Source organism: Gigantopelta aegis, chromosome 4, assembly GCF_016097555.1.
Source record: "Gigantopelta aegis isolate Gae_Host chromosome 4, Gae_host_genome, whole genome shotgun sequence".
Taxonomy (NCBI): domain Eukaryota; kingdom Metazoa; phylum Mollusca; class Gastropoda; order Neomphalida; family Peltospiridae; genus Gigantopelta; species Gigantopelta aegis.
Genome location: NC_054702.1, coordinates 94,778,998 through 94,851,086, shown reverse-complemented (window position 1 = coordinate 94,851,086; position 72,089 = coordinate 94,778,998). Strand labels below are relative to the sequence as shown.

General features: G+C 38.3%; 3 protein-coding genes across 3 annotated transcripts; 2 read left to right on the top strand and 1 right to left on the bottom strand.

The window, feature by feature from the left end:
- The first annotated feature begins 14,253 nt into the window (after positions 1-14,253).
- Positions 14,254-27,263, top strand: LOC121371465 (2-aminoethylphosphonate--pyruvate transaminase-like). The gene is made up of 8 exons (XM_041497378.1): positions 14,254-14,966; positions 16,821-16,958; positions 17,757-17,857; positions 19,336-19,576; positions 20,840-21,004; positions 22,971-23,130; positions 24,036-24,196; positions 25,190-27,263. Exons 1-8 carry the CDS (start codon positions 14,771-14,773, stop codon positions 25,339-25,341), a joined length of 1,314 nt encoding a protein of 437 aa, XP_041353312.1. The 5' UTR covers positions 14,254-14,770; the 3' UTR covers positions 25,342-27,263.
- Positions 27,264-31,922: 4,659 nt separating this feature from the next.
- On the top strand, positions 31,923-36,164 carry LOC121370083. Its single transcript, XM_041495184.1, has 2 exons — positions 31,923-32,861; positions 33,762-36,164. Exons 1-2 carry the CDS (start codon positions 31,923-31,925, stop codon positions 35,547-35,549), a joined length of 2,727 nt encoding a protein of 908 aa, XP_041351118.1. The 3' UTR covers positions 35,550-36,164.
- Positions 36,165-38,293: 2,129 nt separating this feature from the next.
- Positions 38,294-46,876, bottom strand: LOC121370082 (glutamate receptor ionotropic, kainate 4-like). Its single transcript, XM_041495183.1, has 10 exons — positions 46,804-46,876; positions 46,464-46,625; positions 45,625-45,818; positions 44,940-45,089; positions 43,939-44,039; positions 43,200-43,287; positions 42,437-42,773; positions 40,968-41,185; positions 39,529-39,794; positions 38,294-38,510 (listed from the first exon to the last, which is right to left on the bottom strand). The coding sequence occupies exons 1-10, from the start codon at positions 46,874-46,876 to the stop codon at positions 38,294-38,296; spliced, it is 1,806 nt and encodes a 601-aa protein (XP_041351117.1).
- Between the last annotated feature and the right edge of the window lie 25,213 nt (positions 46,877-72,089).

Here is a 72,089-nt window from a genome sequence, read left to right as displayed (position 1 = left end):
CTACTGGGCCCATTTACGGGGCCCGCCCCTTAGTTGGACAGAATATCCTACAGTTGTGTATAATGCTGTACCCTGGTTCTGTTTTTCTTTACTGTCCCCAATTATTTTAGCCAACAGTAAACAACTCCTGGAATCCAAACAGTTTCAGGATGTGCGCATAATAATTATCCAAAACTACTCTGGGGAAATACATTTAAAACAAAAAGGTATTAACTGTGTACTTATAAATATTGTTTCTAGTAGACTTAAAGACACAAACTCTAGTTATTAAGCAGTGTAAAAACAAACGTTATCTTGTGTCACCGTGTACGACATACATGGTTTTGCAGAACACATTAAGTCATTAACTGCTCATGGCGGAACCTAGCTCAGTGGGTAGAGCGCTCGTCTTAGGTACTTCGGTCGCAGGATCGAACCTCCTAATTTGACGCATTCTCTTTTGGGTTCTTCTTGTTCCTACCAGTGCTCCCACAACTGATATATCAAAGGCCGTGGTATCTGCTGTCCTGCCTGTGGGAAAGTACATTATAAAATATATCTTGCTGCTAATGGAAAAAAATGTAACAAGTTCCCTCTGAAGACTACGAGTCAAAATCACCAAAACATTTTGACATCCAATAGCTGATGATTACTAAATTAATGTGCTCTCGTGGTGTCGTTAAACAAAATAAATTTAAAAAATGAACTTTGTATGGAGCCAATCACCAGTTGGACGGCTGTGCCTAGCACTGGATGCCAAGTGTTTCTGACATACCAACTTCGTGACTGACATACATTAGTGACTTTTCATGGATTCTTAAATAATAGTCTGTTTATTCGAAAAGACGTCTATATTAAATAAAGTACTTGATAGAAAGATATATACTACATATCAGCACACGTTTATATTATATTATACAATAGACACGTTCTCGTTTCACAGTGGTGTGCGAATTGACTTTCATATAAGAAAATCATTGTACCGATTGTTTAGTGTGATAAATGTTAAATAATTTTAATGAATAAATGTAGATTATTGTTATCCACACGGCTCAAAATAAACGGTGTAATAAATATCATATTCCGCATGTGTTATACATATTGTATAAACAATTTCCTAGCCATAGGCCTGTCCAGGAGGGCAACCGATCGCTCACTATAGCCCTAGACTGCTTTTTGCGCCTAACGTTAAAAAAATGTCACACGTTTTATTATTCTGTTCAGTACACACGATTACGGCCCATTTGGTTGACGTGTCATTCTATCGACATATTCAGATCGCATCGGTAACAGGCGTGTGATTATGTTTGTAGTCAGCCATGCGTTATCAACGACGCGGTGACAGAGGGGACAATTCCACTATCACATGACTATGTACTTGCAGTCATTTTAATTCCCCAGCAGGGCGCCTCATAAGTACATGTACAATGTAGTGCTGAGTGTTCCATCCTGTCTATGGGGAAGTGCAAACATGTACACGTACTCCTGGAGGTGCTTGCATGATCCAACCACCTTGGTGGATCCATTCAACTGATTGGTTTTTTTTTCGTTCTAACCAATGCACCACAACTGGTCAAAAATAGTGGTATGTGCTTTCCTGTCTGTGGGAAGGTGCATATAAAAGATCCCTTGCTGGTAATAGAAAAATGTAGCGGGTTTCCTCTGATGACTACGAGTCAGAATTACCAAAGTTTTGACACCAAATAGCCGATGATTAATTAATCAATGTGCTCTAGTAGTGTCGTTAAACAAAACAAACTTTAACGTTTCGTACTCCTAAAATATCTACTGCTGCTATGTGGTAGGGCAGGCTTTCTTCACTGCCAGTAGACCGGCCTCGGTGGCGTCGTGGCAGGCCATCGGTCTACAGGCTGGTAGGTACTGGGTTCGGATCCCAGTCGAGGCATGGGATTTTTAATCCAGATACCGACTCCAAACCCTGAGTGAGTGCTCCGCAAGGCTCAGTGGGTAGGTGTAAACCACTTGCACCGACCAGTGATCCATAACTGGTTCAACAAAGGCCATGGTTTGTGCTATCCTGCCTGTGGGAAGCGCAAATAAAAGATCCCTTGCTGCTAATCGGAAGAGTAGCACATGTAGTGGCGACAGCGGGTTTCCTCTTAGAATCTGTGTGGTCCTTAACCATATGTCTGACGCCATATAACCGTAAATAAAATGTGTTGAGTGCGTCGTTAAATAAAATATTTCTTTCTTTCTTTCACTGCCAGTAGATACACAAACATGTTTTGTTTCTTTCTCGAACGTTTTTTCTCATCCCCACCCCAACAATGTTTATTCAATTAATAATTGAAATAGAGGGGCGGGACGTAGCCCAGTGGCAAAGCGCTCGCTTGATGCGCGGTCGGTTTGGGATCGATCCCTGTTCGTGGGCCCATTGGGCTATTTCTCGCTCCAGCCAGTGTACCACGACTGATACATCAAAGGCCGTGGTATGTGCTACCCTGTCTGTGGGATGGTGGATATAGAAGATACTTTGCTGCTAATCGAAAATAGTAGCCCATGATGTGGCGACAGCGGGTTTCGTCCCTCAATATCTGTGTGGTCCTTAACCATATGTCTGATGCCATATAATCGTAAATAAAATGCGTTGAGTGCGTTGTTAAATAAAACATTTCTTTCTTTCTTTTTTTTAATTGAAATAGATTGGCAAAGTTAAAGTTTGTTTTGTTTAACGATACCACTAGAGGACGTTGATTTATTAATCATTGGCTACTGGACGTAAAAAAGTGGGTAATTCTGACATATAGCCTTAGAGAGGAAACCCGCAACATTTTTCCATTAGTAGCAAAGGGTCTTTTGTATGTACCATCCCTCAGACAGGATCGTACATGTATGCTACAGGCTTTGGCATACCAGTCGTGGTACACGGGCTGAACGAAAAATAGTCCAATGACATATTTTAATGGATATTAAATTTTGTTTTTCAGATTGCCTCGCATTAAATCACCCAAACAGGAAACATATAGCTATCCAAACCAACAAATATTGATTATCTATGAGTCGTTCTATTTTAGTCGAGATTGTACTTATCGAGATCGGTGGGTACTATACATGTATGTCTTATTTGTAACGTGTTTCATATTGTTGGTTTGCATGCGATTTTATTGATATTATTGTGACCAACTATGTTCTATATTGATTATCTTGTTAGCTGTTGAAACCTAAAATACATACGAAGATATAGAATATGTTTTAACAGTGCAAACCAATGAAATGGGTTTTTTATATTTTATTTAATGACGCAATCAGCACATTTTATTTACGGTTATATGGCGTCAGACATATGGTTAAGGACCACACAGATATTGAGAGAGGAAACCCGCTGTCGCCACTTCATGGGCTACTCTTTTCGATTAGCAGCAAGGGATATTTTATATGCACCATCCCACAGACAGGATAATACATACCACGGCCTTTGATATACCAGTCGTGGTGCACTGGCTGGAACGAGAAATAGCCCAATGGGCCCACAGACGAGGATCGATCCTAGACCGACCGCGCATCAAGCGAGCGCTTTACCACTGGGCTACGTCCCGCCCCAGTGAAAACCAGACACCTCTGTTAACTGCTGCTGTACACTTTGGCTTTGACGTCTACTAAATATTTTTTTTTTTTATATTTGGTTTTTTGTTTCAGACAGCTAAGACAATTAATAGCTAACCATAACTTTATTATTTTCTACTCGTATCCTGTCACGGTTCAAGTCCTGGACAGGCATGTCATGTCCTGTCCTGCACATTCAGAACAAGCTGTTGTAGCGCACGCCGGCTCCTCCGTCCATGACAGGAAAGGTGGAGGGAGGGGAGAGGGGGGACCGCCTGCACTGGCAGGTGCAAGGGAGCACCAGCAGCCCGATCAAATCGGTAGCAGGCGGGTCCTGGACAGGCACCTTGTTTGCCAATACTACCTGACGAGGACGTATTAATTGTGCGTTTGTTTAATGACACAACTAGAGCGCACTGATTTATTCATCATCGGCTATTGGGTGTCAAACATTTATTTTTGACTCGTAGTCAGCAGCAAGGGATCTTTTATATATACTTCTCTCACAGACAGAACTGCACCAACCACGGCCTTAGATATATCAGTCGTGCTGCAATGGTTGGGACAAAATCAGTCAGAGAATGGTTCCACTGAGGTCGTTGTGTGCTACGATGCAAGCAGCCCAGGCGAGCGCACTACCGACTGAGCTAGATACCGCCCATATTAGTAGCTTAGCTTCGGTTGCAATAGGAAACCATCCCACGGGATCCATTGATGGGAACTGATCTTATGTCCAATGGCATGTCACCCGGGTGCTCTAACTCAGTTGTGCTTATCTGTTTGGTTATACTATACTTATTTTCTTGCTTATATCCATTTAAGGTTCAAGCACGCTGTCCTGGGCACACACACCTCAGCTCTGGGCTGTCTGTCCAGGTCAGTGGGTTAGTGGCTTATTGTTTGTGAGAGAGAAGACAGTGTAGTGACCTTACACCTAACCACTGAGTCGTTAACATCGCTCCCGGTGGGAGCCGGTACCGGGATCCGAACCCAATACATACCAGCCGATAATTTAACCACAACACCACCGAGGCTGGTTGAGAGCTGAGCTACATGCATATATGCCTCTTTCAATGGTAATACCTGTCTGAAAAACCACAGTTAATTAAACTGGTTAGAAGGGTCTTTGTGTTAGGAATTTCTGCTTGATAGAAATAACGTTAATGCAACCATGAACATTCTAGTATATGATTTATAAGTGTACGTGACTTAAGATTTGCATCTGGGTTTGTGGAATTTGCGGACCTAGCATGTCCGTCGACGAGACTTCTGAAGATGTTCTTCAAACATACAATGTAACGGACGATCCTACTTATATAGTAGGACCACATCCATAGGGGTTTGGTTTTCTTTTTCTTCAATCGTACCACAATAAACATTTCTTAACACGCTCTGTATGCTTTTTTAATATATATATGCATGTGTATATATATATATATATATATATATATATATATATATATATATATATATATATATATATATATATATATATATATATATACAGTTGAATCTCGTTGGCTCGAATCCCGTCTTTGCTCGAGAAAGTGTTTGACCCATCGGGTAGTTCGACCGAACCATTCGGTCAACATCGGATATTTCCGTAACATAAGTTAGAAAGTTGAATTAGATAGGTGTCAGGACGTTTCGGCCCCAGTACATGTTCGACCCCAAACCGTGTCGGCCCCTAATACAATATACAGCGATCTAGTGTTCGTGTATACAGATATATATATATACAACATGCCTACATACATATTATACACCGTGACACGCACACACATACACACATAAACATGTACATCATCGCGTTCATGTAGAATATCACTGATAAATGATATGGTGATAAAATAATGAAGCGAAACTTACGTTTAGTATGTTTAGACTTTCATGTTTGTATATTACGTTTTAACATTGTTTCACAAACGATTCAAGTGGTAGACAATGCTACAAGACAGAACTTACCTGACGACTCGGTTAGAGGTACGAATCAACCCTGTTCAAAACGACTCGGGTGAACTAGTAATAAGGGCGAAACGACCTGTTACCATATTATTTTGGTAACTGCAAACTTAAAAAATTCATCAATGTGTTATATAACAAAATATCAGAGTGAAAGGATTTATCAGAAATTACTCCAGTGATGCAGAAGCCCTTGCCGAAGTGATGATAGCGGAGTACCTCGCCCCTGGTTTCATTGAAAACTGGTCTGGTAGACGTGTTCAGAGATCATAGCTTCCCGCCGAGGCCAATTGTTTGACTGGTATCACGCTTCATCGAAAAGGCACCGTGACACTAGCTGTACTTGAAATACTTTTACCGATAGCTGCTGGCTGAACACACAACATGACAGGTATGGCAAAGAAAGGATTGCTTGGCTAGTGTCGCGATTCTCCGATCCATCTATAACTCGTTTCGCCTAAATTATTATAATCCAAAGGTTGTAATAAACAACTGCGCAAGCGCGGCAATTGTAGGTCCTTTTTGGTGGTTTTCCATTTGATATTTGATGTATCACCAGTTCGAGGGAAATATAGCTAATAACACAGACGGGACCGATAATTTAGTTCGAGCGAAGCCTTATAGTCGACTCTGGACGTATTCGACCCATCATCAGTTAATATAAGGTTTACCGGACAAAAAACTCGGGACTTCGTTTTTGGTTCGAGCGTTGCGGTGTGATCGACCCTTCCGAGGTCGAGCCAACGATATTCTACTGTATATATATATATATATATATATATATATATATATATATATATATATATATATTTTTTTTTTTTTTTTTTTTTTTTTTTTTTTTAAAGAATAATGCAAATGAAGCAAATCCAAAGGTCACCGTTAGAAAAAGAGAGCAAAGGGTTTTTGAAGTGTCTGAACTAGGTACATTGTGTTGCCCAACTTGGGCGTTCAGAACGTCACAACAATGCAGAAGAGTCCTAGGTCACGGAAAAAGAACATCTGTCGCCTTTAGACGAGGCGTTCCCTCCAATGAAACGAAGAATTTGTCCAGGTGCAGTGAAGCGATATGTATATTGTGGACACAGAATTAACTAACCGTTTAATATCAGTCATAACTCATAGACAGATGCAGCATGCGTGTTATTGGAGTATCTGATGAGGTAAAACCCCGAATAACAGATGAACCATGCACTCGTGTCTTCATCCAATGTTATGTTATAGAGAATACTGTCAGAATGTATAGAATAAATGGAGCTGCTTAGAAATGTTACACACTATCACAATTTCCGACCAGGAGTAAAAAAAAAGGAATTTAATTTTCAAAATTTCATTTTATTTATGCAAATACTGTGAGATGAATATTACTACAGGACATTGCGAAGCATGCCTGTTTTAAATTCCGCAAAAATGGTATATTCGTTTCTTCAATTCTAAGACTAATACCTGATATATTACGTAACAACCTGCTCACCAATAGCAGCTCCCACTTTTTTTTTTGGGGGGGGGGGGGGGGGGCTGATTTTTACCCGAATTAAACGAAAATACCCGAATCTGAATAACATTATTTATTCGTATTAGCATTACTGTCAAACAGTTATATAGGGTTGCAAGTGCATCGCTACTAATTTTTACATTAATTTCATTTCAACTTATTTTTGTGCTTATATCCAATTAAGGTTCAAGCACGCTGTCTTGGGCACACACCTCAGCTATCTGGGCTGTCTGTCCAGGACAGTGGGTTAGTTGTTAGTGGTTAGTGAAAGAGAAGAGGGTGTAGTGGTCTTACACCTACACCCTACACAATGAGTCGTTAAAACTCGCTCTGGGTGGGAGCCGGTACCTGGGTGCGAACCCAGTACCTACCAGCCTAATGTCCGATTTCTTAACCACGACACCATCGAGGTCGGTCGAAAAACATGGAATACATCTAATATTGTGGGTAGAATGATGTAAATAGATGGTAAAAAGGTTCCAGGCCAGCTCCCCTCCCCTGGCCCCTGTCTCGTACGCTTATGATTCTACCCACAATATTAGTTGTAATCCATGTAAAAATGCACAGTGATCTTTTTGCAACCGTATATAACTGTTTGGCAATAATGCTAAAATGAATACATTTTATTATCCTGATTCGGGACTTTCGTTTAATTCGGGCAAAACTTCGCCTGTCCCCACCCCCTAAAAATGGGAGCCCGTACGTCTATGCCGGAATATACGTTGAAAAAACAAGAAGATTTGCTTGAGAAGGGTGGGAAGTTCGATTTCCGAAACCCCTATGCACACGCGTCTCTTTGCTTATTTATTTATTTATTTATTTATTTATTTATTTATATATACAGTTTAACAAATGATTTTGAATAATACACGTGTACACTAAATAGATAAATAGATGTACAGTTCTCCAACATTTTGTAAAAAGCCTAATTAATGGCAGAGCAGCTGCTCACCCCCACCAAAAACAAAATTCTGGGCCCACTTTTCCCTAGATTATTCTTTCTTTCCATAGTTATTTTATCATGCTCTGATGCACTGGAAGAGAAATGTTGCCAAAAGTCGAGGAATTTCAATGGCTGTTGATTACCCATGGCGGTCGTAACGAACAAGAACTACATGCATTTCAGCTAAATGAAAATTCCACGGTGCCAAGAACTAAACGATAGGCGAGCACACGTGCACTATAATGATTCATGGACGAGCCGCACTGTGGCAACCTTTCTCAAAACACCGGCATAAAATCACATCATTATAACTTGGCTTTACTAACAAATCCTTTCAGACAAAACATACTTAGTAATAATTTTTTTTTTTAAATATCATAATAATGAATAAAAATTTAAAAATTTAAAAAAATATAATAATAAAGAATAGGCCTTACAAACAGACATAGATTTTTGGTCCAAAACGGAATAATTATTATTACGAGTCTGAGTATACGTAAATAACAAATTAAACGAGTTATTTGTAATAAAGATTCCGCTTTTGCTTTCTTCTATCTCTCCTAAAACGCGTGTACACCATCTTGTGTTTCGTGCGGGCCGGGGTGTCGTTAAACATCCATCTTTCAGAGGAACTCCAAGAACGGCACCAAGAAGTCTACAGCAGTGCAGTGAAGCGTGTTATTCCATATCTCGCGGCACACAGTGCGCATGTCCTCTCCTGGTAATAAATCTGCTCTCACAGTGCCAGAACTCAGAAATAGGCCTACACCAGATGTATACAGCTAGTTTGTTTTGTTTAACAATACCACAAGAGGACTAATTAATCATTAGCTACTGGATATCAAACATTTGGTAATTTTGACAAGTGTTCGTCAAAGGAATGAATGAATGAATAAGTGAATGAATGAATGAATGAATAAATGAATGAAAGAATGAATGAAAGAAAGATGAATGTTCATCGACACCCCATCATAAAAATGTATATGTGCTATTGCATGCCAAACAATGGTAAATATATAAATTAATCGATGATCGATATAAAAATTATCAAGTTAAAAACATTTGTTTTGTTTAACGACATCACTAGAGCACATTGATTTATTAATCATCGGCTATTGGATGTTAAGCATTTGGTAATTTTGACATATAGTCTTAGAGAGGAAATCCGCTACATTTTTCCATTGGTAGCACCATCCCATAAACAGAATAGAACATACCACGGTCTTTGATATACCAGTCGCGGTGAACTGGTATATCCTAGACCGACCGCGCATCAGGCCTAGACCGAGCGCGCAACAGGCGAGCGCTTTACCACTGGGCTACGTCCTACCCCGTTTTGTTTAACTAGAGCACATTGATTAATTAATCATCGGCTATTAGGTGTCAAACATTTTGTAATTCTAAAACATAGTCAGCAGAGGAAAACCGCTATATATTCCCTGATGAATAATGCAGCAATGGATCTTTTGTATGCACTTCCCACAGACAGGAAAGTACATACCACGGCCTTTGACCAGTTGTGGTGCACTGATTGGAACAAGGAAAAAACCCAAATCAGTTGAATAGATCCACTGAGGTGGGACGATCCTGCGGACGCAAGCATCTCAAGCGAGCACTCAACCGACTGGGCTAAATCCCATCCTCAAAAATACACCGAACCTTCCTCTCCAAATTATTATTGGCAGTTACTTGATACCCAGAAAATAAAAATAAAATCCGCGTGAGACCTTAAGAATATTTTCCAGACAGACGTTGTTTTGAGAAACAAAAAATGAGCAGCGATTTACATTACATAATGAGGCAATTTATCTATGTGTAGGAATGAGGGCACGGTGACCTAGCACATTGCAATGCAAGTCTTCCTGTTACGCATGCGGATTCTGACAAATTAGCCACTCCCTTCCCAGTTCTGTGGATTTAATTACTCTATTAACACTTTGTAAAACTTAAAATAATGTTCAGAGTTCAAGTGTTATAATAATATGGTTGCTAATTGTGGCTGTCAATAGTCACAAATATTTTACATTATTTAGGACACTTCCATCTTCATAAATCAAGGCTAATATTCGTTAATATTAGCCTTGATTTATGAAGATGGGACACTTCTAGTGAGGCGCAAATAACGACATGAAAAAGAGAAGATTGTGCATTTTGTGCATTTTGTGATATAATTGTGCTACTTTTCATGCGCATAATAACTGGGTAACTGAAGATTTTCAGATGTAGTGCCAACTGAACAACGCCCCCCTGGTAGCCTACAGCGTCACATCCCATCGAGATTGGCCAGATTAAAAAAAAGTTAAAGTTTGTTTTGTTTAACTACACCACTACAACACATTGATTTATTTATCGTCAAACATTTCGTAATTTTGACGTATAGTCTTAGAGAGAAAACCCGCTACATTTTCCCATTAATAGCAAAGGGTCTTATGTGCACCATCCCACAGACGGGATAGCACATACCACGGCCTTTTTTATGTACCAATTGTCGTACACTGATTGGAACGAGTAATAGCCCAATGAGGCCCACCGGCGGGGATCGATCCTATACCGATCCTAGCGCTTTACCACTGGGCTACGTCCCGCCCCTTGACCAGATACATTACCATACATATTTAAGAAAGAAAGAAAGAAAGAAATGTTTTATTTAACGACGCACTCAACACATTTTATTTACGGTTATATGGCGTCAGACATATGGTTAAGGACCACACAGATTTGGAGAGGAAACCCGCTGTCGCCACTACATGGGCTACTCTTCCGATTAGCAGCAAGGGATCTTTTATTTGCGCTTCCCACAGGCAGGATAGAACAAACCATGGCCTTTGTTGAACCAGTTATGGATAACTGGTCGGTGCAAGTGGTTTACACCTACCCATTGAGCCTTGCGGAGCACTCACTCAGGGTTTGGAGTCGGTATCTGGATTAAAAATCCCATGCCTCGAATGGGATCCGAACCCAGTACCTACCAGCCTGTAGACCGATGGCCTGCCACGACGCCACCGAGGCCGGTCTATTTAAGGAAGTTAATACATTTGGTAATTTTGATATATAGATTAAGAGGAAACCTGCTACATTTTCCCATTAGGTCAAGTCAGGTCAGGTCAGAGGGTTTTACATGCACATTCAGAAGGAAGGAAGGAAGGAAGAAAATGTTTTATTTAACGACGCACTCAACACGTTATTTACGGTTACTAGAATATGGCGTCAGACATATGGTTAAGGACCATACAGATATATAGAGAGGAAACCTGCTATCGCCACTTCATGGGCTACTCTTTTTTTTTCGATTAGCAGCAAGGGATCTTTATATGCACCATCCGACAGACAGGGTAATACATACCACGGCCTCTGTTACACCAGTTATGGAACACTGACTGGAATGAGAAATAGCCCAATGGGGCCACCAACGGGGATCGATCCTAATGCACATTCAGAGCAAGCTGTTCTAGCGCACGCCTGTGATGGGCACAGGTGCCGGCCTTGATATACCAGTCGTGGTACATTGGATGGAACGAGATATAACCCACGTACGGGGATCGATGCTAGTTCGACTGCGTATCAAGCGAGCATTTTACCACTGGGCTACGTCCCGCCCCACATATTTTGAAAGAAGTTTTGACCATATATTCAATAGTATTTTACCTAAATTAGGTTTCACCTGTCAAAAAACCCTCCTTGTCCTAGCGAATTTTATTTCAATATATTTTCCAGAGTAGCATAACCCAACAACCCCATAAAAACGTCGCTCGCCACAATACAGACTCCATCCCCTTCGCAGTCTCCTAAACGCGTGCCTAGTGCCTTTTTCGTGCTCGACTTCAATGAAAAAAATATAGAAATGTTCCTTTTTCCAAATTGTCCACAGTCCGCCTTTATTGCTCCCTCCCTCCACTTCTTGTTTTGGGTACTCCTTAATTGGTTGTAAGCACCTAAAACCAGTTCTACCCACCTACCTACCTACCTACCTACCTACCTAATTGCCTACCTTAATTATAGCCAAACATGCATGAAAATGCAGAGTTTGGGCGGGACGTAGCCCAGCAGTAAAGCGCACGCCTGATGCGCGGTCGGTCCAGGATCGATTCTCGTCGGTGGGCTATTTCTCGTTCCAGCCAGTGCACCACGACTGGTATATTAAAGGCCGTGGTATGTGCAATACTGTCTGTGAGATGGTGCATATAAAAGATCCCTTGCTACTAATGAAAAAATTTAGCGGGTTTCCTCTCTATGACTGTCAAAATGACCATATGTTTGACATAATAAATCAATGTACTCTAGTGGTGTTGTTAAACAAAACAAACTTCTTCCGTTATGGGTTGAGTAAAATAATAGTTCTTTTGTTTGTTCATTGACTAAGATTATATATCTATAGGTACACAATTTGCAGGCTTTCATCCAGTCGTGAACACATGTGAACACACAGGCCTCCATATATATAGTACCTATACGTGGATATGTACGCCCATAAATAAGGCAAATTCAGTTAGTTCTACTTTGTGTATATATGTTTAAAACTTAAACACACACACACACACACACACACACACACACACACACACACACACACACACAGTTTTAACATTAATGGTGTACACCACGGGAGCGTAGTGGGAAGCAATAAAAAGAGTAGACCTACTTGTTGTAGCTGTAAAAATATTTGCAAGTATCTTGAAATATTTCAGATACAGAATGCGTTTATGGCCAGGCCATCACATTATTTAATCAGCGGGCTTTAGGTTCTCGATTGTGGTAATTACGACCTTATACTAGAATCAGACTATCAACTGTCACGACGGAGTTGGCCAACTCGTCGATCTCTCGACTTCTACGACTGTCCAGTTGCAAGGGCTCTTACATCTCGATTCTCGTCGTATACAACTCCTACGATCGTTTAGTTGTTAATCTGGGCCCCGTTCCACGAATTGATCTTAGCACTAAGATCACCTTAGTGCATACGATAGCTACTAGTATGCACTTAAGGTGATCTTAGGCCTAAGATCGCTTTGTGGAACGGGGCCCTGAGCGCACCCGTCTAAGTTGGAAGTGTGTTGGGGGAGGGGGTATTACAACGCATAGAATCTGATGTCGAGTTAGCCAACTCCATCATGACAGTCGATAGTCTTAGCCTAGAATTATGATAAGCGGCAAGAAATATTTTATATGTAGTATTCCACAGACAAGACAGTAAGTGCTGGAGCACGGGAAATTTGAACGTGATATTTGAACAGATATGGCCATTACCAGGTAAATTTGGTGCAAATTCAATAATGTCTAAGGTGTTTATACTTCAAACAAAAATCTGTTTGGACAGAGACATATATCGACCAGACAGGTGTTTACTTATGTCAAGTGAACAGAGACGAATGGCAAGGCTTACCTACTTGGAACGCAATAAATAATTGTTCCACGGAGACGTGTATTACAAGCGATTATGATCGAGTTAAACGTATATTGGTGATATTGCGGGTGTTCAGTATTGTTGTTAATAAACCAGGCTTTCGGCGATTACCGACATTAAGTTATAACTGTATAATAAAAGACACTGAAAGTTACACGGTAAATGCATTCATGTGGAAAACGAATTGCCTGGAATGAACACGCAATTCATTATTACATCTGATTTAAATAACAGTACCAAAGCTGTAAAACCGTTATTGGGTGCTAATAAAAAGTACCTAACGGTAGCAAGTCTGTAATATATAGAGGATAATAAACGAGTTACCAGTTATTATCAAATTTATGTCCCGAGTGAAATAATTTTCAGTGGACACGAGCTTTAACGAGTGATAAATGAAAATTGTTTCACGAGGGACATAAATTGGATAATAACTGGTACCGAGTTTGCTATTCTATTTATTACTTCAGCTATTTTTTCTCTAAAAGCCTTTATTTTTGACACACATGCACATACATGTATAGAAACGATGTAAACCACTTTATGCACTGTTCTGAGTATTGCTATAACTTTGTAAATTAATCACGTTCAGAGATAATTAAAAAAACTAAAGTTCTCTTTATTGTGGTACAAAATCTCTAATGAATTGCATTAAAATGACATTTTGTTATACATTTAACACCAAAAACAGAGAGCCATAATCGCAAACTCTTTAAAGTACATGGCGTCATTTTGTGTTTGCCAAATCGTGATGACGTCATATTTAGTAACGACAAAGTCATTGGTTTGTAAGCGTCAAATCGTCCAATAATATTGTTCGTTAGACCAATGCAGAATATTTTTTTCACAGAAAAGTTGGAAAATATATCCATGTTATGAGTATATTAATTATATGGGTGCGTGCAGATATGAGCGCTTAGAGAGAGAGAGAGAGAGAGAGAGAGAGAGAGAGAGAGAGAGAGAGAGAGAGAGAGAGAGAGAGAGAGAGAGAGAGAGAGAGAGAGAGAGAATTTCGGAGAACGTGGTTTGCAGCCATGTTTTTATTATTATTGTTCTATTTATGCCCCAAGCCATTTTTCGTGTGCCTTAATTTCAAATATCAACAATGACAGAAATTATGAATTTGAAGATAACTGTTACTGTTACTTCATTAACGTGTCTATATCTAAAATAGGTTTAGGTACTGAACATAAAACAAAATGGTTTACGGTCAAAGGGAGGTAAATAACTGAAGTTTGTTAGCGAAATCGTTTCGATTGAACGAGACTAAAGCCATGTGAAGTGGACAGACACAATCAGAAACCGGTATTTACAATTAGTAGTGATGACAGACACTGTTTGACAGCTACGTTTTGAGAGCGAAGTGACCTCACTGATAACATAACCAGACAGGAAGACTGAATCAGCGGGACTTGCATCGCAGTTTGCAGCCATGCAACGGATTCACACGAAATCGATCTTGCTTCGCCGACTGATCCATGTGAACATTGGCCCACACTGGCCACAGTCGTCCGTTTGTGTTCGTTCCATCCCGGCCAAGTCATGTGTCGCCAGTGCATCGCCTATTCTGTTTCAGAGCAACATTTTGACGTTTCGTAATTTCGCTGCATCAGCGAATCGTTTCAATGGTAATAGCCTATAATTAGACATACAACTGGGTCAGCTTATTTACTGGCCGGTCGCCTGGTGACAAAAACACACCCTGGGGGTTAGGCTAATACCCGGGAGACCCCTGGCTATTGGGCGGTAAATAGGCTGACTGCTGAAACTAACGGAAAGACTTTCCATTGTCACTGTCACTAACCGTAACCATAACTATATTATACTGGCCTCGGTGGCGTCGTGGTTAGGCCATCGGTCTACAGGCTGGTAGGTACAGGGTTCAGATTCCAGTCGAGGCATGGGATTTTTAATCCAGATACCAACTCCAAACCCTGAGTGAGTACTCCGCAAGGCTCAATGGGTAGGTGTAAACCACTTGCACTGACCAGTGATCCATAACTAGTTCAACAAAGGCCATGGTTTGTTCTATCCTGCCTGTGGGAAGCACAAAGATCCCTTGCTGCTAATTATGTCTGATGCCATATAACCGTAAATAAAATGTGTTGAGTGTGTCGTTAAATAAAACATTTCTTTCTTTCTATATATTATACATGACAGTGCCAAAGGAAAGTCCTACCAAACTGACTAAGAGAAGTTGTCATGTGAGTGTTGGAAATGCATGTGTGGAGTGCGATGGTGTATGATAGGGTTTGTTCCAGCCAGTGCACCATGACTGGTATATCAAAGGCAGTGGTATGTGCTATTCTGTCTGTGGAATGGTGCATATAAAAGATCCCTTCCTACTAATGAAATTTTTTTAGCGGTTTTCCTCTCAAGGGCAATATATGAAACATACTAAATGTTTGACATCTAATAGCTGATGATTAATAATTCAATGTGCTCTAGTGGTGTTGTTAAACAAAACAAAAAGTTTTTAGGGGTAGGGTTTGAGTAGCAGGATTCCAACTTAATGACAGCACCATTTGCCTGGTTGTGATATGAATTGCCTTAGGTTAAAGACTTGACCTATGGCATTTAAAAAATTTAATGAAAACATCGTCCTCTAAACTGACTCCCATGGCTAGTGATATTCAATGTTGGGTTAGTAAATAACTACTATTGCTATGCCTGACGGCTAGTGAATTTTTTTCGGTCAAATGTTGCAATTAAGTCTATTTTGTAAATATGAATATCCTGCCCCCACCCCAAACCCCCAATGTTAGTGTTTTTAAGCTCTATGTTCCTGTTTAGGTGACATATCTGATTATTATTTGGTAAAATTGCATTAACTTAAAAGTAAAATATGGCTAGTGAATTTTTAATTGTGGCTAGTAAATGTTTTAAATCACTGATCCCATGGCTAGTGGATTTTATAAACATTCTACAAGCCCTGCATAAGCGTACGAGATGATGGGGGGGGGGGGGTCATCAAGGAGAAAAACGTCAAATTCGGGCAAAAATAATACAGATATTCAGGCAAAATGTGCTAATCTGAGACCTTTTTACCATGTATTTCCATCATTCTACCCTCAAACGTAGTTGTAATCCATGTGAAAATGTGTTGTGATTTGTTTGAAACCCTATATAGCTGTTTGGTAGTAATGCTAATATGAATAAATGTTGTTATCCATATTTGGGCATATTTGTTTAATTCGGGAAAAAGCCAGACTGCCCCCCCTTCCCCCCTACAAAAATGGGAACCTGTACACCTATGCTGACTGATGTTATTACAGTGTCCTTTCTGAATTCATTTCTGTCATTATGTCTTGACGGATGGTTATACATGCACATACATAGAAACGATCAACATGGACACAGATTCGTGGTTTCACTTATTTACGTACATGGAAAATGTACACATAGAAAGTTAGCTTGTGGCTTGATTAAATGCATTTTTAGTAAAACCGATCTTGGTTTTGATGAAGAATTTGACATTTCAGGAAAAAAACTGTTCACCCCTGGTCCCCTTGGTACCTCCATGACAGTGAAACAGGCTATGTTGAAGGACCTTGGATCAAGAGATGTTGAGTTCATCCAGAGTGTGAAAGACATCAGGTCAAAGTTGCTACAGATAGCGGGTAAGAGTGTTCAGGTTATTAGTCACCAACCGGTCCAACCAGAGAGAACGATAGGTTTCATCTCCATCCTTCTGTCTCAAACTTGTTTTTCACATTGCCTCAAGATATTGAGCTAAACATTTATGTACTATTACAGATCAAGATTGACTTTCATGGCTATTTACCATTTTTCACACAGTTATAGCCTTTAAACTAGGAGATATGAACATTGGTTGGACCCGGTAGGGGACATGTGTTGCTTTAATAGTACTCGCAGAATGACTGTTACACCTTCAACTCTCTTCATTCACAGTAGTTATGCATATATTGCACATAATGTTTGCTTGAATTTCAATACAATTTCATGTCAGAAAATTGTCTGACAAAAATGGGACTAAGAAGAATATGTGACTGTTTAGGAAATACAGTCACTGGGTAACTAACATACAAAATAAATAGGTTGACGACAAAAAATGTATAGTCATTTTGCTGTTATTTGGATACCACATGTACAGTTATTATTTAGTAATAAAAATAACTTCAAAGCTATGAGTTACTTTTTTTTTGTTGGTGGGGGAGGGGGCTCTGTGTATAAAGCAAATGAAGAACATTTCATCATTTTCTATCACCAACACATGCCATAAACAGCATTTTGATAGATAATAATAATAATGAAATAGCTAAGCTATATTGAATAGCTATGTTAACAGCTGTATCTCCAACATGGTTTGAAAAATAAATAATAAATGAACACCTTTTTAAAAATTAATCTGCTTCAAAATCCTTCAATAAATTAATATTATCTTCTTTTTTTCCCAGGTGTATCTTCTGATGCCTTCACTTGTATTCCACTTCAAGGAAGTGGAACGTTTGCAGTAGAAGCTGTCCTACAAACTACTGTACCAAGACAGCAGGGGAAGGTGGGGTATGAATATATATATTCAAGAATATGCCAACACCACGAGCACATTGATTAATTAATCATTGACTTTTGGATGTCAAACATTTGACTCGTAACCATCAAAGGAAACCTGCTAAATTTGTCCATTAGCAGCAAGGGATCTATTATAAGCACCTTCCCACAGACAGGACAACACATACCATGGCCTTTGAACAGTTGTGATGCACCGATTGGAATCAGAAAAAATCCAATCAGTTGAATGGATCTACTGAGGTGGTTCATTCCTGCAAAGCAAGCACATCAGGCGAGCGCTCAACCGACTGAGCTAAATCTGCCCCTGTGCCATAACAACATGCCAGGGATGAGATCTAGTTCAGTCAGTAGAGTCGAAGGATCAAACCTCCTCTATGAATCCATTCTCTGATTGGTTTTTGTCCTGTACCAACCAGTGCCCTATGAATGGTATATTAAGGAAGGAAGGAAATGTTTTATTTAATGACGCACTCAACACATTTTATTTATGGTTATGTGGCGTCAGACATATGGTTAAGAACCACACCGATATCGAGAGAGGAAACCCTCCGTCGACACTTCATGGGGTACTCTTTTCGATTTGCAGCAAACAGATCTTTTATTTGCACCATTCCATAGACAGGGTAGTACATACCATGGCCTTTGATGTACCAGTCGTGGTGCACTGGCTGGAACAAAAAACAGCTCAATGGGCCCACCGATGGGGATCAATCCCAGACTGACCGCGCATCGAGCTATGTCCTGCACCAAATGGTATATTAAAGGCTATCATGTCTGTGGGAAGTTGCATATGAAAATCCCTTGCTACTAATGGAAAAGTGTAGCAGGTTTCCTCTGAATTACCAAATATTTGACAGCCAAATAGCCAATGATTAAAATATAATTGTGCTCTTGTGGTGTTGTTAAAAAGCAGATCAGCATAAGACAACTCTGATTCAAATAATGAATAAAACTTATCAAAAGTGTATATTGGTATACTGGAATGTTTTTATTTTTAAAAATGGATAAACATTGTTGTTTATGGAGGTAAAAATTGATGTGTGGCCTGGACAAGTAGAATCTAAAATATCTCCAATTGTTTTGTTTTTGTGTAACTGTGTTTTGTGTATTGTTTTGAATAGGGGTGGAACGTAGCCCAGTGGTAAGATGCTCGCTCGAGTCTGCGTGGGATCGATCCCCGTCGGTGGGCCCATTGGGCTATTTCTCGTTTCAGCCAGTGCACCACAACTGGTATATCAAAGGCCATGGTATGTAGTACCCTGTCTGTGGGATGGTGCATATAAAAGATCCCTTGCTGCTAATTGAAAAGAGTAGCCCATGAAATGGCGACAGTGGGTTTCCTCTCTCAATATCTTTGTGGACCTTAACCATATGTCTGATGCCATATAACTAAATAAAATGTGTTGAGTGTGTCATTAAATAAAACATTTCTTTCTTATTTTGTTTTGAATAATGTATTCCCAGGTTCTGATTGCTGCAAATGGAGCGTATGGAAACAGGATGGGTAAGATCTGTGAGACGGTCTCCATTCCGTACCAGATGGAGAGCTTTGCCGAGGATTCTGCAGTGGAACCTTCTCGTATTGAAGAGGTTTTAAAGGCAGACAACTCTTTCACACATGTTTGCATTGTGCACTGTGAGACCAGCTCAGGCGTGTTCAACCCGGTGGAACAAGTGGGCAAGATTGTCAAGAAGTATATTCCAAGTACAATTCTAGTATTACATTTTTTTTTATTACATAGTTGAGCTGTACATGTACTTGCATGTGTATTTGGTAACTTACAGTAAATACTATTATCACAATTTAAATTTCTAACTCATAAATTAATTTTTATTTGTCATTTTAAATTTTTTTTTTTTTTTTTTTAAAAGCTTTTAAAAATCCATGCTGGGTGTTCATTATCTTTTAAAGTAGGAGGCTGTTTGAGAAAAGAGAACGAAATGAGGTGTATTATTGTAACCATGTAAAAGAGATGACTGTGGTGGAACAGTAACTGATGAATATTGCCACCTGTCACCTTCTAATGAATGCACTGCAATGTATCATTAATCCCCTCTGGTCCAACCAAGGTGACTGTAAGTTTCGTCACAGTCATTCTGTGTCTGCTGTCTGTCCCACATATAGTTTTCCTGAACTTTTTTTCACACTGGGCAACACTTCCAAACGTTCCAGCATTCAGTTCATTCAGCCTTAGGTTTAGGTTAAAGTTAGTGATAATAATGCCATGCATGCTGAAACGTTCAGAAGTCTTTCCTCACACTGCCTCAAGATACTGAGCTGAAATTTTGTGTATAACTTTATCATGTACTGTTACAGATCAAAGTTAGGCTTTTATGGCCTTTTACCCATTTGTGACAGAGTTATGGCCCTTGAACTTAGGATAGAAAATTAGTTTTTCCTAACTTTTTTTCAGAATGCTTCAAGATATTGAACTGAAATGTTGTGTAGAACTTTATCATGTTTTGTTACAGATCAAGGTTGACTTTCATGGCCATTTTTTTCAGTTGTGATAGAGTTGAGCTAGGAGATAGAAAATTTGTCTTCCTCACCTTTTTCTTTTTGCAATGCCTCAAGGTATTGAGCTGAAAGTTTGTGTATAACTTTATCAGACAACTCTCGACTTTCATTGTGATTTACTAATTTTTCACACAGTTATAGAACTTAACTTAGGAGATATGAAAATTTGGTGAGCCCCGTATGGGGCATGTATTGCTTTAGCAGTACTCTCGGAATACATGTTAAATATAAATATATAACTTTGCTCCTGAAAATTTCATTTGGTGCCGAAACAAATATCAACATCTAGCTCCTAGACCATAAAATTTGAAAAATGTGAATTTGAAAAATGTAGCCACATATACAAGGACACCTATATATTGTACATCTATAGATATAATAAAACCAAAGCTATTTGTGTAGTACTAGTATGCAACTAAAACAGAAATAAATTTTTGCTGTATTTTCCAGATGCATCTTACTTTGTTGATGCCATGAGCAGTTTTGGTGCCGTGCCTCTGAACTTCAGTGAAGGTCATGTGGATTACCTTGTTACGTCTGCTAACAAATGTTTGGAAGGAGTGCCAGGTTTCTCCATTGTCATCGCCAACAAACAAAAACTAGCACAGTGCAAAGGTCAGACTGCATACTAATTAATTATATTTATTTTAGAAAGAAAAAAAGAAATGTTTTATTTAACGACACACTCAACACATTTTATTTACGGTTATATGGCGTCAGACATATGGTTAAGGACCACACAGATTTTGAGAGGAAACCCGCTGTCGCCATTACATGGGCTACTCTTCCGATTAGCAGCAAGGGATCTTTTGTTTGCACTTCACACAGGCAGGACAGCACAAACCATGGCCTTTGTTGAACCAGTTATAGATCACTGGTCGGTGCAAGTGGTTTACACCCACCCATTGAGCCTTGCAGAGCACTCACTCAGGGTTTGGAGTCGGTATCTGGATTAAAAATCCCATGCCTCGACTGGGATCCAAATCCAGTACCTACCAGCCTGTAGACCGATGGCCTACCATGACACCACCGAGTCCGGTATTTATTTTAGAATGTATTAAAGGGACATTCCTGAGTTTTCTGCACTTTTATAAGATGTTGTCAATTTTGTTAAAAAAGTTTTTTTTTTAAGTAACGATTCTTCGTAATTACTCATCAAAAATATTTTTCTGCATAAAAAAATTTAGTGGCTGTATATAAGAGGGTCACCAAAAATAAACATGTTTCTGATGGTTCTAATATTTTGTTAAATTTCATTTTACTTCCAAACAACAGTTTTTTTTTTTTCATCACTAATAGTATGTACAAACCTGTTGCCTGATTTATTTGAAGACAAAAATCCAGTTTTGGCGGCTTCTTTCTTACAAAAAATATTCTCTGCAATACTACCAGAAACGCATCGAATATTACAGACAAAACGTGATATTCTAAGCCAGTGTTTATAAAAAATTGTCTGTGCACAAAACCATCTGTACAATACTATACAGTTATCTCTACTAAGGGATATTTCGTTTGAAGTTTAATCGTAAAAACGTATTTTGTATTAGTCAGAAATATCTTACAATGCAGCAAAAACTCAGGAATGTCCCTTTTAACTGGTATTCAGACAGATAATTATTTAAAAAAATCCAGTTTAGTTTTGTGGGACCAGAAACGCATCGAATATACATCTGTGAAGCCTATTGTATATTGTATCTCTTGTCCTGTAAACTTGTCCTTGGTTGAGAAAGAATGTTCGCTATCACCACATAGGCTACATTTAGAAAAATGCAAGAAGGGATCTTTTATGGAAACTCTCTCATTACATTGACAGAATAGTACATAGACTTTAATGAATTAGTGATAGTTCGGTCATTTACTGGGATGGAAAAAACATATATAAATCCATCAAACTAAAAGTTTGTTTTGTTTAACAATATCACTGGAGCACATTGATTATTAATCACCAGCTATAGGTTGTCAAACATTTGAAACATGCTACATTTACCCATTAGCAGGAAGGGATCTGTTATATACACTTTCCCACAAACAGGACAGCACATATCATGTTCTTTAAGATACCTCAGATCCATCCAATATGATCACAAATGCCCACCCTCTTAGAAAACAATGTACAGGGATGTGATAAAACCTCAATTTGTTTTTTCCATATTAGTCTAGCCTCTACCCTTTGACCAATTCAGCTTTGATGACGCTAAAGGAGCTGAAGCTCCCACTGGTATAGATTTCTTGATCCAGCCAGTGCACCACGATGTACGAGGTAGGTGCTATCCTGTCTATGGGATGGTGCATATAAAAGATCCCTTGCTGCTTATCAAAAAGAGTAGCCCATGAAGTGGCGACAGCAGGTTTCTTCTCTCAATATGTCCGACATCGTATAACTGTAAATAAAATGTGTTGAGTGCGTCATTAAATAAAACATTTTCTTCCTTCTTCCTCTGGTATAGCTCTCTGGGTCACTGAGAAATACAAGATACCTGACCACGTCAGTGAATGGACCATGAGATAGTAATAGTATTTAAAAATCTCTATACACACCAATAAGACCAATGTTGTACAGCCCAGCTGCCATTGTTTTCAGGTGTGTCTCGGAGTCTCAGTCTCGACTTGTTTGAGCAGGATGAAGGTCTCAACAACAATGGACAGTTCCGCTTCACTCCGGCCACTCACTCGATGCTCGCGTTCAAGCAAGCTATTGTCGAGTATGAAGCGGAAGGTGGTTTGACAGGGCGGTCTAAGAGGTGGGTATCTTCATGTAGTCCGCAGCTCAAGAAAACCCTCAACACTTCTGAATGGGTGATAGCAAAATATGATGCTGGGGACTTGAAAGCAAGACTATGGAATGGTCACTTTTGAACAAGTTATTTGTGCAGTTAGTGGAATCCGAAACTAGTTAAACTTGATGTACAGGACACGTTGCCGACTTGCCTTGTTGGTGTAATGCTGGAGGTATTGAGTTCACACCCCAGCACCAGCTCCCACCCAGAGCGAGTTTAATGACTCATTGTAAGACCACTACATGGACTTCTCTCTCACTAACCACTAACCCACTGTCCTGGACAGACAACCCAGATAGCTGAGGTGTGTGTGCCCAGGACAGTGTGCTTGAACCTTAAGTGGATATAAGCACGAAAATAAATATAAATGAACAACAAATAACACCTTGCTTAACAGACACCTGTACATGACCTGTTTGCATAACAGTAATTTGTCTATCGTAGCCACCTTGCATTACTACCTCCTCTGTATCATGATCACCTTAGCATAACAACCATATGTCTATGGTGAACAGCTTTGATTGAGGAACACCTTGTATAGCAAACACCTTTTTATAATTGTTATAACTCTGCTTGTTAAGACTTCATGAGCCACTGCCAGCAGGAGTTGCTGCCTTGCGGAAACCCCTTCCCACTACCATACTAATAAGGAAGGAAATGTTTTTAACAACACACTCAACACATTTTATTTACGGTTATATGGCTTTGGAACCATACTAATAATTAAATCCTTGAACCCACCCACAACAGTTAAAATAATTTTGCCAGTGGCAGACAGTTGGGTAGGTATATGTTTTATTCCGACTTTTAGTAGCAAGCAAAGAAAAATAATTTATGCCTTTAGTCATATGGTTGTACTGCTTTTGTAGGTACCAAGAAAACCGTGAGATCCTAAGAAAGGGCATGGCGAGACTGGGCTTCAAGGAGCTACTGGATGAGAAGATATCAGGATACATCATCACATCCTATCACTACCCTAAAGATACGAACTTTGACTTCAAAGACTTTTACAACAGACTCAATGAGAAAGGTTTGTTAAGAAGGTCAAGATGACAGAAATTTGATAATATAGAATTTTGATAATTAGCATTTTCGTAACATGATTTATGGACAAAAAATGTGTTTGTATTAAAATAACTAAATATTAATAGTTTAAGTTACATTAATTATGTGAAGATACACCTTTAAAATATATGAAGACATTGGAATGACTAATACATATTGACGAATGCTCAGAGTGCATAATTTATGACAGAGTAGTACAAAAATACCTTTGACCTGCTTAGAGGCAAAGGTCTCAAGATCTACATATATGATTATTATACATTGTTGCATATTGCTAGTTATGAAAATCACTAGTACACAATGTATTTAAGATGTGATAATGTATTTGTAAATTGACATTTTCAGGTATATAGCATGTTACTGTATCAATAATTTTAATTTGTATTCCTTAGTAGAGACACATTTATTTTTAGGCGATGTTATATATGTTATTATACATTGTTGCATATTGCTAGTTATGAAAATCACTAGTACACAATATATTTAAGATGTGATAACTTATTTGTAAATTGACATTTTCAGGTATATAGCATGTTACTGTATCAATAATTTTAATTTGTATCATTGCTTCAGTAAGCAGACACATTTATTTTTAGGCGATGTTATAGATGTTATTATACATTGTTGCATATCGCTAGTTATGAAAATCACTAGTACACAATATATTTAAGATGTGATAACTTATTTGTAAATTGACATTTTCAAGTATATAGCATGTTACTGTATCTATAATTTTAATTTGTATCATTGCTTCAGTAAGCAGACACATTTATTTTTAGGCGATGTTATAGATGTTATTATACATTGTTGCATAGTAGTTATGAAAATCACTAGTACACAATATATTAAGATGTGATAACGTATTTGTAAATTGACATTTTCAAGTATATAGCATGTTACTGTATCTATAATTTTAAGTTGTATCATTGCCTCAGTAAACACACACGTTTATTTTCAGGTGATGTTATATACCCCGGAAAGGTGTTAAAATTGGATTGTTTCAGAATTGGCAACATTGGTCATCTCTACCGTGATGATATGAAGAGGTTGCTGACCAATATTGAAGATGTCTGTCGGGACATGAAAATCAGTCTTCCTGTGAAAAATTAAAGTCCAGCCACAAATTAGCCTTAAACAGTCTGAATCCAAAAGCTGATTGATTGTGAATTAGTTATGAGCATAGGCGTACAAACACCCATTTTTGTAGTTGTGCCAGCTCATTTTTGCCTAAATTAAATGAAAATGCTTGAATCTGGATAAGAACATTTATATATATTTGTATTACTACAAAATGAATCACTATGCATTTTTTACATGGATTACAAGTGAAAAAAATGAGAAGAAGATGGAAATACATGGTACAAGGTTTTCAGGCTGGCTTATTTTGCCTTGACGTCGCTTTTGCCTGAATATGAATATTTGCTCATGAACTGGCGGGTGGGTGGGAGATGGTTGCACCCCTCACTCCCTGTTTCTTACGCTGCAATCTAAGCCTTGTTATATGTAAACCTGCTGTCTTTATGTTGATATATTACTTGCATGTGCTACACACACTACTGTACAATGTTGTATCTGTTTTTGCAATATCTTGTCAATAATGTTTACTGTTTGTTTTGTGCAGTGAAAACTGTATTTAAAAAAAGCACCAAGTTTCAACATATAAAGGTATTTCGCATTCCTACTGCACATGCACGCGAAGAGCAACGTCCCATGCCGAATTAGACTGTATCCAGGCTATTTACAACTTGGGGGGCATTATCAATAGTTGTCATGAGCATTGTCAGTAGCTTCGTAGGAGATGTGAATCTCTGGCGACTAACATACATATTTAGTATCAGATGGTATAATGGCTGTGAAAAACGGTCTACTAAAGTTTATATCGGACCAAAAGCAATGAAACATTAACTTGGATGAAGTCTTTGGAGCCGCCTTTCAAGTTTTTTAATAATGCAAAATTAAAAGATTCATACAATAAAATGAACTTAATTGAAATCTATTTGCTACTGAATTCTCCACATGTATCAGTATTTAAAATTTAATAAAATCTGCCTCCTCTTCCCCCCCACTAAAAAGCAAAAAATCCCTATACCATATAGACCTTTATCACAGCTCTATTTTTTTTCTTATGGTTTCTATAAAAAAAAGAGTCCTATAACTACTAATCACAGAATTTTCGGGTTCCTACTGATAGAATAATTATTAATAAAACTAATTCACATTCCTATTTCGTGGCCTCCCATTGTTCATCCCCCCAATTTGTAATCTCGCGTGGGTTCACGGTTAGCGTCCATGAGTTGTTCCGCTAAATGCACATGCACAGTGGAATGTGAAAGAGGTATATTGCTTTATGTAGTTGTAAGTGAAAACAAATTTTTGCAAGCATTATATTTGCAAACATGTTGAGTCCCAGCTGGTCATACTTTTACAACATTGAATTTTTATTTCTAATGCAAAACCATTCAGTCATGTGCCTGCGGCTAGTAATAACAACAATGTTAGAATTACCCATGTTTGACATCCAATAACTGATGAATGAAGTGCATGTGCATTTACTAGCATTTGTCATGAAGACGTTTACTTGTAGAATGCACAGAATTGTAATTCCGGACATCTAGTTTTAAAAAACATCCATCCAGAGAAGCATATCCTTGAATACACCAGAAACATGGGCACAATGCACCCTTGATCTCATCCAGCAAGTCTGGACCCCCCCCCCCCCCCCCACCCCACCGTTAAATGTACTGCACACATACCTTTGATTAATTCATCAATGTGCTCTAGTGATGTCAATTAAACAAATTTTAGCTTTCATTTGTGTACCAGCATTCAGTTACCGATCTTTTAGAACCTACTGTAGCTCTGAACCCGTTTTAATCGGTGCAGCCCTTTGTGTCATGTTCTCCATCTAGATGGATGTCTTTATTTTATATATATTTATACCTATATTAATTTTTATTATTATACTACTACTACTACTACATGTAATAAACTACATGTATCATTTAAAAGGCAAAATAAAGTCTTTAATGAGATATTTTTAATTTGTTTGTCAGTTGGGGGAAAAGAGGTTATTTTAATACTCTGGGAGAATTTTATACCTTGAGCATTTGCTCTTTTGAACTCGATGTAAGACGTAACACATTAAAGTGGATGGCTATGGACCATTGGTTCAGAACTGTTATTTTTGTAGAAAGGTGTTTAACAAAAAACACACAATAGGGAACGCATTGTATATTCCACACAGTTCCACCTGGTGATGTGATAACAGGTTCTCAGTTGTTCATAAAAGCAGTTTCCAATACACACTTAATCTGATTTGAAAGAAAAAACAAATGGTTTGAGAAGACAGATTATTTAACCTTTGGCATGTTCAAATCATAACTTCATGTTTTTTGGATTGTTTCGTTTTTCAAGTAAAGGGAAAGATATGTTTTATTTAAGTAAAGGGATGTAGCTCAGCGGTAAAGCGTTTGCCTGATTGGTCGCAAGATCACTTGCCTTCTGTTTACTCGACTTATGAGCTGAATACTAAAGTATTTGATTTAAAAAATGTTTACAATTTTGCATTTAGCTCCATTTCTAACACAGTATAAATCCTATGGATTTCACAATGTGAAAAAAACCCATAAAAACTTTTAATAAATTTTTTTAAATAGATTTAAAAAAAAATAGATTTAAAAAACAAAACAAAACAGGAACATCTTATAGATGCAACTATCAATGGCACTGAATAGGTTTATGATAGGCGATACATCAGAGCACGGAATTCTTGTTTTTTCACATGTTGCAAATTTAGCGAACATGGTGCTTAATACGCCCACCAGATATGAAGGTGCTTACTCAATGACGTGAGAGAGCACGGGATACGACAGCTTATTGCTCTCTAGGGAAAGCACTACTGAGTACACAGTCTGAAATTGGTGTAAACACACCTCAGAATATTAATAATTTAAAGACCTGTTAAATGATGTGATTTGCCAATTTCTGTTATCGGCATTTGCGAATCATATTAAATGATGATTGTATTTAATCAACGCCAACTCGAACCTGATCTTATAAAATATTAATGTTTATAGTGTTGTCTAGAGGGTATGCTATGACAGATCGCTAACAGATAATATTAATAAACTAAATGCCATTCAAAATGTTCGTCATTGTGAAAGTGTTTACCATTCAGATGTTAACCGAATGGCACGCAGTACGATTTTAAATTCTTGCCATCTTTTTGCAGAGTAAGTATCTTTAGTTTCGTATTAATGCATATGTCTTATAATGCACTTGATTGATATATACATATATATATATATATATATATATATATATATATATAGATAGATAGATAGATAGATAGATAGATAGTAAACCACAATGAAAACAAAATGTGCTTTCTAATAGCGTACACAGTGTACAGTATTTTACTTTACAAAGTTTAAGTTATTTGATAATCTATGTAAAAAAAACAAGAAGGCAATTTAAAAGTAGAAATCTAAAAGTATGAAAGTGAGTTGAATTACAAAACCATGTTATACAGTTTCTGAATGATTTAAATGTGCTAGGGGCAAATGTCCGGGGTTGGGGGGGGGGGGGGGGGGGGGGGGGCAAATGACCCGGACCCGTGGGCGAGTAGGAATCAAGATCGACTAAGTGCACCCAGACGTCACGCAAAAAGCAGCATTCTTCTTCGTTTGTTTCTTCGTTTATTTTTGTATGTTTAGTTATTATTATTATTATTATTATTATTATGGTGTTTAAGGTTCAGTTACTTTGTTCTGGGCACATAGGCTTTCTAAGCGATTTGTATGGTCGTTAACCATATGTTTTACACCATATAACCGTAAATAAAATGTGTTGAATGCGTCGTTAAATAATTTAATCAAAATTCTTCCTTCCTGGCACAGGATCAAAGTTAATGATTAGTTGTTACTTATCAGTGAGAGATGAAGTCTGTGACCATATAGACAGACAGACAGACAGATATTTTATTAAAAGTCTCACCCACAATATTACATAAATACATAAACATTCTTAATAAAATAATAAAGAGGCCACTCCTTATGGAGTTACTAGAGACTGAAACGGAGAAACTATTAAAATAAATACATATAATAAAATACACAGTAGACATAAACGTGTTGAAATATATACATATATATGATATATACCTCAACACTTGAGTGGTTTAAATTCACTCAAGTGGGGTGGGTGCTGGTGGTACGGAGATCCAGTATGTACCGGCTTTAAATGTGATGGCGGCACAGACCCCCCACACCAGACGAAATTTCCGGTTTTTTATTTTTTATACTCTATATAAATAAAAATAAACATCTAAAATTGCCTTAAAGTAGGAATAAATTATTGTCCGAATCCCTTTAGGTTTACCGGCCACGGTGGCGTCGTGGCAGGCCATCGGTCTACAGGCTGGTAGGTACTGGGTTCGGATCCCAGTCGAGGCATGGGATTTTTAATCCAGATACCGACTCCAAACCCTGAGTGAGTGCTCCGCAAGGCTCAATGGGTAGGTGTAAACCACTTGCACCGACCAGTGATCCATAACTGGTTCAACAAAGGCCATGGTTTGTGCTATCCTGCCTGTGGGAAGCGCAAATAAAAGATCCCTTGCTGCCAATCGGAAGAGTAGCCCATGTAGTGGCGACAGCGGGTTTCCTCTCAAAATCTGTGTGGTCCTTAACCATATGTCTGACGCCATATAACCGTAAATAAAATGTGTTGAGTGCGTCGTTAAATAAAACACTTCTTTCTTCTTTCTTTCCCTTTAGGTTTTGTATCTGTTACAATTATCAATGTGTAGTGAACATTTTAGGCGCATTTTGAAAGTCACTTTACCAAATAATTTGTATCATGAACAATGTTAAATAATTCGCGTTTCACTTGTTATTCAATATATTTAAGTATTTTGTATTATATATAAAAGTATTATGTATTATATAAGAATTATGTATTACGTGTGCTATCAAGAATAAGGTTTTAGTCCAGTACAAACTACGTTACGATGTATGTTGTATAAGGTTTTAGTCCAGTAAGAAAGGTATGTTTAACTACAGCACTTAACACTGTGAAATAAACCATCTAACAAAACGCAATTAGTGTCACGCGATACTGGTAACCCCTGCAAAAGAACATTTCAATAGCTGCGGCTCGATGGTGGTCAAACTGGTTTTGCCTGGGTCAGGACTTGTGTTACAAACATCGAGTACAGTGCATAATGGTACACGGGCAGTTTGACAGTTTTAGCCAGTAGGACATACACCCGGAAGAACGACATGCGAACGTAATTATAGGCAGTTACCTCACCGTGTCTGTTACCAGTGTATCGGTGAGCAACACATTAATGATTTATTCTTGTTTTTAAATTAAAGTAAGCACCTCATCTTTAATTTAAAAAAACCCACATTTCATTAATGCGAAAGAAAAGAGAACAGAAACTTTAATAAACTTGCTTTTGTGCGCTATCAAGACGTTGCATTGGATGTTTAAAGTCATTCAAAGCCATTGTGAAACGTTAAATAGTATTTTATTACAAAACATAATATTTTAGGTGGGAAAAGTGCCAAGAGATGAGTACAAAACCAGATTATCTATTCAATATATGTCTCAATATTAAATATTATTTACGGTAAATTGTTGCTCATAACATGCACTTTATTATTTCTAGATAACATATCATATTATCGTAATTCGTTTAGTTGTTATCTATTTTAAACAAGAGGCGGGACTTAGCCCAGTGGTAAAGCGCTCGCCTCTTGCGCGGTCGGTCTGGGATCGATCCCCGTCGGTGGGCCCATTTGGGCTGTTTCTCGTTCCAGTAGGTGCCTCATAACTGGTATATCAAAGGCCATGGTGTATGCTATCTTGTTTGTGGGATGGTTGATATAAAAAGATCCCTCGCTACTAATGGCAAAATGTAGCGGGTTTGCTCTCTAAGACTATATGTCAAATTTACCAAATGTTTGACATCCAATAGGCGATGATTAATAAGTCAATGTGCTCTCGTGGTTTCGCCACGACTGGTATATCAAAGGCCGTGGCATGTACTACCCTGTCTGTGGGATGGTGCATATAGACGATCCCTTGCTGCTAATCGAAAAGAGTAGCCCATGATGTGGCGACAGCGGGTTTCCTCTCTCAATATCTGTGTGGTCAGTACCATATGTGATGAGTGCGTCGTTAAATAAAACATTTCTTTCTTTCTTTCTTTTTAATGGTGTCGTTAAACAAAACAAAACTGTTTTAAACATGACCGCAATAAGAATATAACCTTGGTTCTATGTGAAATCACACCACATTAAAAATATTTCATTTAAATCATACTATACATTGATTACAATTATTTTTAGAGTTAAAAATGTCATATAAATTTTTAAAAACAAAAGCAATTATTTTGTAAAGCTTCGTTGCGTCAACAAAGATTTGTTTTCAAAATATTTTTAATTTTTAAAACTCAAATTTATTATTAATATATGCACCCGTAAATATGGATATTTCACAATTTACGAGTCTCTTACAAATACTTAACCACGACAATATTACAGTAATTTATCATTAGGTTGGAATTTATACATTTGTTGCAAAAAAAAAAAAAAAAATCGACATAAAACTTCTATTATATTATTTTGCAGGAGGTTATGTCTGTACAACTGACCAATTACGGAAAGACGATGGTTCGTTTCACCATGACTTGGTTTTGTATGATCGCTCTAACTATTACAAGTTCTACACAGAATGATCCATTCGTTGATTACGTCCTCTCTCAACACAAACGAGTCTGCAAAGCAGACAGGTTATGTAGCTTTAACGAAACAAGGTGGTCTGGCGCTGGATGCAGAGTTTGCCCACCGTGTCAGTGTGATAATGACTGCAGGCGGTTTGGCGATTGCTGTCCAGACGTATCACCAGCTCTGACAGAAACACAGAACAGGACAACGCAAGAGTTACGATACTTCTGTCAAGATAACGCTTTTAAAATACCGCCGAACAAACGAAACCTGTTCTTCTTCTCCATTGCCAAGTGCTCATTGTTTGCAGATCCGCTGCTAGTGACGCTATGTGACTCCCCGAACAGGACGGATCCTTACATGAGCAGACCAGTGACGTCTACAGTTTCAGGGGAAGTCTACAGGAATAAGTTCTGTGCTGAGTGCAATGGAGAACTGAGTTACATACCATGGCAGATCAGGGTGAACTGTTCGGTTCCGGTTGCAGTTCCACCAGAGATTTCATCCAGTGACATTTTGCAGTACTTTGTCCAGCGTAAAGAATGCTCGATTTTGTACAATCGACCACAATCCACGCTGTTAAGAATCTGCTATGTGAGTTCTGAAAAGCTAATCAGTACTTGCAATGAGACTGGACTGTGGGAAAATCAGGATGATTTAACAGAGAGGGCATGCGCGTCATATTATAACCCCCTGTTCATAAGGCGCAAAGGGTACAAGAACATATTCTGTTTCTACTGCAACACAAGGCCCCGCTCGTCGATGTTTAAGTTCTGTCTGTTCGACACACCGTATCCGTTCTCGGTACTGATGGATCCTGGAACCGCAGAGACAATCATCGCCAAAGCTAAACGGAGCTGTCAGTGCAAGGACAATGAAGTGTATGACAGATTTAAGGTTCGTGTTTCTGGTTCAATCCAATAATTACTCTTGGTCACCTTTCACGGCTAACTCGGTTACTCGCCAAGTTTTAAAAACAATTGGCGAAATAATTTAATGTAATAATTGAAATTTTGTTATAAAATAACTGGGTTTCTGCAATTTTTGAAGTTTAATACATGATTTGGCGAAATGTTTTGCTCACCTGCCTTACTCTGACTTAGGGGTGGAATGTAACCCAAAGATTGGTATTACCAAAGTCAGTGGTATGTGTTGTCCTGTCTGGGAAAGTGCATATAAAAGATGCTACTAATGGAAAAATGTAGGCTTCTTCTAAAAGTAATGTCATTATTACTGTATGTTAGACATCCAGTAGCCGATAATGAATTAATCGATGTGATCTAATGATGGTGTTAATCAAACCAAACTTTAACTCAGTAGCAGAGCGTTCGTCTGTAGTGTTGCGGGTCATATTATCGGCATTCTTCTGGACCTGTCGGACATTTTCATCGTCTCCAAACCAGCGCCTCAAGACGGGTATACCAAAGGCCATTGTATATGCGTTTCTGTTAATGAAAAACACCATAAAAAAGTCCCCTGCTGTTAGTTTGTGAGAGTAGCATATTAGGACAGCAGAGGAATCATCTCTCGCTATCTCGCTGAAATAACTGTATGCTAGGGTCAGACTATCAACTGTCACAATTTACAAATGTATTTGAAAATGTATTAACGGTTTAGTTAATGTATTTTAGGTCTTTTCATGTTTACGAAGTTGATAAAGATGGAAATCTCTCAAATGTTTTTCTAATGTATTTAAAGTTAATTCTGTTGCGAAAAGGTTGTGACAACTAAGTTTCTATTTTTAAACCTTGCTTAAAGTAACAAGTGTTTTAAATAAAAATGTTCTTTTTATTATAGAAAATATGTCGACCAGTGATGTGCTCATCTGGCCGTAAGCAAGACGGAACGAAATGCGTGTCTGGTTACACTTCAACCAAAGGGTCTCCCTTCTCCTTCGAGGTCGTCCTAACACCCACGGACCACATCTCTACAGGGTCAGTAGCAACAGAATGGATGGAATCCCTTGCGTCCAACACAACAGCAGCATTGAAAGCAAAGACAAAAAACCACAAAATACAAATTCACAGGCTCTGTCTGCGCTCGATCATGAAAGTTAACGAGACTCAAATACTCAAACTTTTCTTTCTGGTTAAATTTGTTCTGCTTTCACGAAATAAACATGATGATTTGGAAAAGCTGTTAATAGATATTCAAAATTCCCAATGGACCATTCCTTTCCAGAAAAAGTTTGTAAACATGTCGTCTGCTAGCAGTCTAACGCTAACTAATTCTGACATAATTTACCACCGCACGGCTGTCGGTACAGTTGTGCAAAATTATATATATGGCCAACATTCGTGGACGTACGCTAAAATAATCCCACACCAAATAGGTCGACGATTATCCAGAGAACCTCGAAACTACACCAAGATTACAGCCACACTCCTTTGCCCGCTGATGCTGCTGGACCCGAACGAAACAAAAAACTATTCACAATTAGACCACACACTCTTGTTGCTGGTTCGCAATAGAACCTTGACGTCGGATGAATTTACTACTTCAGCTGATGGTACAATTAGCATCTGCCAGGACATCATAGCAGGCACCAAGACATGTTTATTGTTGCCACCAGAAGCTATATTTTCCAAAGCGTATATCATTGTGTCCACCACCTGTCAAAGCATATCTCTCGCATGCCTCATTGTGACGTTCGCTGTATTCTGTTTGTGCCCAGCACTACGTACACTGCCTGGTAAGACGACAATGGGACTGATCCTGACCTTATTAATCACCGTTGGCCTGAACCTGTTTGGCATATCGCGAGTCGAACACTCACTCCTTTGCAAGGTCATTGGTATTCTTAATCACTTCTTTTTGTTGAGTTCCTTCACCTGGATGGGGATATGCTCGTTCCACATGTACTGGGTGTTCAAAGATGTGTTAATGCCTAGGAAATCGGTATCTGGCGAAAGGAAGCTATTTGGTCTCTATTTGTTAGCTAGTATTCTTGTCCCATTTCTCATCAACTTGACTGTTCTTGGAATCAATTACGCCATACACGGAGCAAACGACATCGGCTATGGAAAATCTCTGTGCTATATATCCAACTTCTATAGCATAATAATGGGCCTCCTTGTTCCAGTCGCGATAGTTGTACTTTTTAACGGTGTCCTGTTCATTTTAACAATCAATTCTCTGAGAAAAATGTCGCTTGAACACGAGAATCTAACTGGTAAGAAAGAGAACGTGTACTTGTATATCAAGCTATCCAGTCTGACCGGATTGAACTGGTTGTTTGCATTTGTTGCGCCTCTTACGGGCATCCAGGAGCTGTGGTACGTGTTTGTAGTGTTATGTGGACTACAAGGATTCTACATCTTCCTGGCATTTGTTTGCAACAGACGGGTTTTTACTTTGTTGGCAGAAGTGTGCCAAGGGAACGGGAAACAACCAGGACAGTCCCAGAGGACCTCGTCCACCACCAGAAGCTCGGAGACTTCATCGAAGACATCGTCTAAGTCATCCTCCAGGACGAGCCCCTCAGTTGTATCAAGAATTACCGACAGTACGAAAAGTTGTGAGCAAAATAACATTGAAAACGAAGATGTTATAGCAGACAAATATACCGAATCTATTCATTTATAAAACACTAGAAGTTGCAAGTAAAGAGATAATATATATATATGACTGACACTGCGCATAAGCTATACACATAGCACCATTTTGTAAATTAGTTTAAAAAAAAAAAAGATTATGTATTTCAAAAACTTGATGTAAGACAGATGTGTTATTTATAGAAGAAACGTTTTTAACTATCTCATTCGAGTCATCTTAACTCTGTGGTAAATACTATTTAGAAAATGCTATACAAACAAACATTATCAAACACAAAGAAATAGACATGTGAATGCACACCCAATTGATACAAACGTAAAGATATCTTTAAGAATGAAACAATTTTGAAAGGACATGTATATTTGGGTGAATTTCACGAAACCTGGCAACTTGTTGCCACTCACGTGCTTAGCTCGCTGTATTGGACACACACCTCAGATATCTGGGATGTCCATCTTGGACAACTGTCCGTAGTTAGAGAATAGTGAGAGAAACAGAGGTAGTGGCTTTATGCCTACCCACTGAGTCATTCAACTCAGCCTGAATGATATTCAGTACTGAGATAAAGCTTTTAAATTATTATTATTATTTTTTTTGTTATTAGTATTTTCAGTACTGAGATAAAGTTTGTTTTGTTCATTGACACCACTAAAGCACATAATTTATTAATAATCGGCTGTTGGATACCATTCTTATATATAGTCTTAGAGAGAAAACCTGCTATATTTTTCCATTAGTAGCAAGGCATCTTTTATTTACACTTTCCCACATGACTGGTACATCAAAAGTCGTGGTATGTGTTATCCTGCCTATGGGATGGTGCATATAATAGATCCTTGCTGCTAATCGAGAAGAGTAGGCCATGAAGTGGCGACAGCGGGTTTCCTCTCTCAATATCTGTGTGGTCCTTAACCATATGTCCGACGCCATATAACCGAAAATAAAATGTGTTCAGTTAAATAAAACATTTCCTTCCTATGACGCAAGCACCTTAAGCGGGTGCTCTACAAACTGACCCTCCAGTATTGAGATACGAACCCAGTACTTACCAGCCTTATGTCCTACGGATGACGACTATGTCTCCAAGTCGTAGTAGTAGTTTAGAGTCATCTCTCACATCAGTCTCATCGGCGGGTGTATAGTAAGAACTGTCGCGACATTATTGTTGAAGTGATGAATTTATACAATTGTTTAGGCCTACTGATCGAACGGGCGAGACGTATCCTGATGCGCGGCTAGGGATCGATCCCCATATTGCTATTTCTTGTTCTAGCCAGTACACCATGACTGTGTATCAAAGACTGTCGTATGTGTTATGCTGTCTGTGGAATGGTGCATATAAAAGAACCCTTGCTATTAATGGAAAAATATAGATGGTTTCCTCTCTAAGAGTATGCGTCAAAATTACCAAATGTTTGACTACCAATAGCCGATGATTAATACATTAATGTGCTCTAGTGCTGTTGTTAAACAAAACAAACTTAAACCTTTGTTTGTTCCAACGGCCACATACTTTGGCAAAATTGTACATAGTTACTATTTTGTTCAAATAGCGCCAGTCTTTTTTTCTCTTTCTAGATGTTGTTTATAATAAATATTAATTATATGTTGAGTTTGACTTTTTGTGTTCAAATTTATGAAAATACTTTTCAATGACAAAAGGCTTTTTTGGTCCATCAGTGCACACCATTGGCCGCCCAGCACCATTCAATTAAATAATTTAACTTTAGTCTGTTTAATTTTTAGTTAAAGACCGATGCACATTGGTACTGTGAATCGATTTTCAGTTCGATAAATGTTTTATAATTTGTACGATTTAGAAATGGATAATAATTTTATTAATTAGTTTACAAAAAAAATAGTCATTCTGGAACATAGAGGTTCAAACTGTATACTACTTTGACGCAAATAAAATTTCGTATATTCTCTCCCAATTTATTAATCTCCCAGTATATTATTAAATATGTGTTACATTAACATCTACATTTGGAATAACTTTTATTTATATACACCAGGGCCCCGTTCCACGAACGAATTGTAGCTAACGTTAATTGTAGTGATTTAAGGTGAGTTTTACAACTGGCACCGTAAACTTTACAGCCGTTCCACAAAGCAACCTTACGGTAGTCGTAAGTGCCCCTTTAATTATTAATAGATTCTTTGCAAAGAAGTGCAAATTAGTTAATAATAAATTGTTTACCGACTTTTCGGAACATGTTGGATGTATTCATTGGTATGGGACAACCATGAAGTAACTTTGTCGATTTATTCGGTAAGCGATAATTGCCGAATGCATAAAATATGAGTTATCTCCCTTATTTCCGTGTGAAGGTCGTTAGGCCTAGACTGTTTTTCATCGATCACAGTTTCATAAAAGATATTTGGTATATATTAGATCAATTTTTACACAAAGAGTTAGTATCCTTCTTAGAAAATTATCAAATCATCATCTAACTGCCATTTGACAGCTACGTTAGTGGCTTACAACTGCCTCGTACCAATTGTAAATTTTCACTGTAATTTACGACGATAATAAGCTAGGCCGCGTCGTGGAACGGGATGACGATCGTACACAAAATTTAAGGTCTCGATGGTAGGTAATTACGACAATAGTAGGGCTAAGATCGCTTCGTGGAACGGGGCCCAGGACATTACACGATGTCGTAAAATATTGATTTCGATCAACCGTTTGCTCATGAATATTCAGTAGACATTCGGTAGTTGACGACTCTCGATGTCTACGATCTAGACTCTCCCGTGCAAATCACAATGTGTCATTTAGCAAGTGTCCGTGTGTAAACTATTTCTAGTATCACTGCCATGGTAGCCAATCCAATTCCAACAGCTGACAGAATAAAGGCTCCTCTGACGTCACTTAACTTGAGTATTTTCGCAGACTCTAGGCTTGTGTACTCTTCTTTGTCACACAATGTTTTAAACCATTTTTTTCTGAGCCTCACCAGAACACCATTGTCATTTAAAATTGACAACCTGTGTGAAAAAAACAAAAACAAATAAACAACAAAAAAAACCTATTAATATCAATCCACGCAAAATTCAGAAGTTTTGTTAATGTTGAGAAAAGCTAGTATTCCCCCGTTTTATTGAGCATATATGGGAAAATATAAATCGTGTAATCAAATAAATTGCTAATTATTTATTGACCTGAACGGTCTCCTTAAGGAATAAATCATTATTCAGCTTAAACGATATGAAATGTAGAAAGAAAGAAAATGGATAAAAAGGAAGAAAATACCACCCATCACGACTTTTTTTAATATCCATAATGAACGATTAGGTAGGTGTAGGTGTAAACCACTTGCACCGACCAGTGTTCCATAACTGGTTCAACAAAGGCCATGGTTTGTACTGTCCTGCCTGTGGGAAGCGCAAATAAAAGATCCCTTGCTGCCTGTCGTAAAAGAGTAGCCTATGTGGCGTCAGCGGGCTTCCTCTATAAAAACAGTGTCAGAATGACCATATGTTTGACGTCCAATAGCCGATGATAAGATAAAAAATCAATGTGCTCCAGTGGCGTCGTTAAATAAAACAAACTACTTTTTTTGGGGTTGTTTTTGTTGGTGGTGGTGTTGTGTTGCTTTTGCTAAACGAAAAAGTGAGGGGACACTTATATAGATTGTCCCCCGGTGTTAAAAAGTGAGGGGGACGCGTCCCCGATGTCCCCCACCGATCGATGCCCATGCTCCTATTCCTTTCAGTATTAATTGTTGGAAGCGCTCTAAGCGAAAATCCATATCTTTAATTCATTGTAAATGTTACAGGTGTAATTGTTAAATTAACCAAATATTACAATAAAATTTATGAATAAAAATATTTTATTATTTTCGTTATAATACGAGTTACTTATACTCGCAAAAGAACATTATGTTTTAGAATTATTTACATCAAGTACATTATTAAAATAACTTGAATTTGTTTTCTTTTTTCAAACTTAAAAATATGTTTTATTGTAAATTAGACTATTATAAATATTAATTTTCATTCTTACGTCTTTTCAAACTCGTTGATGTATGAAGAACCAACAGGGACGGCGAAGGCCAGATGTTGCCAGTTGAAGGGAGAATTCATAAATACTAAAGAACAATTTCCTTTTCCTCTAAGCCTTCCCACCTTTCTGCTGGTGATCCATGCATACTTTTCACTAAGAGCTCGTCGTAGGTGATACTCATCAGAATCGTGGAGGACGTTCTGGTCTGTTGATGCCCTGCGTTGTATAACGGTCCAAGCACGCTTGATGTCTCCGTGTTTAGTTTTCTGAAAAATAAATCAGACTACCATAATGGCTTTATGCTCCTTAGAATAAGAGTTTTAATACAAATTGAAGCTAATGGCGGTCATTTTGAAATTCAAAATAGCGGTCATCAGGGGGAGATATCAATTTGTTTGTCTTGATTTTAAATTGACCCCACAATGATACAGAACATCTGTGCCAAGTTCCATTGATATTTGTGGCTTGGCGACTGGGCTAATGCAGGACATTTGTGATTAGACGCATTTATTTTTTTGTTCAGTATATTCATATGTTTTCAGAAATAATGATTAATATATAACAGCAACATATAAATAATAACTGTATCGTGATTGGAGCTAATATTCTATAGCTTGCACTTTTAAATGTGATACAGAGTAAGAAATAGTTAATTGGCGGCCATTTTGAATTGTGACGTCACCTAGCCAATAGGGGTCACTGCCAGGTTGGTCATATATCAAGAGTTACTCTACACATGATGGCCTAACTGCATGCCAAGTGGCATGTTAGTATCTCATTTTGCACGATTATACCCTAACTCTCCTACACTATAAGTCCATTTTGACAGTCATAGTGAGGAAACCTGCTACATTTTTTTTTCCATTAGTAGCAAGGGGATCTTTTATATGCACCGTCCTACAGACAGGATAGCACATACCACAACCTTTGATATGCCAGTCGTGGTGCACTGGCTGGAACGAGAAATAACCCAATGGGCCCACCGAAGGGTATCGATCCCAAACCGATCGCGCATCAAGTGAGCGCTTTACCACTTGGCTACGTCACGCCCCCCTCAGTCCATAGTATCAGAAATTGACCGCGTTACTGGCAGTCAGTTAAACACTACGACATTCAGTTACATATTACAACTTTGAATAAAATACAAACTTTACCACACTAGTAGTTAATTAAATTTAGTCTGCAATTCCACGTGTTCTCTTGTTCAGTATATTTATTTTGAGCAATGTTTTAGTCTACAAATTGCACATAACATAGAACACGTTTTGATATCTCCCCTTTAAATTATTATTCATGCTAAATGAAAACCGATATAACTTACCTAAAAAGGTGTTGACACAAAGTGAAAACCACATAAAAAAGTTACTAATTAAATTTTTAAAAAGCTTGCCTATAGTAAAACTACTGTTGTTAAATGAAAACCAGTGTAACTACCTCACCTCAAATATGAGTTTATTAATGCTACTTGATGTCAACCCAAACGTGAATTCATTGTTGTCAACCAGTTCGCCCAGTGTTCTGAATGGAACTCGCGGTTTCTTTGACGTCAGTTCCGCTACCAAATTAGCGGTGTACGCAGCCGTCATAACTATGAGAAATAAGCTCCAAGACGCTACTAAGATGTTTCCAGAAGTGGTTCTCGTCTTTATGCTGACACCTAACAATACACAATGTTGTTATCAACACAACTGAGTGTTTTAATAATTCATGTACATACCATTGGTTTACACCAGCCATACATGGGTATTTATCCATTATGCAATAACCACTGTGCATGTCATAATACACAGCACACCAAAGAACGAATCTATGTGGTTATTTCCATTTTCTCCAATTATGAACTTAAAGCATTATGTAAAAACAATCTTTAGTTGTAATCGAGATTAAATATTAACTAGGAAACAAATCAGACTAGGAAACAAATCAACGTATGAACTAGATTTCTTAAATATATCATTTGACGTTCGTTTAGCATGACAATTATTTATTTGTTATTATAACAATTTTTAACAAAGCATTTGTGTCTATAATGTTGATCTTAACTTTTTAAGTCGTTGTAAGTGATATTGTGATAATACACAAAACACCCCAAAAATACCGGCATACACCATATATGTCACATTATCTTATCCAGTCGCAGGTATAATGTAGAAACCTTTCTTTTTTGTAATGAAGATGTGCGTTAAGAAAGTTAAAGTTTGTTTTGTTTAACGACACCACTAGAGCACATTGATTTATTTATCATCGGCTATTGGATGTCAAACATTTGGTAATTTTGGCATATAGTCTTTGAGAGGAAACCCTCTTCATTTTTCCATTAGTAGCAATGGATCTTTTATATACACATCCCACAAACAACGTACATACCACGGCGTTTGATATACCAGTCGTGGAGCAGTGGGCCCACCGACGGAGATCGACCCCTAACCAATCGCGCATCAAGTGAGCGATTTACCACTGGGCTACGTCCCGCTCCGTTGCGTTAAGATCACTTGGTGGCGTTTTTCGTAATGGTGTTCGGTATTCCATGCATGCTTAGAGGGACATTCCTGACTTTGATGCAAATTTTAAGATGTTATCGACTAACAGAGACTTTTTAACGATTGTAATTACATATCAACTATTTGTACAAGGTTAAATTTCATTTTATTTCCTAAAAAAGATTTGTTCGTACGTACGAAATTATTTGAAGACAAAATCCAGTTTTGGCTTCTTACAAATATGACGACGACCAAAAACACATTGAATATACAGACACTGATATTCTAAACAAGAAAATATATTTAATATGTAAGTTTAATCGTAGAAATATTTTATTAGTCAGAAACATCTTACAATGCAGCAAACTCGGGAATGTCCCTTTAAAATCGTAGTTTTACAGATATCCTGGACAGCTAGTAATACTTACTGCGTTGTGCAGCAGACGCTACTGTAAACCAAGCAACCCTGTCTAAAAGTAGCAGTATCCTGCGACAGGAGCCAGACGTCCGAGCGCTTTCTGTTGAATGTTCTGAACTACACTCGGATATGACAAAGAGGAGACAGAAGACTGCGGCAGACACTCCAATACACAGGAACACCATAGGTTTGAACTGTCTGATGTACGTGAATAGGTTGTCCTCGTACAGGTCAAGTCTCTTGTACAGAACATCAACAACCTGGGTATGTACCGGCGGTTGAAGAAAATGCAGCACCATAGCTCGGTCTTCGTGGACAGTCAAACTGGATATCTGCAGGTCAGCCTCCTGTAAATACCAGGGAAATAAGTTATAAGTTATGAAAACTACACTCAGTTTGTGTTTGTGTATTATTAGAGTGTAAATCATGACGAAGCGTTGGCTCCAACTCACGCTTCAGAGAGAGAGAGAGAGAGAGAGAGAGAGAGAGAGAGAGAGAGAGAGAGAGAGAGAGAGAGAGAGAGAGAGAGAGAGAGAGAGAGGGAGGTGGGGGGGGGGGGAGGGTAAAAGGAGAATGACGGAGAAAGATGGTAGAGGCACGCACACAGAAAGGAAACACTCGCAGCAAAAGATACAAAACTAATGGTATTTGTTGTATACAGCCTAACACCTACGTCAATATTAACAGGTCACGAATAGCCGCGAGATTGAAACAAGACTATTTCTGTCAGGAAGAACACACCACCGTCAGTTGGTGACACAGAGTTTACTTACTCTCCTGACCAGTATGCCGACAATACCATTCCACGTTCCATTCACCAACAGACCCCACTGCATGTCTTCAGGTTGGGTGATAACATACCTAACATAATGAGATTATGACAAAAATATAGTCACAGAGTCGGTCAGCCAGTGCACCGCTAAAACCAAAAAATAAACTACAATTGATGAAAACAGGTGCAAAATTTTCTGCTAATTTTGATTATTAGCAATAGACTTAGCACAGTTAATTTGGTGTGAGAATAATCTTAGATCATGTAATAGTTTTCACAGTAGACTACGCAATATTGGAGTTAACAGTTATCCTTGCATTAAAAGAAGACTTTTGTTACCGATTATTTGCAGGAACGTAAGAGAATATAGACTTAGTAAAGTTTCAATGTTATGCAATCACATCAAGTATATCAACGTTATATCCTTCGTATATAACAATCACCAATTTACAGGAATACACAGGGGTTCTGCCAGAGGGTAAAACGGGTATGGCGCCATACTGAAATATTTTTGCAGATTTTTATAATTTTAAATTAACCTTTTGATAAAATTAATTACTCATCATTATTGCATGATTTTCTTAACCCTAACCCTAAACGTAACCCATTTTCTTTCTGGGGGAGGCCCCCATTACCTCTTATTGACAGTGGTTGCATTCATTTCCATAGCGCCATACTCAAAAATTTCAGAAACACTGGCACAGTATTGCTTAGCCAAACTTAAGAGAACACAAACTTACGTGAAGTTCAAATACTTTGCCATCACGTTCAGTATATCAACGCCATACCCCTCGTATGAAACAGTTCCGTTTCTGAACACAGGCGATGTGAAATAATCATCCTGTAAAAATACATATGTTTAATGGGACGTTTTGACACGGTCACGACTGATCCCATGCATAGCTATCAGGTGCCACTCTCCAGGACCATACATAGTTACAGGAAGAATGAAATCCCCAGTAAAGGATCTTCCCGAGAGTGGCTGTCCTGCTATAGACGAGGCATTAGATCGATATCATCAAATCAACCACAATTGTGCAAAAATCCCCATTCGACTCTGCATTGTGCAGGGATACGGCCTTGATCACATATTATATATAGTAATAAATGTACTCTGTGCACAGTGTTAATGTTTTGTATTTTATGTGAACGTAACTTTATTTATATATCTTCATTACTTCTGTACGTACATAAATACTTAACAGTTAAAAGATGAAATATACTTACTGGAGTTCTTACTACTACAAGTTGTCTTCCATTGTATTTATATTTGATATTTGGAAAAACGTCATCAGTTGTTAAATTGCAGGGAAGAACACGAACCGGCGTAAGTGATGGCTCGAGAAACGAACGACTGAGGGTAAATATTTTAGGTTCTTTTGTCAGACGTTGATTCTGAAAAGAATGATACCTTTTGATCAATGAAATGCATTTCTAAATTAAAAATAAATTCCAAATGGTGTACCATTACTGTTGTTTTTTTCTCGTATTCTTAGTATTTTTTCCATATAGTTATTTTGTTGTTCAGGAAACTGTTCACACATTAATTACTTGTTTTTCTAATTCACTTTTTTTTATATCAAAGTAATATGTATCATTCATTTCCCGTGTATGGCACACAAGAGCAGATGTTTTTGTTTGCGCTGGAGTATCATTACTAATTCATTCATTATTTTGCTTTGAAAAACAAACAAACAAACAAACAAATAAATAAATAAAATATACAAATCAAATTTAATACCATATTCAGCGAGGAAATAAAAGCGACATTTTCCAAGTCCTTAGCCCACGTGGTCAGGTTTTCTTTGATGGATTCTTCCGAGACAACAATCCACTTAGATCTATGCCTGAAATCCGTTGACCGATTAGAAAACAAGTCGAAGTCGTTCACCTAAACAAGACATATAGTTATGCACTGATCTGAGTATAAAGATGTATAATAATACATCTTTAATAATGTATAAGAAACAAAATGTAGACGAAAAGCCCTAAATTGATTCACCAGAAAAAAATTGTACAAAATCAAAATACATAATCCATTATTTCTTATAAAATATTAACCATAAAACATGCAACTTATAAACAATAAAATGTACAGAAAATTACTCCCAAAATGAAGTAGCAAATTCACAAAACAGAATGAATGGGAAATGATATATCAATGACAGCTTACCTAAAACAAAACTGGGCGAATTTAGCGAGTAGAAACTGTGCCATCACCCAAGACAATTTTGCTTTCAAAACAAATTCCACCATCAGTTGATCATTTCCAGGACATCTAAAATTTATCTACCAGACGTTTAAGACTTTAAACTCCAGCCTCAAGCCTAAAATCTCAATTGGAAACGAATGTAGTTTTTATAGAGTTACATATTTTAGATTGAGCTCGTTTCCTGCTTCTGAATATTATAAAACAAGGTGATTACATCTTTAATGATTGCTGAAACAGCCGTTGGCCGTGCTATAAGAATGAGGTTCAGACGATGGACGCCGTGATAAAGATCATGGAGAAAAACTCTATAGCTGCTGTTAGAATGAGCACTGTCAACGTTGGTCATCTGAACTGGAATCTGGAACTGGGTCTCACTCCAGTACATCAACATATCCTGTACAAAGAGTTCTGAACGAAAATCGTAAAGACAAACATATATGTATTATATTATTTATTAATTGTATTCACAGTTTTATTACAAACTATACTTTTATTACAACTTAATATCCTTGACCCAGTTAGTCCTAAAAGCTGAATTACGTTTGTTTTGCTTGTGTTAGTCCTATCTAGAGATAGTAAGGCAAAATATTCATGTCACTGAATATCTCACTAAAGGCTGACTCATAATTCAACACGTCTTTCAGATTTATTAATCTTTCTGTTTCTTAGAAACTTTGCATACTTCCTTGACTTTTATTTACTGCAGGTGATGTCAATATTACGGTTACGAAATCATATATTTGGGACTACAACCTGTTAACCTGTATGTGTCTAATTCTTATTATATGGTTTTAAAGGTTGTTTTCATGCTTATATCTAATATATATATATATATATATATATATATATATATATATATATATATATATATATATATATATACACACACACAATCGTTAGTGAAAGAGATATCGAGTTAATAGCCGAAACGCATTATGATTTTCAAATCGGTATTGGGATTTCAACGTAGCTCTTACTAGCCTTAAGGCGATGGCTTAAGGAATACACCGCCGAACTCAAGTTCTGTACTACAAAAGAAATAATTTCCCGTACCTCCAGGGTTATCGAACAGAATGATGATTTTTTCCCATGCAAGACGCTGAACCAAACACGTGCATGCTTTGGAGACAATTCCAACTTTTTCTTGCTGGTACGTGATATTTGTCTTAAGGTTGGACTGCCTTGATACCCAATGATCTTTGTTATATGCGTCCACTGCATGTAAAAACAAATGTAATAATTTAATACCTCAATCGTGTGAGCATTGTTTGATTTTAAAAGAGGCACCGAATGTTGCATTTGAAAATTCATGTAATAGATGTATACATACGGACCCGTCTAAGGAAACTGTTCACTGTAGAGTCGGGCGAAGGCATATGGGTGATTCTCCAACTATGGGACAAATTGCAGTTTTCAAACATGAAACCATTTTTAGCATGTCCTGACTCAAAAGCGACCACAATCATCGCACTTTTCTACGTTTTCTCTAAACGCACAAAGAAACACGAAATCGCCGTGGCACCTCCATTACACCAATTTACTGACCAACGAACACATCACAAATTATCTTTAAAATCAGCAGGGTAACTCAATAATGAATAGCACGAAAACGGTTAACAGTGATATGACAAAGTTTTATCCAGTTTTATAGACAAAGCAGATAAACATAGACCTGGTTCTTCACTTTAACTTACACAGCCAATTTCCAATCTTATAGACAAAACAGATAAAGATAGACCTGGTTCTTCAGTTTAACTTACACAGCCATGATTAAAACAGTAAAACCTCTGGTGCAAGTTATAAGCAGTATCCTGTTTACTCCAAATATATAACCGAGATGTAGTTTTTGAAAAACCACATATCCACTCGGACCTGGTTCTTCAGTTTAACTTACACAGCCAATTTCCAGTCTTATACACAAAGCAGATAAACGTGGACCCGGTTCTTCAGTTTAACGTACACAGCCAATTTCCAGTCTTATACACAAAGCAGATAAACGTGGACCCGGTTCTTCAGTTTAACGTACACAGCCAATTTCCAGTCTTATACACAAAGCAGATAAACGTGGACCCGGTTCTTCAGTTTAACGTACACAGCCAATTTCCAGTCTTATACACAAAGCAGATAAACGTGGACCCGGTTCTTCAGTTTAACTTACACAGCCAATTTCCAGTCTTATACACAAAGCAAATAAACGTGGACCCGGTTCTTCAGTTTAACTTACACAGCCAATTTCCAGTCTTATACACAAAGCAGATAAACGTGGACCCGGTTCTTCAGTTTAACGTACACAGCCAATTTCCAGTCTTATACACAAAGCAGATAAACGTGGACCCGGTTCTTCAGTTTAACTTACACAGCCAATTTCCAGTCTTATACACAAAGCAGATAAACATGGACCCGGTTCTTCAGTTTAACTTACTGTCACGGGGATTCTATTATTCCCGTAACTGAATAAAACACGATTATCCAAATATCTCTCCTAACTGTATATCTATTAGATCTCTCTGTAACAGGCAGTTCAAAACCGCTTTGGCTCGTCTAGGTATGATCAGAGATACGATCTTATATAAAGTATATATTATTATAGCACGTTTAGTTCACTAGAAAACACAACAAAAACACAATACACTTTGGAATCTGTATTAACCTACGCTGACAAATATACAGCCGCAGTAGTTAATTAATAACAACAATAATAACAACCAAAAACTGATCACTTAATTAGTTAATCTCTAGGTGTCTAGTTACACAATATGCGAATCACTTCACCGTGACACAACACCCACACGTGTGATAATTGAGAAACGCTTCCAGGAGAAGTTAATTAATAAAGGAATTACCACTCTATTCCTAACTGGTTAATTTTTAATTAACCCTTACTAATCGTTCAGTAACGTGTGATAATTGAGAAACGCTTCCAGGGGAACTTAATTAATAAAGGAATTACAGCTCTATTCCTAACGGGTTAATTTTTAATTAACCCTAACTACTCCTTCAGTAACCTTGTAACACAGAATTAATACTGGTACCTATCACAATAAAGACAATAACCTACAGTTTACCTAGGTCTTCTAGGATGACTGGCTAAGCTTTATATTACCAAATACTCGTATAATGTTAGAACAAAAAGTCTACGATTTACTTCGTCAGATGACCGAAGACACTGTCTAAAGAATATTGGTATAATACAGTATTAAAATATTTAAGGTCACATCAATCACATCAAGGTTATACAACAGAGCAGAAATAAACATATTTACCAAAGTCCAACGGACTACGTTCCCTGGGAGCCGTCCTTTTTCGTTTCCTCATAACTCTAAAACTCTAGCTATTTATTATAAATCGAAATATCGCCTAGGGGTACATCGCGGCACCGAATCTTATCATCTGATATTTCCACCGCGACCAAGCGGTATTTTTTTCCTCAGATCGTCAGACTTAATGTCGCCAGTTCGCTAAAGATTCCACGGTCGAGCGGAAGTATTACGTAACTACTGGCCACATTGCCTCCACCCCTGCTCTGGGTGTGTATTAGACGACCATCGCGCAGAAGTATTACATAACAAGTTGCCCACCTAGCTAAGTGCAATGAACTGCACACGGCCCTCTAACACAATTAATATCGCCACAGGCGAAAAGAAATTAAGAGCATGTACCGTCACACACCCCCACCTCAAAAAGGATATTTCCTCTACTCTAGGAATAGGGAAATATACTACATTAAAACAAAAAGGTGCGTTAACCGAAGCATACGGGCATTTATAACACATGTAATAATAACGTGACTACAAGTAATCACACTGAGTCTCTGAGTCCCTGGTATACAAATATAATATATATAAAAACAAAACAGAAATCAAGAATGTCAACACATTATCATATCGTTCAACTTCGGGACAGGGCATCAGCGATTACATTGGATGTGCCCTTGATGTGTTCAATGGTAATTGGGTATTCTTGCAGAAGAAGACTCCATCTCAAAACCCTCTGGTTGGAGGCTTTAATTAGGATGGCCCAGTCCGTCTTCGTCTTCTTGGAACAGCACAGCTCCAGCTCCCACGTCACTGGCATCCACAGCTAGCTTGAACGGCATTCGGTAGTCCGGTGCTGCCATCACGGGAGACGAGTAGCGCCTCTGCTTGAGACGGTTGAATGACTTCTCGCATTCATCTGACCACTGGGACTTCGTTTCCTTCTTTTTCAGTGGCGCACGTTTTCCAGGTTTTCTCCGATAGGCATGCTGTCGAATCGGTGTAGCGTTGGATTCCAAGCGCACATCTTGGCTTACGGTATTGGTAACCGTTGGAAGGTTCTGACAAATGGAAACATTGTCTTGTTTCGACGTAGTCAACTTTTCTCGCCGGGGGCTCAAGTCTGCTAGAATCTGGCTGTTGGCCAACTTGACCTCTGCAGTCTTGACGTCATCACAGGAAATTGAGTGACTCTCAATTTGGACAGGAAAGACTGGAACTATCGGCAGTCTGTCAAAATAACCTTTTAGCAAATTGATGTGACAATACCTACTTTTCCTAACCCTATCAGGAGTGTTTATCACATACCCTGTCTCATTAACCCGTTTGTGCACAACATAGGGCCCGAAATACCTGTTCTGCAATGAACCCCGTTTAATGGGAAGGTACAGCAGCACCTTATCCCCTGGTTTAAATTCCCGACTCCTAGTCTTCCTATCAAACACTGATTTTATTTTGCTCTGAGCATGGCTCAGTTGCTTCCTATCCTTTCTATCAAACACTGATTTTATTTTGCTCTGAGCATGGCTCAGTTGCTTCCTAGCCTTCCTATCTCTAACTCTCTTATTCATTAATACTCCCTTGTCCATATCATACCCTGACATCTGATCCTCCATCTCACCCTTAGTTAACAACGTAGTGCGAACTGCCAACAAATTTGGATCAGCCCCCTGCTCTAGAACTAACTCTTGTCTATTACAAGGTGAATCCCCTGTATCAAACACAACTGGTTCAATTCCCCTCTGCGGGAGATCAACAGGTTCCACCACATTTAATTCGTCAGTTGACTTATCTACCAAGTTACTGATAACTTCATCCACTCCAATTTCATGGCTCACACACGTATCAGACAAATCACAAATATCCTCTCGGTCTCGTTTTACCCTTCTGGCCATAGCCCTAGTCTTTACACACGCAGGATAACTAATCTCATCAACCTCACTCTCTCCTACTGGTAAAGGGCTGTCTTTAATTAACAACTGGTCACATTTCGGCTGACAACACTGACTAGTCAAATCATTACCCAACAAAACTCCTATGTTTTCAACAGGCAAGTCCTTTACAACACCCATAATGACTGGTCCCGTCACAAACTTCGAACACAAGAAAACCTTACGTAACCGGACAACCATTTTTTCTCCAGTAACTGAGCTTAAAGCCAAACTTCGTCCTGTATCGGAATTTTCAATACCAGCTAAACACTTTTGCGTTATCAGACTCTGACTACACCCGGTATCTCTATAGATTGATATTGCCTTAGGACACAACTCTTGTTTCACATCACAAACCATACCAGTGGACACATACGGGTTTACTTTCTCTGCCATGGGACTAACCATTAACTCTCTCGCTAACGGAGCTGACCTCACTAAACCGACCACTTGCGCATTATCGCGTTTCCTTTTAAAACAGTCCCCGATAAGATGGTTATCCTTTTTACAGTAACTGCAATGTGGACGAAAAGTTCGTGCATTGGCTGATAATACAGGTCTATCCTTACTTTGCCCACCAGGTGCATTCCTTGCCTGACTAGCTGACCAACTAGATGACTCTCCCCGATAGTTACTTTCCCGGGAAAAACCTGGCTGAAATTTCTTCTTATCACCCTGTTGTAAAGAGCTACCCTGTACTGCCTGAGCTTTGTGTATTAACACGTAATCATCTGCCACTATGCCTGCCTCCTCTATCTTTTTGACATCATGATCCTCTAAATGAATACGTAAGCTAACTGGTAATCCATTCTTAATGTCCTGTAAGATCAATAACTCCCGTAACTCGGTATATGACTCTACCTGATGAGAAACAACCCATTTATCAAACATCCCTGCCTTCTTAGCCACAAACTCACTATAAGACTGACCCTGCGTTTTTCTCAACTCGCTATACCGTAAACGATAATCCTCAGGTCGTAATTCATACGCCCTCAACACTGCAGCCTTAACTAGGTCGTACTGACTTGCTCGCTCATCACTCATTGAATTATAAACTACACTAGCCTTCCCCTTAAACTTAGACACGGCTAACAATGTCCACTTAGACTGCGGCCAATTTAGCTGCTTAGCGGCCCGTTCAAAAAGTTGAAAGAACATATCTACCTCCTGGTCATCAAATACAGGCACTGATCTATAAGCCTCCGACATGTTAAAACGATTTCCTGCCTCACGTCTAACTTCTTCAGTATTCAACTTTAACTCATGTTCCACTTTTAATTTCTCTCTCTCTCTTCTCTATCCCTCTCTCTCTCTTCTCTATCCCTCTCTCTCTCTTCTCTATCTCTACCTCTCTCTTCTCTATCTCTCTCTCTCTCTCTCTATCCCTCTCACTATCTCTCTCTCTATCTAATGCACGTTCCTCTCTTTCGTACTCAAGCTTTTTAAAAGCTAATTGTTGTTCCACACTTAACTCATTTATCTCTATATCTGGAACAATCTCACTGTCTTCCATAACAGGCCTATCACCAAAAACTTCCTGGATAATAATTGTCTTTATATCACCTAAGGTTTTAGCTGATGTTAAATCAATTTCCCGCTCACTTGCGATTTCAACTAATTCGGCCTTACGTGCTCGCTTAATCTCCACTACACTGAGCGTAGGCCTATCCAGCAAATTCTTATCCATGTTTAGATATGATGCACTTATTATTAATTAATTTTCTAGTGAACAACGTTGCTACTTCTAGTTAATTTGTAAAAATAATTTATAAAGCCCCCATTTACAAACAATACTTTTTTAAATATGCATGTCCCGTTCCAGATCCGGGACGAGCGCCCCAATTTTCTACTCCTGTCACGGGGATTCTATAATTCCCGTAACTGAATAAAATACGATTATCCAAATATCTCTCCTAACTGTATATCTATTAGATCTTTCTGTAACAGGCAGTTCAAAACCGCTTTGGCTCGTCTAGGTATGATCAGAGATACGATCTTATATAAAGTATATATTATTATAGCACGTTTAGTTCACTAGAAAACACAACAAAAACACAATACACTTTGGAATCTGTATTAACCTACGCTGACAAATATACAGCCGCAGTAGTTAATTAATAACAACAATAATAACAACCCAGAACTGATCACTTAATTAGTTAATCTCTAGGTGTCTAGTTACACAATATGCGAATCACTTCACCGTGACACAGCACCCACACGTGTGATAATTGAGAAACGCTTCCAGGAGAAGTTAATTAATAAAGGAATTACCACTCTATTCCTAACTGGTTAATTTTTAATTAACCCTTACTAATCGTTCAGTAACGTGTGATAATTGAGAAACGCTTCCAGGGGAACTTAATTAATAAAGGAATTACAGCTCTATTCCTAACGGGTTAATTTTTAATTTTCCCTAACTACTCCTTCAGTAACCTTGTAACACAGAATTAATACTGGTACCTATCACAATAAAGACAATAACCTACAGTTTACCTAGGTCTTCTAGGGTGACTGGCTAAGCTTTATATTACCAAATACTCGTATAATGTTAGAACAAAAAGTCTACGATTTACTTCGTCAGATGACCGAAGACACTGTCTAAAGAATATTGGTATAATACAGTATTAAAATATTTAAGGTCACATCAATCACATCAAGGTTATACAACAGAGCAGAAATAAACATATTTACCAAAGTCCAACGGACTACGTTCCCTGGGAGCCGTCCTTTTTCGTTTCCTCATAACTCTAAAACTCTAGCTATTTATTATAAATCGAAATATCGCCTAGGGGTACATCGCGGCACCGAATCTTATCATCTGATATTTCCACCGGTATTTTTTTCCTCAGATCGTCAGACTTAATGTCGCCAGTTCGCTAGAGATTCCACGGTCGCGCGGAGGTATTACGTAACTACTGGCCACATGGCCTCCACATCTGCTCTGGGTGTGTATTAGACGACCATCGCGCAGAAGTATTACATAACAAATTGCCAACCTAGCTAAGTGCAATGAACTGCACACGGCCCTCTAACACAATTAATATCGCCACAGGCGAAAGAAATTAAGAGCATGTACCGTCACACTTACACAGCCAATTTCCAGTCTTATACACAAAGCAGATAAACATGGACCCGGTTCTTCAGTTTAACTTACAAAGTTAAAACAGTAAAACCTCTGGTGCAGGTTCTAAGCAGTATCCTGTTTACTTCAAATATATAACAGAGAAACCACACATCCACTCGGAGATTTTGTCTTCAAATGACACATAATCGAGTCCCTGGACTTCATTCGATTTAAGCCACTGAGTGTTATTGTAATACTCGGTCTAGATAAGGAAGAAACCGGGTGTAGGCTATTCTGCCAAACAAAAAATATATTTTATATGAACTTGCCCACATACAGAACAGCACGAAACATAAGCTTTAAAAATCAGATGTATTCCAGTGGTTTCACTGAGATGGATCGATCGTACGACCCACCGAGCCTCAGACGAGTACTCTAGCGCAAGATAAATCCTCTCTCCATATCAATGACAGCATGTCCTTTAAGCATTAGTCATATTTTATGTTATATACATATAATGCGGCTCTCATTGTTACGAGGTGGTGAACCCTAAAACAAATAAAATATTTTGAATTTGAGTTTTGTTGGTCTAATCAACTCCATTACGACCGAAACGTAACGGATTTAACTTTAACTGAGTTGACAAATTGATAAGTTGTGCTTTATTGAACATATAGTCAAATGTCACATAATGAAACTAAAAATAATTATGGATCAAACACATGATATATGATCTTAACTACACATCAATAGTGGTTATTTGTGTCTTAAATAATGTCCAAACCTTCAGACATAATACCAAACTATTTCCCAAGAAGCAAGCTCGTCATTTTCAACATTCATGTCATAAAAACTAAACATGATTTTAAATTACCCATATACGGCAGTAATAAAAAACCAACAGCAGCTGGTCGTAATCGAGTTGAGATAACACTAGAACAAATAGTTGGTGAACCTACTAGTATATAGTGGTCCAGCTGTCTAAAATTTTGACAAGACGAATTTCGAACCATGCTCTCACCACTGACTTCCGAAGTATGTCCAAGTATCATTTAAAATACTAAATGTTTTAATACTAAAATACTAAAACAAGTCACCTTGGTTTTAAACATGGACATTGGGAGTCTATCAGAATCTTGTAATGAACATTTTACATTTAAAACAGATTATGTTCATTATTATTTGTGGTGATGTGTTTTATCGGATACCAATGTGCCTCCTAGTTGGAGAATCAGCCAGATATATTGATTACTTCTTAAAACAGAATATCTCACCTCATGCAATTACGAACAGAAAGAAAAGAATTCCTATAATGTGTTTAAACAATATAATAAAAAATATATATACACGTGACGTACGTTGCCTAGGACAGTCTCACGAACAAAAATGTTGATAATGCAATAATTACAGGCTTCATAATCTTATCAGCACATCAATTAACAATTTAATAGCAATGTAAATACTAGTCAGAATTATACCTAAATATCCTGGGGGATTATTTACCGAAATCAATCCATATTGAGAAGTGCAATACACAATAAAAAAATAATGGTTGCCCGAATAAAATGGGAAAACATTTACTAATAAACATAACAGAGGAAATGGGCTAGTATTAAAGCTAACTATATGGGGAATGAAAAACAGTGATATGGGGTAAATATACTTCTATTGTTTGAGCGGTTGCCAGGACGCATTGCAAGCAACATAATTATATGGTCCGCTCCTGCTGCGATTGGGGAGGGAAGGGGAGGGGACGGGATGTAACCCAGTGGGAAAGCGCTGGGGGGGGGGGGGGTCTAGGATCGATCCCTGTCGGTGGGTTCATTGGACTATATATCATTCCAGCCTGTGCACCACGACTGGTGTATCAAAAACCGTGGTATGTGCTATCCTGTTTATGGGATGGTGCATATAAAAGATACCTTCGTACTAATAGAAATATGTAGCGGGTTTCCTCTCTAAGACTATAATTTACCAAATTACCAAATGGTTGACAAGGGCTTAAAGGCTCTCGGTATCTTAAAAAGTTATTGGCAAGGCTGAATGGGGAGCAGATCGAAAGGTTATACTCCAACTATAGATCTTTAGTTAGGTCTAAACTTAATTATGGGTACATTGTGTATGGGTCAGCACGTAAGTCTTACTTGCAGATGCAAGATCCTATACACAACCAGAGATTTAGGCTTTATCTTAATGCTTTCAAAACATCTCCTTTGGGTGCCAGACGTGCAAAGCTTTCTCTGCAGTATGCTACAAATATTAAATCAATGCCAAAAAATCCTGCACATAATGCGGTGTTTGATAACAAATATATGAAGTTGTTTGATGCAAAACCGAATGCCATTCGAACATTTTGTCTTCGCATTAAGCAGTTTTTATTAGTTTCCATCATTGACTTATTCGACATTTTTGAAACTCCTTCATATTTTATTTTGCCACCCTTGTGTATCAAACCACCGACAATTGTATTCGATCTTGTGCATCTAAAGGGTGTATACTTCCAAATCAAATCCCATAGACGACAATAGTAACATATGTGACTAAAACCCCTACCTGCAGCGTAAACTGGGAAACTCTTTTTACGTGCCCCTATCCACGAAGGTTCAGGCACGCCCACCACGGATTTAGCCTCTGACTTCGCCAGTGACTAACTCCGGAGCAGGGGGGGGGGGGGGGGGGGGGGGGGGTAAGTTTGAGGTGGGCAGAATTTGGAAAAAAGCCATTTAGTAAGGAAGACGCGAGCGCGGACCAAATAGCAGACACTTCGTAAACTTGAAGTACACCGAGTGGGAGCCGTGCTCTGATTGGCTGAATTTCGATTCCTCGGTGAAGCCTGTATTTTACCTAAGTCTACAAAGAGTAACTGCATCCAAAACATGTCCGGACTCTAAAATTTAACCCAAAGTAGTTAAGACTGCTCAGCCAAAAGGTTTTTAAGGTGATTTTGAGCAATTGAACGGGCGCCAGAATAAAATGCGTTAGACTATTTATAAAAAAATAAACATAAGAATTTTGAACTGCTTCCAAAACGTTTAAAGTCTAACTAGCCCAAACAAAGAGGTTGTTACCTGTCCTAGGAAAGGTTGTTAGGGGGGGATGTCGTCACGGAGAGGCGATGAATAGGGACGAGTCCAGATGGGTGAGGGCGTACCGGTTTGCGGACTTGGCGATGCTCTCGGTGATTGGACGGTAGTCTTCCCCGGCAACGGTCTTGATGACGCGGTGGATGGTCGGGTTGTCCATTTCATCGAGAAGCATCCCTTGGTTGAAAAGTCCCTTCCGGCGAACGGTAAGGCAGATCCCTCGCCCATCGTTTATCGTGATCCTACGCACCGAGAACTCTCCCTCAGTTCGTGGCAGAGGTTGGTAGGACTCCGGAGTCGGTCCACAAAGGAGCTGACGGACATCCCCAATGTTGGTCTTGACCAGCCTGGAGTAGCGTGTTGGTAACTTGCCGGCCTACAGTGACCAAGGTTCTTCAGGGGGCTGGTCGTTCACTGGAGATGATGTAGGTGGGGGCGGTTGTATCGGCGGACTTGGCTTGGCTGTCTGGTCGCCTGGTGACACCATCGCCTTTCGTTTTCCAACGAGTACTAGTCGGGCCTGGGTCTCTACAGCGCCACTCTTCCTGGGTGGGGGTGGCATCGCTGGAATCCCGGGGGTTGAAGTAGTCGGAGTTGATGGTGGCGACTCCATCTGGGCCTGGTTAGGGACCGTGTCCGCCACTGGCGAGTCGTCGACTGTATCCTGCAAAGCTGGATCAGCTGGCCTCGCTGGTATTGACTTGGGCTTGGGGGGTTCAACGGGAAAAGTCGCCGCCGGTAGTTGAGCTACCGGTTTTGACCTCCCCCGGTCCGCCCCTGGCGCGTCCGTCTTCCTCCTCCTTCTCCTCCTAGTTGGTTTCTTTACCGGGTCGCCGTACACCAAAGTCACGGTTGCCCGTGACCCGGTGTACGCGACGCGGTATTCCAGTAACGTCCCGTATGAAGCAATGAGTCCCCCCAGGTGGGGGGGGGGGGGGGGGGGGTAGCTCGAGAGAGCAGGCACACACGTCCTGCTTCATCTTTGCTAGATTTCGGAAATGCAAGAATCGAAGTGCCCTGCAGCGTATCAATCGACATAAACGTCACGGTTATAAATACTACCACCCCTCACACTTAAAGTGAATCAGAAAAATTGGGGGTCAAGCTGCTCGTTTCTGAGATAACGGGTAGCGTCTATGACTACCCTAGGTCCGCACAAAATTCGAATACGTTTTTTTTTTACAGGTACCCATACATATTTCAAGCACAAGGTTACTTGACACATTGGTACTAGATGAAATATAATTGCATATTTGTTTTACCCAGATGAAACTATTATTTTTTACAACCAACACACTCACATTTATAACCAATCACAGGACTTGTGGAGTTCACTTCTCTATCAAAAGTTGGGTGCACCTCAAACTTTATTTGGTTTAGTACTACCTAAAGAAAGATCACACAGATGTAGTTATTTATAAACAAAATCCAAGAGAGATACCGTTAATACATCCCTGTTTACACAGAAGGATCACGGGATAGGAATTATGTGGCTTCTGCTACTGTTTTTCAATCAGACGCAATAATGTTCATGTTTAATTCAGCACCGATCTTTACTGCTGAAAATTGGGCAATCATTAAAGCCCTGGAACAGATTAAGGATTCATGTGTATCCGAAATACATTATTTTTACTGACTCACTTTCGTATCTCCAAGCTCTACAGTACATGGAATTGGAGCATCCCTCAGTTGGGATGGTGTTCTTTTTATCAATTGCCAATAAAGATGTTATATTTTGTTGGGTACCCAGCCATGTTGGCAATTAAGGGCAATGAAAAGGCAGATTTTTCTCCCAAGTCTGCTTTGAATTTGCCCCATGTTGGTGTTGGTGTCCCCTGCAGTGATTTTAAATATCATATAAACCAATATATCTTTTCGGCTTGGCAAAATGATTGGGACGGTGCGGTTGCGAACGAGCTTCATTCTAAGCCAGTTCTGGGAGAGTGGCAATCATCCTACAAGTGATGCAGGAAGGATGAAGTAGTCTAGTGCCGTGCTCGTATCGGCCTAACATATTTGACGCATTCCTTTATTTTAAAGAAGGACCCTCCTACTCAGTGTGAACATTGTCAGTGTACACTGACTGTGCGCCACATTTTGGTGGAGTGTGATCATCTCAAGCCGACAAGAAATGATATAGTTGGTAACAGAAATGTTTTGGAATCTTTTAAATTCCACCCAGAATTAATTTTAAAGTTTTTAAAACACTTTGATTTCTATACAAAGTTTGAGCATATACTTACCTTGATTTATGTATTGTATTGTATTACACTTTTCCCCCACAGTTCTTTACTGTGCTGGGGTGTCTTAAACATTTCCCTACAGTTCCTTACTGTGCTGGGGTGTCGTTAAACATTCATTCATTCATTCCAATAGCCGATGATTCATAAACAAAACAAACGTTAAAGGGACATTCCCGAGTTTGCTGCAGTTTTTAAGATGTTATCGACTATCAAAGACTTTTTAACGACTGTAATTACGTATCAAATATATTTTTCTGCATAAAACGTTAGTGGCTACATATTAAACGTGTTTCTGGTCGTTATAATATAGGTACTAGGTTAAATTTTATTTTATTTCCTAAAATATAATGTTTTCGTACGTACGAAATTATTTGAAGACAAAATCCAGTTTGGGCTTCTTACAAATATTAAGACGACCAGAAACACATTGAATATACAGACACTGATATTCTAAACCAGAAAATATATTTAAAGGGACATTTTTGCGTTTTCTGCATTGTAAGATGTTTCCAACTAATAAAATATTTCTACGATTAAATTTACATATTAAATATAATTTAAATATAAATATATACAGCCACTAACGTTTTATGCAGAAAAATATATTTGATACGTAATTACAATCGTTAAAAAGTCTTTGATGGTAGATAACATCTTAAAAACTGCAGCAAACTCGGGAATGTCCCTTTAATATGTAAATTTAATCGTAGAAATATTTTATTAGTCGGAAACATCTTACAATGCAGAAAACTCAGGAATGTCCCTTTAACTTTGCTGCGATTGGTAGCTAATGAAGACTTTAAAATAGACGACGAACCAGTGGCTTCTCGCTAATGAAGACTTTAAAATAGACGACGAACCAGTGCCTTCTCGCTAATGAAGACTTTAAAATAGACGACGAACCAGCGCCTTCTCGCTAATGAAGACTTTAAAATAGACGACGAACCAGCGCCTTCTCGCTAATGAAGACTTTAAAATAGACGACGAACCAGCGCCTTCTCGCTAATGAAGACTTTAAAATAGACGACGAACCAGTGCCTTCTGATCCAAATTTTGGTGTCTACATATCACAACTTCTAAGATAATTTAAGGCATGCTAATTATAAGCAGAAATTTTAAACAGCGCCATATCATGGTGGCACAGAATTTGTTCCAGCAGAGTTGATAGCTCCTCGGGTTAAAACACATTTACTTGTAACTGTATTTTAATTGTTATTAAAAAATCACAGAATGAAAAATATAGGTACAACGACCTTTGCTTTTATGACAATCTAAACATATGTCAGACAATGGTATCAAAAATAGCCTAAACGACGTGAAAATTAACCACATGATTTGAGCCACAGACAGGCTCTGCGTGTGCCAATATTAAACCAGTTAGACATTGAGTATTTGTTATGGCTTGAGGAATATCTTATCTGGTGGTTAATATCCACAGATCATCATGTCGGTGACTACTTTATACCTACCATCTTGCTGACAAAACCACACTTTTCATCCCACAAGGAACGCCTTTTTTCATACTGTGCAATTTACAACAAGTTATTTATTTCTGAGCCGATTGATTTGTAAATTGCACTCAAAAATAGTAATTGTTTTTGTTATTTCCAAAACACTGTTACTTTTCTTTTTACGTCAAACCAAATTGAAATTATTTACATTTTTAAAAAATCGAATGATGGGACCGACTATACGGCCCAAAACACACCAGGTCTGGGTCTGGCGAGTAAGGTCCAACCCCCCCCCCCCCCCCCCCCCAGCCTACGCCCCTGATAACGTTATATTAACTGTTTGCATGCCTTGCATATTGCCATTTATTTTCTGTAGCTAACACGTAGTTGCAGCCTGTCTTTAGCCCGAGTACTCGGACTGTAGGGGGCTAGACGGACATTTGGACAGATATTCAAATTGACAAGCACCACCCCTGTTGAGTCTCCTCCGGAACTACATCACTATTCTGCCTATAATCTTTAATACCAATCCCTTGTCACATGAGTGCTTGTGTTTTACTATTAATTGTTATTGCAATAAAAATTAATACATCTCTGTTATATTGTGTTATATATATATATATTTTAATATCCCCTACTTATTTTATGTCTGTACTTCGAATTTGAACAAATTGTCCTTACCTTGAACATCAGATCTTTGACAAACGAGAAATATCACCATAATGACCCGCATCATCTCAGCATTTAACAGACTTTATTTGAATGTAATATACGTACGATATAGCACAGCCAAGTGTTTAATGGTTTATATGCAACCCGAGACAGAATGTCCTGGGATACATTAGTTGATATAGTTGAAAATAGAAGAGCTTTTAATAAATGTACGTGAATCGATAATATTAATCGGCATCAGTACATAAAGGGTTCATGTGAACACCGGGTGCAGGGGCGTGCGCAGGAAATTTTGCAGAGGGGGGGGGGGTCGAGGTGTCTGGCGAAGCCCGACACCGCGAGCGCCGCAGGCGCGAAGCCCGTGGCGGGGGGTCTGGGGGGCCCTCCCACCGAAAATTTTGAAAAATTGACCCCTTCTAGGGTTATTCTGAGGTGTTTTCTGCTGGAATGAGGTGTATGAAAATCGGGATATGAAAATTTGTTTCGCCTTGAGCAGGAGGGGGGGTTCGACCCCCAACCCCCCCCCTGCGCACGCGCCTGGGGTGTATATATGTTGTCATATTTTTTGGGGCGGGACATAGCTCGCTTGGTATACGGTCGGTCTTGGATTGATCCCCGTCGGTGGCCACATTGACCTATTTCTCGTTCCAGCCAGTGTACCATGACTGGTATATATCAAAGGCCGTGGTATGTGCTATCCTGTCTGTGGATGGTGCATACAAAAAATCCCTTGCTACTAATGGAAAAATGTAACGGGTTTTGTCTCTAAGACTAAATCTCAAAATTACAAAATCCAATAGCCGATGATTAATAAATCAATGTGTTCTAGTGCTGTCGTTAAACAAAATAAACTTTTGTAATATTTTTTAATCAGTCAGTTATTTTTCAAAAATAAGAAAATGAGGGAAAACCTATAATTCTGACTACAATAATGTTACTAAATGAAACTATTTACAAGTATATCAGAATATCATTCTTTCATTCTTTCTTCTATTATTTTTATATTCATTATGAAGATATTATTGTGAAGACTTAAATAAGCAATACTTAAGAGCATGGATGGCATTTAGTTAATTTTTTATTCTTTCAGACACGGATGACCCAGATACACACAGCTATCAACCAACCAAAAAGCTGTTATTCTCTTGTATGATCACTACCGGCCTCGGTGGCTCGGTGGCTCAGTGGCTAAGCCATCGGACTACAAGCTGGTAGGTACAGGGTTCGATGACCTTTACCGGCTCCAACCCAGAGCGAGTTCGTAAGGGCTCAATAGGTAGGTGTAAGGCCTCTATAAACCTCTTCTCTCTCACTGACTAACAACTAACCCACTGTCCTCGACAGACAGCCCAGATTGCTGAAGTGTGTGTCCAGGACAGCGTGCTTGAACCTTAATTGGATATAAGCACAAAAATAAGTTGAAATGAAATGTATGATGACTAAAACTAGTGTCCACGCCTTCTCTGTGTCTAAGTAGTTATCAATTAATTATTGTTCGCCCTCTCTGTAGTTAGGTTGTCAATCAACGAGAGAAATCTGTTTGAATCGTTTCTGGTTACCTTGAGTTTTACACGTCGCTTGAACGTGTGTTTAGGCCTATTTTGAAATAAGTACCCATTTTGTAATAAAAACGACCCATTTTTGCAATAAAACATAGGTGCCCATTCTGTAATAACTTTGGGCCAATTTTGTAATAACAAATAGGTGCTTATTTTGCAATAATGAATAAATGAATGTTTAACGACACCCCAGCACGAAAAATACATCGGCATTTTGTAATAAAAAAATACTCATTCTGTAATAAATATTTTAAACGTTAGGATATGTCAGCGGTGTTTAATATTTACTACTTTAAATAATTTATAAAAAAGTTTCCGTTCCACAACTGGTATAACAAAGGCCATAATGTGTACTATCCTGTCTGTGAAATGCTGCATATGAAAGATGTCTCGCTGCTAATCAGATATAGTAGCCCATTGCGTGGCAGCAGCCGGTTGCCTCTCTCATTATCTGTGTGGTCTTTAATCATATGTCTGATGCCATATAACCGTGAAAAAAACATGCGGGGGGGGGGGGGGGGGTCGTTAAATAAAACATTCCTTCATTGTTCCTTCCTTCCGAGAAAATTGACATTAATCTCTCATGTTTCAGAGATCGCTACACAATTTTAAAACATTAAATAGTAGTTGCTAATCAATTTTCAATTGACCAGAAATATCACTAATCAAGATTGTGAAAACACGATGTTCCCTCATTATCTGAACAGTTCTTTTACACTCTCTTAAAGGTCCAGGCTTATCGAAAACATAATTCACTATTGTTTGGTATCTATGTATACCTTTTACAATATATATGAAGTATCAACAAAACAAATTCCAAAAGATGTACCCGTTTTTAATATATGCGCAATAAAAAGTCGCGCTTTCCCCGTCGCTTGCCAAAACACCTCTAACTCCTCGAGCTAAGTCACGTGACCCTGTGACGCGCTATGCGGCATACTATGAAAGCGTTATTGTGAACAGTCTTTCACACCTGACCTGACCTTTTCACACATTTCATTTGGAACGCGTTTTTTTTTTTAAAAACGCGAAAATGTTGTTCCAGTGAATTGAATTGTATGGATGGAATATTCTTCAAATGTAAAATATGAAGAACCATTGTTTAGTGTTTGGATGTATCAAAGCTGCAGTTTTTCCGAACTTTAGACAAACCGACAATCACATGGAAGACGTTCTTAAACCGAACCCGTGCGTAATGGAAAGGACCGTCACGATGCGATGGGATCTGTAGTGACCACTTCATCCCTAGGAATTACGAAAATCAGTCTAAAAAACACCTTTCCGGCATTTTTTAAATTATAATAAACGGTATAATTATTTTTTTGATTATTTTTATTTAAACTGAAAAGGAAAACACAGAAAAATGCAAACAAAACGAAAGTTTTAACACCTTACCTGACATTCAGTCCAGTTCACAACTGTCACATGGTTACAAAAAATAAAAGCGAAATAAGATCCACGTATGCGCACAATTTACCCGAGAAAAAAATCCTTGAAGGCATCTTAGCCATGCATAACAATGAACATGTATAGCGGAGTCACCGATCTACATCTACTGCGCCGAAACACCGAACATACAAATCATTTTGAATACAAGGTGGTGCAACATTTATGCACAAGTTTTAAATGTTTATTTACTACAGACATAAAACAATTTGTAGTGTATCTCAGATTATACACTACTTCATTGGTGAGAGACACATTTTATTAAGTATTTGACGGTGTTCACATAGAAAATGGTCTTTGAATGCTTCGGTGCGCCGATACACCGGACAGCACTGTGGTCATTTGGCTCGCAGGATCATTGTTGTTGTATTCCCACTTAAATTGATAGGGGAGTAACCCTAACGGATTTTATCCTTCTTCGTCACCAGTCGAGGTACCATTAGAATAGACTGACAAATGTGATAAAACAAAAATGTCCAAACTAGCGTCTGTTAAGAAATCAACTGTTTAAAACCCCCCAAAAAACCCCATTATCTGCAGTCGCAATGTTGACCTACTAACAGCATGAGTGGAATCCGCTGCATGCTACGTCACAGGTCTCATGCGATACAAAACGACTGGATCAGTGTGTTTTTCCCAAGCGTTTTACAAAAAGTCGCTTTATTTATAATTGGGGTAGTATTAATAATGTGCCATGAGCCTGGACTTTTAAGAAAGTATTTTCACACTGGACTGGGAGACCACAAAATTAAGAGTTTAGTTAATTAGGCACAACAAACGTCAGTTATGTACAACTAGTCCATTGTCTTTCGATATGTCGTAGGGGATCAGAGAAGAAAAATATTTCAATAGCCCGCTGGACCAGAACTAAAATTTACCAACTTACCAGGAATTTATACTAATCTACAGCCATGTTGGCAATGAAAAGGCAGATTTTGCTGCCAAGTCTGCTTTGAATTTGCCCCATGTCGGTGTTGGTGTCCCCAATAGTGATTTTAAATATCATATTAACCAATATATCTTTTCGACTTGACAAGATGATTGGGATGATGCGGTCGCGAGCAAGCTTCATTCTGTCAAACCAGTCTTGGGAGAGTGGCAGTCATCATACAGGCGGTGCAGGAGGATGAAGTAGTCTTTGTGCCGTGCCCTTATCGGCCATAGGTATTTGACGCATTCATTTATTTTAAAGAAGGACCCTCCTCCTCAGTGTGAACATTGTCAGTGTGCCCTGTACACCACATTTTGGTGGAGTGTGACCATCGCAAACCGACGAGAAATGATATATTTGGCAACAGAAATGTTTTGAAATCTATTATATTGCACCCAGAATTAATTTTAAATTGTTTAAAATACTTTGATTTCTATACAAAGTTTTAACATTAACCTTGATTTATGTATTGTATTATACTTTTCCTTTCAGCTCCTTACACTGGTTTTACATGTGATATAAATTCTTTATTCGCTCAGACCATATACATGGTACATGAGGTAAAATGTAATATACTCAAAGGCAAAAGTTATTATGACATGGATTGTTTGGAGTAATAAATTTGTGAATGGATTTATGGATGTAAACCAGAGAAAATGTGCATGAAACAGCTCAAAGAAATGCAACCAAGCTGTTGTTGTAGCGATTGCATGGTTTGTGCAAGAAACATGGAATATTCGGGAGAAATGCTGTCCAGTTTTCAACATAAAAAGGCCAGACATTCAGTCGCAAATCATTGCCACCCTATGCAGCCTTCAGAAGTCCAGAAGTCAGAAAAACACCATTAGTGAACTGTTTGATACAATTTCGTCATGCCATACCTCAATGAAAATGACAGATGTCGAGTCATAGGGATGTTTGAATCTGGGACCTCGCAGCGTGACGTCGCACATCAATTCAACGTCCACAGAAAAACCATATGGCACTTATGGCAACGATATCAACAAAACAACCAGGTCAGGGACCGTCCCCGTAGCCGCCGACCACCCGTGAGAACCCATCGCCAAGACACGTGGATCCGAAACACGAAACAGGTTCCAGCCAGCAACCCTCACAGCCCGTACCATCCCTTTCTCCAGCGTTTGGTGGCCTCAATGAGACGATGGTGCCAGGCCTGTATCAATGCTCAAGGTGGACAAACTCGCTACTGACTGTGTGAACTTCGCTCTGGACCCTCTCTAGTGATGTGGCTCATTTGCATATGGCAAGTGCACCCTTTTCATGGACTATTGCTCGTTTCCGAACATTTCTCTTTCCATATTATAACGTTTCATACACGGCAGTAAAAACTTATCATCAGTTATCTTTGTCTTTTGTGTGTCACAATAACTTTTGCCTTTTAGTATACATTGTGAGCAAGTAATACCGGATTAATGTTTCCACTAGGAGGACATTATGAAATTATTATATGTATATACATGTAGATTCACAAAATGTCACGCATTCATTTGAAACTTTGTCTTATATATTTACAAAGTTTTACTAATAAATCCTTATTGTTAAACAATACTTTAATTTTCATTACGCTAGGATTTCTCTAATAGTAGCTAAGTAAATATCGTTTTCTAAGATCATTTAGTGTGTTACATTAAAGGGACATTCCTGACTTTGCAGCATTGTAAGATGTTTCCGACTAATACAATATTTCTACGATTAAACTTACAGATTAAATATATTTTCTTGTTTAGAAAATCAGTGTCTGTATATTCAATGTGTTTCTGGTCGTCTTAATATTTGTAAGAAGACCAAAGTAGATTTTGTCTTCAAATAATTTAGTACGTACGAAAAAAAGATATTAAATATTAAAACGATCAGAAACACGTTTAATATACAGCCACTAATATTTTATACAGAAAACTATATTTGATATGTAATTGCATTTGTAAAACGTCTCTGTTAGTCGATAACATCTTAAAGCCGCACAACCTAGTTCCATCCAGCGAAAATAAATTATAATTTGGTTAATCTACAAACCTGTAACACACTTAGATCACGTTTTTATCAAATGGAGTGAAAAAGCAGGTTTTATATCGATAAATACCATGGGAATCCCCATGTCCCAATTGCTTGAAATAATTTTGAAAGTTTAGTATTCTGATGTCACCGGTAGATGTCGCTCGAAGCACAACAATGCCTACGTCACGACAAATTTCACAGACTTGGAGTGCGTTCGTTTCACCTCTCCTGGACATGTTCCAACTGTTCTGTCCTGGTTGTATCTCCTCTCCAGATATCGTAAGACTTAGCAAACTTATTGGTTTTAAGGGTTTGTAACGTTTTGTATTGAGACACTTACTTGTCTGAACTTTATTGTTACTGAAAATATTCACGAACTGTGAAGAAAAATCTCACAAATGAACAACAACAAATGATGTTGATCGCGCGAACCGTGCACGAGAAAACAATCAGAACCAAAATGATAACGGTCACGTGGTATACCAACGTCTGTGACATTGAAATGGAAATATCCCGTCTAAAAATAGATTAGACCTCGTCTGCTCAACGTTTTTTTCTCAAACATGCGCCCGTTTTTCAGAAATACGAAAAATGCATTTTGTGGTATTACAAACACCAGGATTACCAGGATTACCAAAAAACACTTCAGGTGAATGGAAATGTATATTCTAAATAATAAACGGTAAGTAAAGTGCAATTTTATTTGTGAAAAAATGGGTTTAATAACGAAAAACAACGCCGTAATGGTTAACAACTAGCCGTAACTAGGGTGTGTCCCTTTAAAGCGGCAGTATCCTGAATATTTTTATTATTTAAGGATATAGAAATGAAAATCCAATTACGTTTGGTGCATATATGACTCCGCACTCCGCATTGGTTTCACTATGCTGGCTTATCCAGGTCACAAACAAAGCCAGTATTTCGAAAGTGGGACACTTTTGACGGGCTCCTACCGATCTCGGTTTTCATTGGCTTATTACAAGTGAAGAATTCCCCAACAAGAGATCACGTGAGATTTCGAAATTTTTGAACAAATTTAACTGTCTTGATTGAGGGGTCGTCTCATATCTCCAAAACATATTTATATCCATAGAGGTATGGTACAACGCCTTTCCAGGGGTCGGTGGGTGGGGGATTTGCCTTGAAATTTTGACAGTGGCCAGCTGTTGGCATACGCGTTACATGTAAGGGGGTGTTACTAATTACGTAACGCTCTAGGGGTAGAGGAAGAGGGTACTGTGTTCGATTTACGTAACATTTTTCAAGACTATATGTTATTTTTATTCATTACTTAGACCTAAAAAGGTGTTTTTTGGAAATGCGCGGTCAGTCTAGGATCGATCCCCATCGGCGGGTATATAAAATACCATGGTATGTGATATCCTGTCTGTGGGATGGTACATATAAACGATCACTTGCTAAACAAAAATGTAGCGGGTTTCCAAGACGCGTGTGCAGGGATTTCAGCGAGGTTGGGGTTATAGACTGTGTTGAGCGAAGTTTATATGGGGCCATGCTCCCCCGGAAAATACATTTCAATTTTGTTTAAGCTTGGGCAAGTAAGAGTTTCGACCCCCAATACCCTCCCCCTGCACATACACCCGATTCCTCTCTAAGATTATATGTCAAAATTACCAAATGTTAGACATCCAACAGCAGATGGAAGGAAGGATAGGATATGTTTTATTTAACGACGCACTCAGCACATTTTATTTACGGTTGTATGGCGTCGGATGATTATTAAATCAATATGCTCTAACTTTGATGTCGTTAAACATCCCCCTAACTTTACCCTTTTCAAATGAAAGATGATTTATTTGAATTTGTCGATTTTAACACGTAAAATTAAGAAGTGAAAACGTTCATTGTCTACTTTAGTATATTTTATTAAAAAAATATATACATGATTTATGTGTTACTAGTATACAAAATAAACTTTGAAAGTTCTACTAACACTTTATAAAATATTAATTCCTAAATAGGAAGGTACGATTGTCGATAATACGTTGTCAAGGTCAAACCGGTTTTAACGAGACTCCAGTACCGTATCCTCAACCGAACGTTCTTCGTACAGCGCAAGATTTCTCTTTTAATTTTTAATCGGCAAACGCACGTGCTAACTGAAACTGACAACAGGCTGTCGTTTGTGCTTTGCCGAGCTATGGCGGCACAGGCGACGAATCAAGCGTATACTTTTGACGATCTCCGTTCATAGCGAACACACACGAGTTTTTTAAAAGTGCATTTGAGCCCGTAGTTCATATTTGTACATGATGTTATAATATGGTAACCAGAGAATGTAACTTTAAAGAAGGCAGCAAACTCAGAAATGTCCGTTTAAAAAAAAAAAATGGAATTCGTCGCCAATATAATCTAGGTTACAAATAATCTTTCATAACTTGATATATTTAGCCATCTTGAAATGTCAACATACCACTTGGTAAAGTTTCTGTATGTTATATGCCACAAACAAATTAATTGAAACAACACGTGTCACACACAAGCTTATTAACTTTCAGTTATGTTTTGCTTTGATCTTACTATCTAATATCTAGCAATTCAATACATTTTACATATGCTACAGGTGACACTGCAATACGTTCTATACGCAGGTATGACTACTGCTGGCAATTCGCAATACTTTCATCGCGTAATGCCTAACTAAAAATAACACAAGGTAAATCAACATTTGCGGTACAAGAATGATGTAAGTATGCATTTGCAGTACCACCACAAGGTGAGCTAACATTTATAGACCGAGTATTAGCCGAGGGTAAATATACATTTGAAATACAGGGTGGTTCAACTACTATCACATGAAGGGTCGTTACTACTGTTATTATTACATGATAGGTTAGTATTGTAAAACGGTTTGAGAGGTTAATTAACTGTACTAATACTATCAGCAGTAAGATGGTTCATGCTACTAGATAAATCACATGGTAAATTATTTGTTAGAGCAACAGTACTTAAATGATCACGGGATAGTTCATCATATCCCTGTAGTGGACAGAACTTTCTGGTGTGCTTGAACAGTTCTCTGATGGAAGCATGCCAACAAATTGCCCACACCCACAGTTCATCATAGACATCACTATTCAGATCTAAATATGCCTCAGTAATGACATTATGTTATTGATCAGCAGTACAGCTACTATTATTATAAGTCCTATCAATTTATATTACCCATCATAAGGTATTTTAGGACTGTTAACATGCTTACCTGTTAAGTTAGTGCTTCTATCACATAAATCAAAGTTAAAAGTGTTGTAACATGGAAAGTTATATGTACATATGCTTCTACATGTTATATCTGTATTACTTTTACATGTACATGTAGGAATCTCATATTGGTCAGAATATAAATGAAATAAATTAACATTGTCAAAGTGTTTCAGACATGGTACGCACCTAAGCATCTGTGTTATATTTGAAAGTTAAAATCTTTCTTAAAAATATTTGTTTCACCGCCACAGTACAATGGAACAATAAACGTGTTACTACTGAAAGTTATTATTATTATTATTATTATTTTTTTTTAAACTGGTATTTAATTATTTTAAATTTGGTATTTACTGGCCTACATGACGGCACATAAGTCTGCGCAGCAAACATTAAAACAACCACTTCTGTCGCTAATATTCAAACAACAACAGGTAATGGATCCGACGTTTTGTAAGTTCTAGACATCAAAAACTTCCTATTATAGTCTGTTTCAGAAAAAAATTAGTTATGCAAATGAGATAAATATAAATGGTGTTCCATGCTCCTTAGTTTGGATAACACAAAATGACAATACAAAAAAGGTCAATGTCAAAATTTATGATCATTATTCAACAGAAGTTGTCTGTTATTAAAATATTTCACTAGCCTGTCGGACCAGAAGCAATTAAAATTTACTAGCCCGTCAGAATTTCTACTAGTCTGGCAGCCTATAGTACAATATATTAATTATAATTTTTTAACAATATCTTTATAATAACATGCACCCGAACCTCTCACCCCAACACACACCATAGCATTTTCGCACACTTCGGGGGCTCAGTTTACGTCCAACTACTTTACCAACCCTCTGAACAAAAAACCCACACACGTATTAATAACCAAAACATTAATAAGGACACTTGGTAAATGATCAAGATTACGTGGCAAACGAACGAAATCAAACCCAAAAGCTATTAGTCAAGCCTAGGTTTTTCACATTTCTTTCCTGAATAAAGATTTAATCTATTCAAAACACACCAGTAAAATATTTTCAACGTTAACAAGTCATTTGTAGGAACAATGGACCTTTGGCCGACTCCGTTTCCGAGGAGTGAGGCTAAATCGAAATTACTATCAAAACGGAACCCATTTTCGTGTTGTTTTTGTTTTTGTTGTTTGTTTGTTTTTGTTTTGTTGGGGGGTTTTTTTTGGGGGGGGGGGGGGGAGAGGGGGGTTGGTGTTTGTTTTGTGGGATTTGTTTTGGTTGTTTTCATCTATAACAGCATTTCAATGTATCAATTGGCGAAAATGGTGTTGGGATGTTATTATGAATAATGTAAACAACGCATGTTTGTAATTCCGTTTCAGCCATACATTTAATTTTGTGCTTCCGTTTAAGCCATATAGCCATAGATTTTAGTGCCGTTTGAGCCAACACTAGGTTTCATTTTGTCCAATTTGGGTCAATTTTCGTTTGGGGCCGTTTTGGCACGGTTCTCTTTTCGCTATAACTCGTTTCCGGAATATCGCGCATGCGCAGTTCGGAACTCTGAAGTAGTCTATTTGCAATACGGTACGTGTAACATTGTGTATTTCGTCATCATTTTGAACCGTTTGTTTGAATGGTTTGGAATTCTGGCATAGCAGACGCAGAGTCAAGGATTCAATGCAAAATAATAATATAATAATAAAATAAAATAAACAAATAAAATTCGGTCAGAAGAAAACACCCAGATCGCCCGCCGGACTGGTAGTTGCATTTCATAACTCGTCCGTCAGAATTTTTACTCGTATTTGGCGAGCGGGCGAGTACTTTCTGCAC

What these genes read in the sequence shown, in the direction of transcription:
- LOC121370083 (XM_041495184.1), top strand. Translation starts at nt 31,923, where the DNA reads ATGACTTGGTTTTGTATGATCGCTCTAACTATTACAAGTTCTACACAG. An exon ending in AAGTGTATGACAGATTTAAG is followed by an intron (nt 32,862 to 33,761) that starts GTTCGTGTTTCT and finishes TTTTTATTATAG; the next exon opens with AAAATATGTCGACCAGTGAT.
- LOC121371465 (XM_041497378.1), top strand. Translation starts at nt 14,771, where the DNA reads ATGCAACGGATTCACACGAAATCGATCTTGCTTCGCCGACTGATCCAT. An exon ending in AAAGTTGCTACAGATAGCGG is followed by an intron (nt 16,959 to 17,756) that starts GTAAGAGTGTTC and finishes TTTTTTTCCCAG; the next exon opens with GTGTATCTTCTGATGCCTTC. An exon ending in AAAACTAGCACAGTGCAAAG is followed by an intron (nt 21,005 to 22,970) that starts GTCAGACTGCAT and finishes CATTGTTTTCAG; the next exon opens with GTGTGTCTCGGAGTCTCAGT.
- LOC121370082 (XM_041495183.1), bottom strand. Translation starts at nt 46,876, where the DNA reads ATGATTGTGGTCGCTTTTGAGTCAGGACATGCTAAAAATGGTTTCATG. An exon ending in AAACTGCAATTTGTCCCATA is followed by an intron (nt 46,626 to 46,803) that starts GTTGGAGAATCA and finishes TTTTACATGCAG; the next exon opens with TGGACGCATATAACAAAGAT. An exon ending in GCAAAGTATTTGAACTTCAC is followed by an intron (nt 43,288 to 43,938) that starts GTAAGTTTGTGT and finishes TCATTATGTTAG; the next exon opens with GTATGTTATCACCCAACCTG.